Source organism: Coturnix japonica, chromosome 1 (genome assembly GCF_054131305.1).
Source record: "Coturnix japonica strain WE chromosome 1, WE-NBRP24, whole genome shotgun sequence".
In the NCBI taxonomy this organism is placed as follows: domain Eukaryota; kingdom Metazoa; phylum Chordata; class Aves; order Galliformes; family Phasianidae; genus Coturnix; species Coturnix japonica.
In genome coordinates, this window is record NC_140663.1 from 67,200,080 (window position 1) to 67,272,168 (window position 72,089).

The following is a 72,089-nucleotide window of genomic DNA, read 5'->3' on the forward strand; positions in this document are numbered from 1 at the left end:
ACCTCTTCAGTGTTGGAAAAAGTGGCAAAGAACCCCAAATTTTCTCTTGCAGAGCAGACCTTTGGAGGGAGTATTTCATTCATTTTCCTCACAAATAACCCTCAGACAGAGTTTCATGCTAAATGCAAGTGAGCAGACTGCTTTGCCTTGTGCATTTGTACACAAGTCCAGCCCAGAAAGAAAAGGAAAAAAAAAAAAAAAAAGAAGAAGAAGAAAATCAGTGCATGGAAAGGGGCTTAATACGTTCACAATGTTATTTAGCTCTAACAAAGAACAGCAACCCCAGATGACCTTCTGGCTCCTGTCTCCACCCAAGTTCCTGGCCTCCGGTCAACGTCCTGGCAAAAGTTGCAGACATCCGCAACGCGATGCCAAGTGGCTGTTTTGTCTGTAGATATGTAATAGAGATTAGAGGAGTGGTGGGGGGGAAGCTGCTAGACATAAAACAGCACCTCTAAACACAGCCCTGGCACCGAAATCCCAGCCACAAACATTCTCCCAGCAGCACCAAACACCTCTCAAAAGCTCTGGAGGCTTAGCAGGACCCCACAGTGCCCACCACTGCAGCCTACGGGTCCTTCCCCTCCAGTCAGCCTTGTCCCACATCAGGGCCAAGGCAAGGCCTTCACATCAATGATTAACTCCTGTCCATGGGGCTCCAGGCCCACACAAGGGGTGGGCTTGTGATACAGGGCCGTGCTGGTGAGCTGGGTCATGGATCACCTATCAGCTCATGGTGCGAGCGTGCCGGCTGGTGCTTGGATGGAAAGAGGAGCACAGCTTGTTAACACTTCCTGCCTGCAGTCAGTCTCACAGAGCCGAGCCTGTGGTGGAAATGGCTTTTGTTTTCGCATAGTAGGCTTTAAAAGAAAACCTAGTTCTGACTTCAAATACTTTTTCCTCCCTTTTTTTTTCACTGGAGACAGGAAACAGTTCTTTCATGTGTTCAGAAATACAAATTATGACTGGCAGGACATTAGAGTGCAGAAAAACAGCTTTTGGAAAATATCCTGGAGGAGCAAGTGAGGCAGATGAAAGGTTAGGCCCTGCATCTATCCATCCAAGCCCTTTGAGTCACACGCAACAGCTTTCAGGAGTTTGTATTTTCATCACAGAACCAGCTAGATCTGCAATTTAAGTAAAATGCAAAGTGGGAGGGGCTCTCCTTCTTTTTCCTTCTCCTTCTCCTTTTTTCTCTTTATTCCCCTCCTCACTCATGTGGAGAATAAAGCAAGCTACCATTTACCAAGATCAGTATTACTGGCGAATGGCAAAGGAAGCTTTTCTAAACTAAGACATTAGTTCTGTATAGCATAAGAGGCATGAATATCGTGTTTAAGATAGTCTATAATAATTATGCAACGTGTTATTAAATTCCCGTTGTGCTAATATTTGGGCTGAATTTAATAGCCAGCTGCCATAAGAAATCAGGCCAGAGAACATGATGTCTCTATTAAGCACACAGATTCAGTAAACAATTCAGGTCTGTTTGGGGAGACAGCACCAGCTACCTGCCAGATTACCAGTCTGCAAAGCTCTTGCTGCTTTCCCTGCTCTGTGGTCCATTCCACCACCCCTCCAGCAGGCTGGGATTCATGCAGCAGTACGGCCTCGTGTGGGAGGAAGCTGTGTATGTACATTCCCCCTGGAAATAATTAATCAACATCAACATTATTGGATCCTTAGATAGAAAATCATCAAGGATTAACATAAGCACTGCAGAAAACGGTGTTGGTAACTTGGTATGTGGGAAACTGTTGCTGAGTCAAAGCTGAACCAAACCCTCTGCATAGCAGTATTCAAGCAGGGGCCACTTTATTCAGGCATTGCCATCCTCAGGTACTCCTCCAACACCAGGCACTCCCCTTTGTCCTCTCCATTTGCCCCTGGACAGGCACATGGGAGGACAGCTGAGCAGCAAATCCAGCAATGAGGGCAGGTTACTGTGTATTGCCAAAGGTGGGCCTAGGGGTGATGTGAAAATAAACTGTGTGCAACTCCAGTTTTTCATAGCAAACTAGCACTTGACATTATGTATGAGGAAAAACAGCTCACTTGACTTTTGCTGCTTCACTTGACTTTAAAATCATTCCCCCTTGTCCTATCACTATCAGGCCATGTAAAATTGGTCTCCCTCCTGCTTATAAACTCCTTTCAGGTACTGAGTGGCTGCAGCGAGATCTCCCTGGAGCCTTCTGCAGGCTGAACAAGCCCAGCTCTATCAACCTTTCTTCATAGAAGAGGTGTTCCAGCCCTCTGGTCATCTTCATGGCTCTCCTCTGGACACACTCAAACAGCTCTACATCATTCTTGTGCTGGAGGCCTGGATGCAGCACTCCAAATGGGGACTAAAATAACAAAAATAATATTAATAAATTATTCAGCAACAATAGAAAACTGGGATCCCAACAGCATGTTCCATTGCATTTTTCATAGAAACAGGCTTTTTGAAACTCTGAGCAATTGATGTGCTCAGCCTTCTCCTGCTGAACTTGTGTTTGGGGCAGCATCCACCAACAATCACCAACATGTTGTGCAGTAGGAGGGCAGCCACAACCACTCTTCATTCCCCCATACTTCACAGCACTGTAGTTTACAGAAGAGCAATCTCTATTCAGTTTGTAAGACAGTTCTGAATCTTTTGGGATGTAAATAAAAGATTTCTATCCCACAACCACAACTTCTCCATTTTGTTTTTCTCCAGTTTTTTGTACACTTGAAATTCCTTTTCCCTTTCTTTTCTGAACAGAGACTGCCCGATTTTCTAATACTAATTGAAAAAACTAATGAACTATAACTAATAACAAACAAACAAATAAATAAATAATGGAAATAAGAAATGTTTGAGACTTGAAAACTCTGCCCATGAGTACTGACATGTTGTGAAGATGAGAGGGTGAGAGAAGAAACCTTTGGCTGTGATGAGACACAGATGTCTCAATCTGGATGTGTCCGGCAAAGTTACTAAGTCAATATTTGTTTAGATTGGGTCCCATCACACAAGTGTGTTTATTAGCATAACAGATTTGCAATGGCCAAAGAAAGGGGAAAAAAATGACTTGCCTAATGGAAATGAATTGTGCAGCATAACCTGGTGGTACACAGGACTCTCTCGTGGTATTTAAAGTCTCTCCCCACACTGAGAGAAAGAGTCTTGACTCTGGCGCCAGTAGGTCTGTAAAGCCATTGGTAGAAAGCCAGGGCATACCATTTAATGGAAGGACATCATTAAATATGCCTTTATTTTTATTACTTTGTAATATTATTATGCAGCTGAAATAAATCACAAGTTGTTTTTAGTGGGATTCGGTCACAAGCCACAAAAGCAATGAGCTGGGGGGCTTGCTCCTTGATCTCCCTCCAAGCAACCTTCTGTACTCACTGCAAACAGCAAAACTTGTGCATAGAGGTCAGCCCAGGGACTTTTGTTCCTTCAATAGTTTTTGAAGCATAATAAACAAATTCGATTTCTTAAATTCACAGGACCAATCTCCAGGCTCCTGCAGCTCAAGTCTGCAGGCAAGCATGTGCTGCAGAGCCCCCGGACCAAAAAGGATGACTCAGTACTGATCCTATATTATCAACCCACAAGCCAAAGGAAGAATGGAAGAGGCTTGGTGGAGGTCAGGCAGGTTTCAGCTATCTTGCATGGTCCCAGCATGACTCTAAATTCCCCTCCCAAATCAGAAAGTGCAATGGTGTTGCATGCTCACCTACATAGTTTGCTACAGTGCAGCATCACTGAACTAGAGAAGGGATTTGGCTCAGACCCCACAACCACATGAGCAAAAAATGGCAGTCATGCAAAAGAGAAGTTAAAAAGAACATGTACAAATCGGTGCTCAGACCTTCACCAAATTGTGACTAAATATTCCAGTGGAGAAGATGTGTTCTTGGTTGTCCTAGGAAACCACACCTTGCTTTCATACATCAGAAAGCAGGCAGAGTACTGTTTGGCTTTAAATGGGATGAACCCTTAACAATTTGTTATGCAGTCATTCATCTTCTTAACCCTTATGTAGATGAGAGATTAACTTTGTTATACAAAACATTCCATAGAAAAAATATACATACATATGCAAATGGGAAGTTAGTGACCCTTGTGCGCTAATAATGTTAGCTTCACAGGTTTTGCATTTGTGCTAGGTGTGCATGTTCTCCCTTGAACATTTATTTTACTCGGGTAGATAGTGATAGCACAAGGGAAAATGGTTTTAAGCTCAAGGAGGGAAGGTTTGGATAGGATGCCAGGGAGAAGTTCTTCACAGAGAGGGTGTTGAGGTGCTGGAACAGGCCGCCCAGAGAGTCTGTGGATGCTCCATCTCTGGAGGTGTTCGCAGTGTTCAAGACCAGGTTGGATAGTGCCCTGGGCAGCCTGGTCTATTACCAGACTGGGAGGTTGGTGACCCTGCCTGTGGCAAGGGGGTTGGAACTTGATGATCCTCGGAGTCTCTCCCAACTCAAGCCATTCTATGGCTCTATGACTCACTGCAGAAATTTAAAAACCCCACATGGCCTGTTCTTTTCTGCAGTACAGTCAAGATTACTCTTAATGTGACAAGGAGCAAAAGGTGGGTTTAAAAGTACATCTTATCTTGCTAACAAACATCAGAAAGAAGACAAATGACCACCCTAGTTAAATTCCCACCGATACACTGACACCCCTGTGAAAAGCTTGAGATCTGGAAGAAGAGAGGATCTCTGCTGTTTTGTAAGCAAAGCTGCTAAATATCTTTCTACAGAAGCAATGGGCCCACCAACTTCCCAAGTGCCAGAAATTTTCTGTCAGGGGCACAGGGCTCAGATGTACCCTGCAGGTAACAGCAGCAACAGCAGCAGAATAGGCAGAATGTGCCCAGGGGATTTTCTTTCCAAAAACACAGGTGGATTGCAGAAAAGAAGCCTCTGAATAGCATATAGAGAGGGGCAGCAAATCCAGGCCCAGTTGCTGACTGGTTCTGCTGCAGATTCCCAGCAGTCTCGGGGCCAGTCCTCTTATCTCAGTGTGCTTCAGAGAACATCTCCAAGTCAATTTCTTATTCACACAGTCACCACTGGGGGAAGCAGTGTAGGGGAGGGAGAAGAGCTAGAGTACACCCACAACCACTCCAGCATTTCATAGGCATCAGCACCCTAAGATATCCTATAAAGGTACAGGTCAGTAGGCAGAAGTATCCAGCAGGTCTCTGATGATCCTTCAATTTCAGTTCCTGAAATGGAGGAATGCTTCCTTACCACATGTTCTTTATATCCCCCTACTCCATATACATGCATACAACCTCCTTATTTGCATTTGGTACTTGGATTACAAAGGAGTTCTGTTCACAAACCTAGAGGGACCTGTGTTCTCCTCCCTCTTTTGCTGTGTCTGCCAATGGAAAAAATTAGCAAACTCTATTTACAAATATTTTTGCCTCTTGGCCCTTTGCCTAATGCTGTGCTATTAAGGCTGTGTTGTTCCACTAAACAATTGCCAAATATTTTTTCATGCATGCATTGGCTTGCTTTTGAGTTCAGATATTCTTATTCTGCTGCCCATTGCTTCATTCACAGTGAATGCTCTAGACTTTGAGCTTGACAATTTTTCTCCTTTACTACACCACTAAAATATAGTGAATCAGAAGTACAGGTGAAGTTCCTCAGTTAAGACATTCTCTGTCCCAGCCTCTCCCTTCGTCATGGAAAATGTCCTGCAGCATTCCTCAAAACTTCACACTTACATCAGATGAGGTCAAGGAGGCTGTAGCCACAAAAATTGACAGCCCAGAGGAATTTGGGTACCCAATTCTGAAAACACTATCCTGGAAAAACCTTTTCTCAGCTGGAGCCTGATTCCAAAGACAAGTAATTTCCCTTTTCTGCATGCCCAAAAATGTCACCTCAGTGACTAAGCCAAGTTACAGTTGAAAAACACATATTTCTCCTCCCCTTCTCCCTGTTGCTCTTGATGTAACCATTCTCACAGCACATTTTCAGGAATTATTTTCCTCCAAATTGTCTTAGTGGCCAAAAATTTCTTTTAAAGTGCAGAATAAAGAGCCGGTTCATGCTTACCGTCCTGCCTTCTTCCTTTATCTTTACAGCTTTCTTGGATAGTGGACTAGAAAGTAAGGCACCCTCTTTCCTTCTTTCCATCTGCAAGGACAGAGTCCCCTGGGATGCCCTTAAAGAGCATTTGTAGTCCAGATGAAGAACATTTAGCTAGTCTTATTCCTTACCAGTCCTGCTGAACTTGAGCCAGCATGACTCAAATGACTATATTACATGTATCCCTGTTTGAAGAATCACTCCAATGATGAATTACTTATTTTTGCCTTCTCTTGTTAGCACAGAAAACTTTCAGGTCTACTCTGTGCCTGTACAGACCATTTTGGTTAGGGATTAATGCATTAGTGTATTACAAGCAAATAGCAAATATGATGGTAATGCTACATGTTCTGACACACACCATCAAAAAAAGATATAATTAAACAGCCAATGGGTGGCTTCTATATTTTTTTTCATTCTGTTTAAAATCATTTTGGTAATCAGACAGAATATGCACTATATGTAGAAACTGGAAGGAAGGCAGGGAGGCAGGGAGGGAGGCAGGGAGGGAGGCAGGGAGGGAGGCAGGGAGGCGGGCAGGAAGGAAGGAAGGAAGGAAGGAAGGAAGGAAGGAAGGAAGGAAGGAAGGAAGGAAGGAAGGAAGGAAGGAAGGAAGGAAGGAGCTTCACAGATGCTTACATTTTTAATGTCTGTGCAAGTATATTCATGCTTCTGTGAGTAGTGTTCTGTCCCAAATGCACGGTCAATGCAGTTTACTATTGTTTCAACAGCAACTGAAACAGACAGTGATAAATGCGTGTTGAAGAGCACTCAAAGAATGCAAGTATCATATCTGTAACTGTAAATGGTAGCATGGGAAATCTGATTCTGAGACAACAAAAGAAAGACTTATGCCTCTAATGAAAACAGCTCCAATGTCAAAACAGCCTAAGTTCCCAGAAAAGATAAAAGCACAAGAGCTATCTCCAGAAATTAATCAGAAGAAAAAAAAAAAATCTGAGTAAAATATACATGTAAGAAAATTGTTAGAGTCATCTGGAAATAGGAAATAAGAGCAACATTATTAATTATTTTGATTTATGCAACTAGAATTAATAGTAATACAAGACAATAAATTAAAGCACAGACAGAATTTCCTTCTGTTTTCTTGTCAGTTTTACTAAGCTTAATGTGTTTCTACGATCACGGAGTGCAATCAAAAGATCCAGGTGGCTTTCAGCAAGAGAATTCCAGCACTTGATTTCTTGGATCCACAGTTGAAAACTGCTGGTATTGAAGATGTGACTGTGGACATATAAAACCCTGTCTGTGTAGCCTAATCTAGCTAGTTTATGGATAACACTAACAGTGAAGTTAAGCCATGCAGCCTTTAGTTCAGGCAGCCACGCAGAACACAGTTCTTTGAGAGACAACTGCGCTGCTAATTACTCCCACCACAGTCACCCAAAGCCCAGTATTTGTTCCTTCCCTGCTCCTGTTTCTCAGGCTGGCACATGCTGAAATCACACCTTTTCCTTTGCTGTGTAAACATGTCTTATATCACTATCGCCTCCTTGGCCCTCTGGTTTGTCATCACGTTCAACTACACTGATATAATCCTTGTATCTGCCCTTGTGAGGAAGGAGATGAGTTATTCTCCTTCTATCTGGTAGTTCAGTCAAAATAAACTCTAGCCATCAAATGCGCTTATCTCGATAAAGACTTGCAATTTTGGGAATGGATTGTGATGGCTTCTCACCTGAATTAACTCCTTCATTCTCACTTGTCAGATACTAATGTGAATATTCATCTTGATCAGATGGTTAACAAATCTTACTGTCCCAGTGTAAAGAGTACAACATGAGCTACTAAACCAGATTGTCCCCATGCTGGGCACTTCCTGTCTGCTCACTCAATGAATGTCCATGCTGGGACAGGCTCTGAAGGGAAAATCTGGAGATAAAGCCACACAGACTACTGAGCATCTTGGTCTTGACCATTCTGTCCACTGCTCTAGATCTGTGTCTCTTTGTGATTAATGGCAAGAAACAAGTTTGCAACATATATCTTATGTTGCAAGAGTTACTGTTAGTACACTGGGATCAGACAGGGTTGAAGCACTTCTTCAGAGTCACTGGAGCACAGAGACACACAGAGCCTCTTTGTTATATATTTGCAGACAATACCACAAAAGTCTAAAGGTAAAAAGATGGAGAATATTTTCAGAATATATGCAAAATCTGCTTCAGTGTTATGTGCCCACTGTGAAAGAAATTCATTCTTAACAAGGGTTAAATGCAAACTTCACGTTGTAGTCAAATCCCTTATCCTGGCCTGAGCAGCCTCACTGTGACCAAACTGATGAAAATGAAGCAGACAGATATCCATTGTGACAGTTCTATCACTGTCTCCATTTTCCTGATGCTGCCAGACTCTGTGTACATCTCAGGCCAAGACTCCATCACAGCCAACGAGTGGAATTTAACTTTCCTGGTGACACAATCATGTTGTGGGACATTAAAGCCAAACAGCTGTCTCATCGTTTGTGTTACCTTTTTTAATAAAAATGACACTTGTGTAATTATCCTCAATGGAAACGAGGGTGACTTAACACCTTAAGAGCTGGGTGAAGCTCTACTCAGTTCCATCCAAACATTCTTCCTTGAACCACCATTAAATATCAGCAGCAATTAAAAATCCATCACTAGTGAGCCCTCTGCTCCATCCTTGCTGCATATTCATGGTTTCTGGACCCAGGTTTGGCAGCCTAAATCCCTTAGACTACCATCAAGAAAGATTCCCTTGCATTCCTCAAAACCAGTGTTTGTATTTTTCAAAGAACATGTCTCGCTCCTATTTATTCAGGGTAAGGTAGAGGCCAGAGACCTGGATCAGGCTGGGTGCTGTCAGCACATGGCCCAGGAGAGCTTGTCCAGCACAGCTTGTAATGTGATTATGCAAGGCAAATGCAGACATACAGGCTGTGTACCAGCACAGTGTCTGAGGTGCAAGTCAACACTGTCCTTAAATAAAGAGCCTTCATCGTCCATCTCCCTCACAGGAAAGCTGTGCCCGAGCATTTTCTGCAGCCATTTTCAACCTTTTCATAAGACATCCCCACACTGCATCCCTTTATTACATTCTCTTTATTTTCAATTCTTTTTAAAATGACCACAAGCTCTTATATCACTTAAAACAAAACAAAACAAAAACACCAACAACAAAGAAAGCAAGGGGGGAAAAAAAAGCAAAGATTATTAGTAAATGGCAAAAAAAAAATCCTTTTCCTTTGCAGAAAGGAAGAGGGGGAAGTCTGTGCACAACTTAAGCATCATTCTTGTGGTCTGTAGTGTCAATACCAACCTTTCATATCATTCCGTTTTCAAGCATAAATCAATCCCAACCCTCTATTATCCTTCACACACACATCATGTAGAGGCCAAAATGGTCACTGTCTGGGAACAACTGATATTAAAATTTTTTCCTCAGCCAGCATAGATCACATGGTAGCTGTATACATAGACCTGTATCATCAGCTGTAAGCTCACTCTGGAATGAGGTGATCACACGATGCACTCTGGCTAGCTATGCATCAGCCCTGCAGCACAGCATTGGAGCAGAACTGTGGAGCACATGGAGCATATAAAATACTTACCAACAAGTGCAGATTAAAAAAAAAAAGGTAAAATTAAATGAAAAAAAGTACCTACTGCTAAGAATGATTCATTAAATCAGCCACTTCTGGACTCCTTTTTAACATTTTTTGCAGTGTGGCTTCTGAAACAAAAAGACTGTATTATGTTAGTGTGAATGGAAAACTGATTCTTTCACCCAAAAAAGAAGAAGAAATAGGAAAAGGAGAGAGCTGTATGTGAAAGTCTCCTTTTTTATTATTTCTTTTATTTTTTCTTAATCAGAGAATTGAAAGAAAAAAAACTTCTTGAAGTTGGCAAAGTTTGGTCAAGACCTTTCAATAGCCAAAGTGCCAAAAATTCTGGCTTCTTTTTTTCTATAGATGTTGTTTTCATTCTCCATAAATAAATAAATAAATAAATAAATAAATAAATAAATAAAGCCTTGTTTTCAATATAAATCTCATTTCAATTTTAACTAGTCACAAGCTGCATGGGCAGATATCCTCTCCTTCAGATGACACCCCTCCACCTCCTCTGCACAGCTCTCTCTTTTTTATCTTTCTAATGCCTGCGAGGGAAGAGGATGAGAGCCAGAAGGCAGAAATTAAAAAGGCAGGAAAAAGCAGGAGAAAGCAGAGAGGAGGGGAAGAAAACTGGAAAGAGAGTCACTAAGGGTAATTGCAGGACTTCTGTTCTTCCCTCAACTCTTCAGTTTGTCTTCCACTTTCGACTGGTGGGACTTGCCCATAAGAAATGAGGCAATGGGGGATGCTGAGCACAGAAAGAGGTGGAAAGGGCCAAGCAAAATGCAGATGGTGGGAGCCGAAAGGGTAAAAGAAAGGACAGGATTGTTTTCTTCCCCTTCCCCTTTAAAATAAGTTTAATTTTCTTTTCTTCAATTGTGGTAGGAAACCCAGCATATTTATGGTCTAAGTGGTAAAGGAAAAGTTTGGGAAAGGAAACGGAGCCCAAGTTCACATCCCATTTTATCTCCTGATGCCAAGTCAATTCTTTCATCCACACTGCTTTAAATTTAACTGCCATTTACTGATTCCCCACTTTTTGTTAATTTCCCAGGCAGCCCATAGCTAATGTGACAGCAATGACAATTTTTAGTGAAAGTGATTTGAGAAAGTTATAATTGTTGGAGAAAATTATAAGACATCAGAGAAAGAATAACTTCAGCAGACTCCTGTTGCTCTGGTGACTTCTGACATCCAAGACACAGGGCAGCCCTGATTCTGTGGACTGAGCTATCTTGTGATTTCATGGTGCAGATACAGAAAGTTGGCAGCTCACATTGTGTTTTGATGTGCCAAGAGAGACCTAGGATTGTGAAAATGCCTTCCCACGTACAATAGCACAGAGAATAGCTCCTTGGAAACAGAGGGCTCAAGAGCTGGCAAATTTTGCAAGGAAAAAAAATAAATTATGTAGTACCTTTCTATCAAAATACAATGTGTAAAACAGCAAAATTGTGTTAAGGAAATAGAAAAATCTTTTTAAAATAATAATAATAATAAAAATGTTATACTGTACTGTTTTGTTCACAAAACACTACTGAAAACAAAAGTGGAATAGGAGGTGGCGATGCTTAGCCTGTACCCAGTATCAAGTATTTCTTCTTTAAGATGTCAATGTGTTTCATTCTCCAAGGTGTTTTCAACACAAAACCATCCACCCATGACAAGTAACCTAAGGGCTGTAGGTAAAACCAAGCACATGATCTGCTTCTAGCCCATCCCTGCTGTGTAAACTCAATGCTGTCAGCCACCCAGCATGGAGGCTACTGGCCAAGTATATGCCACAAGGCAGCACTTAGAGCGCTCTAGGCACAGAGTACATACTAATTTTTGGAGGGTAAGGAGGTTACAAAACCCATCTGGCTGCCAAACGATCTGTTTGCAGCTCCACAGGCCCTGGCAGTGGTTGTGGCACGTGGGTGAGGCATTTGCTTTCTCTTTGCCTTGGCCCTCTGTGTACATGGCGAGCTTCCCTGGTACGCTAGGTTGCTGCTGCAAATGCTACCTTCTTTTGTCTTGAGAACTGGCAAGGAGACAAGGCACCTTTCCTACCACACCAGGGAGTCTCTGCTGAACCGAGCTACGAAGGACTCCCTTGTGAGGCCTTCACCAGCCAATTCAGACTTTTCTTCTAGTGTGAAGAGACAGTGTCCACCAGATACACAGTGACAGAATGCAGATACCCCTCTGGAGCCATGGGACTGAGGGGCTGTGCCTGGCTTGAGGAGAAATTTAAGTAACATTAGGTCTAATTAAGGTTCCTGACTGCAAACTCTAGCAACTTAAGTCACTCACTTCTATATAAACAGGAAATACTTTTTAATGCTTTACAAATACATACAATTTTAACTATATTTATCCTTTTTTTTCTTTTTTTTTTTAAATGATTTTCCATGAATATTGCACATTTGATGAACCTACATTTCCCAGAAAGATTCATGTTAATTTCTGTGTTTGCAGAAAGTTAGTTTACCACCTATAACTGTGAATATTGTTGGTGCTAATCTCAGAGCTACACTTGTATAAACGTGGAACAGAAATCTGTCATTGCCTAGTCCAAACAACTCACATTTTGGTTATCTAAATGCATGTAGGCTAGCTACAAATAAATGATTATTCACAAAAATTATGGTCAGAATCATTTTAAACAACAAACACATTCAAGATATCCAGGCAGGCTCACAAATAAGTTACAAAGAGCAAAAAGGCTGAAGAATTCTATTCATTACTTGTTGATTATTCACGCAGCTCTAATAACTGTCCCCTGTCTCTATAAGCCTGCATCAGATGCAGTTCAAGTTTGGGGATGGTGGAGAAATCTCCTGTGCTATCATTATGAATACTCAGAGTTAAACCTCTTTTGCTATTTCTTTTAAAAATAGGATGGAATTTTCTTCACAGGGAGTTGCTTCATTTCAGTGGAATGCAGTTATTTTCACTATGGTTTTGCAGAGAGATGAGTGGCATTGTTAACCTCAAAAGAACAAAATACATGTAAACCCATTTTTTTCATCCCCTAAGTGGTTTGTTTTTCTAATGGAAACAACAACAGTTTTGCAGCTAAGGTTGCTGGGAAGCTCTAAAAAGTAATTATTGCTCGGTATATTGATCAAGTGCTTGCTGCACAGTACATGATAAAAGGCCTACCAACAGTTATACTTACCACAGCCTCTGTGCTCATGGTCAAACAACATTTGTAGCTTTCAGCTTCCATTTCTCAGAGGTGGTATCCACCTCTAAGCTGCTCTCCATTCCCTTGCTCATGCCATGAAATCTTTCTGCAGCACAACTGGGCCACAGGCAGCTGTCACACACACCCTGAACACCCTTCAAGTTAAGGCAGTAGGCTCTGTCTCCTTACATATGGAGTTGAGCCAGGGTCCTGATATCCTAAGGGTGCCCAGTTGGCCTGCTCTCTCTCCAGGTAGCCAAGGATGTTTATCACCCTGTTTGAAATCTACCCTCTCTGCCCCTGGCAGGCAGCACTGCTGAAGACACTACTATGGGCTGGTGGTATGCCCTACTATTCACCTTGAAACATTCCTGTCTTTTTCCTAGAAAAGTTGCTCATACCTCCACGCTTTCCCAGCAAACCAGATTGGTCTGAAGATGTCTCCGTGGCTGTTGTACAAGTCAGTCTGGGAGCTGGATGACCATACTCCAGCTCTGGACCCTGGGCACTCTTCAGCCAGCTCTCATGCCAAAGGAGTACAGCACCTGGAAGCACTTTGTAAGAACACTGTTCATCCCTCTTTCTTCTCAGCAGTTCCTCTGTATTCATTCCTTTTCTCATACAGCCAGAATCAGTGTGCCAACATTAAATATTATTTGAGGAAAAAAAATCATTGATGTCCATCATGTGCAGGATGGAACACACTGAAGTCATTTCTGTCTGGGGGGTGGTGTCTTTTCAGGCACATGATTGCTTAAAAGTGGAACCTTTGCCCTGTTCAATTAGCCTAGATCCATGCATGAGAAAAAGGCTTTCAGGCATTTCCTTGGCTGTATTATTTCTCGTGTCTGCAAGAGGAGACAGAAGTAGATATTTCAGACCTTGAAACTGTGGGATGAGGGATCAGGATAATGGTTTTTTTCACAACACATACCCCCCTCTTCCCCACCCTCCACCCCCCAGAAAAGAAAAGGTTCTCTTCTGCTTTTGCATTAAACACATCTTAGCATAAAGACTCCTCTCCCAAAAAAGGAGTAGTTACAGGCAGTTCACTGTCCATCTTCTGTTCTTCTTGGCCTGGTACGTGAACTGCTTTGCTTAGCTATGAAACTGTGTGAAAAACAGGAAGTTTCCAATATAAAATCCTCAAGTTGACTTGAGGAGCACATATTTTCACACAATGACTGTCACAAATTAAAGTCTTTTGGATGAAAGTTAAGAAATGTTAGCTTTTGACCAAAATTATTTTATGTGGAAAGCAGACATTTACTCAAAATACACACTCAGTTGAAAGCTGAAGTTTTCAACCAAAAAGTTAACAGTGAAACAGACAGACACAGTAAATTCTCATCACAGGACAAATATCCTCGTGTGTCAAAAGAGCTGCAGATAAAATAAAATAACCTGCAAGCTCAGGAGCAAGAAGTTAATATTTAACAGAGAGCTGCCATATAACAGAAACACATCTTTCCCTGCTCAATAGGCACCAGCTTCAGTGGAGAAGTCAATACCAGGCAGCAAGATGTTTTATCAGTCTCAAAGTACGATAACCACACTGAATACCAAACAACAGCACAGTCAGCCCTACATGGAGACATCTTCTTCCATCTCTTCTTTTTGCCAGAACAGCAGGTAACATGAATATACCTGTATATACTATGCCACGAATACTCACGTATCTTCAAACTCTAATTAGAAGACACAGGTGCAGTTTCACCAAAAGGCACTGGCTGAATGAAGCTCAGTGTCTGGGATGAGGAAGTACTTCCCTTTGCTGGTTAACTACAGAGATGCTTAAGCAAGATGGGACTAAAAGAATCCCTCAGCTTCAAAGCAGATATTGGGGTCCTCAGTATCAGATGGAGAACAAACAAGTGCTGTTCCAATTGGAAGATTAAATGTAGTATAAGCTGGAATTTTAATTTGGATCAATGGCACAAGGAGGCAATTCTATACCTGTTGTATATGCAGAGATCTTTCTCTCTCTCTCTCCCTCTCTCTCTTTTTTCCTCTTCTCACTAGTGCTTTACTCCTCCATTGGGTACACATCATCTTTGTAACTGCACCCACCTGGTCTCTGAGACTTATATCCTCCATTTCCATGCTTCCCATATCACAACTTCCCAAAGCACAGTTCTTTTCCTGCACTCATAAAAATGTCTGTTTTTCACCTCTCAAACACATTCTTATCTACCCACATCCCATGAAAGAACTTGCAGTTACATCATTCCTTCCCTGTTTCCCTCTTCAACAATGAACAGATCTCCAGATTTCTAATTTACAAAGCAACCTATTTTCAGTATGAAAATCCTATGCCTGGGCTTACTGGGAAATCCACCTGAGGCGTTAAGAGCCACATCAGATCCTTTCTCTCCTTTAGTCAAGCACTTGGTGTCCACAGGCTAAGGGGACTTACTGCATGCCTTCTGTATGGCATACTACAATGTGGTGAAGCCCTAAAGCACCACTGCCTGTAACAGAGCCACTGCAAGACATAATAGTTTCATAGAATCATAGAATCATGGAATGGCCTGGGTTGAAAAGGATATAGAGATAATTTAGTTTCAACAACCCTGCCACCCAGAGGGTGCACTTGATTCCATCATCTATGTCATTGACAAAGATGTTGATCAGCACTGACTCCAAGACCAATGCCCAGGGGACACCACTTGTGACCAGCCTCCAGCCTGACATAGAACCATTGATCACAAAGTTTCCGTGACCCTTCTTATAGGGAACTCCGGCTGGTATACATAACACTTATGTTGTGAAACACAAATGTACAGCTCCATAAGATGCTGTGATCTGTCATTGTTTTATAAAGATGAGTTGCCCAGGTGGTGGATTTCTGTTACTGATTTTTTGACAGTCTGTCCAATATCACTGGTCCTCAGCTTCAGACCTTCCAAGCTTGATGCCCAACAGTATGGCTCCATAGCCAGGACAGTTTGTGAGCAGCCTCTTATCCCATCCTGCTCCAGAGCCAGACTGAGCATATCCTCTTTTTCCAGCCCTACCTCATTCTGTTTCCAAAACATGAAATCTTCTGTTTAAAAAGCCAGATCTGGAAGTATCATAGCAAATAACATTGCTTTGCCTACATATTTTGCCACTGTAATTACAAAGTAACATAAAATATTAGTCTGTGAGAGACTTTTTCTGCAAGTATCCCTATGGATATCTTAAGAAAGAGGAAGCTGAGGCACAGAGGGATTAAGGGCTATAGTCAGACCACCTACCCCAGCGTCTATAGCAGACATATTTCTTTGATCCCTAATACAAAAGACTGACAAAGTACTTAGACCTACTTCTCCCAGGGCTGCCAGGCTTTGTCTCTCTGCAGCAAAGAAAAAGAAGTGTGATTGTATTCAGCCCGATTCTCTGGATAAACAGCTCAAATGTTGTGCCTATTTTCTCTGTCACCATACAGAAGAACCTTGTCTCCTGACTGAAGAACAAGAACTGACTGCCTCCCATTGTTGCTTTCAGCACAGTCCGTTTCCAAGTTCACTCAGTGGGCACAGTTCCCCATAGACATCACAGATAGCACAGGCAGGGCCAGGCGCGGAACCCCACCTGCTTCTGTCTCAATCTGTCACCACCATGGATGTGTCATCAGCAGTGAAGCTGCCTCGGGACTGGGTTGTGCTGACAAAATGATATCAGTGAGCCCACTGCACACAGTTGCCTCCAATGTGGGTCAAAGCAGTACAGCAGGCAAAGTGGCTGTACCTGCATACATTCAGTTACTCAAAAGATAGTCACCATGGGTTTCACAGCTCATTTATAAAACAGAGCATTTTTCCTTAACTATATCTATCAGCTGTCTTTACAAGAAGGCATAGCTGCCATTTTCACAGTTCAGTACAAAAAGGATAAGAACAGGGACCCTGAATGAGCATGTCTGTCTCAGGACATAACATCCCCCATTCCTGCTGCAATTTAACTATTTGAGCCCTAGAATCATAGCATCACAGAATCATATAATTATAGGTTGGAAGGGACCTTAAAGACTGCCTAGCTCCAACCCCCTACTGTGGGCAGGACTGCCACCCACTAGATCAGGCTGCACGGAGCCCCATCCTACCTGGCCTTGAACACGTCCAGGGACTGGGCATCCACAGCTTCCCTGGGCAGTCTGTGCCAGTGCCTCATTAACCTCTGAGTAAAGAATTTACCTCTAATACCTAATTTAAATCTCTTCTCTTTGAGTTTAAAACCATCATCTCTTGTCCTATCACTATCAGACCATGTAAAAAGTCAGTCATCCTCATGTTTATAAACCACCCTCAAGTCAGGTGTGAAACAGGTAATATGTGCCACAGCCCTGGGGACAATTGGCATGTGGTTATTATCAGCTTCATTTTACAGGTGGGCAAACTAAAGGCTTACCAGATTAAGTGATCTGCCCAAGATTATGCTGCACTTTGAAAAGTCAGAATTGGGTGAGTTTTCCTGAAATACATGGGGGACTTTACAAGGGTACTATAAACACGAGGACTCTATATTAATGCAATGACATAGATGAGGTATTTACTACATACAGCTCTGACACCATTATGTTGGCTATTTCTCCTAAAACAGCAGCTTTGCTGGAGCTGAATCTGTTTTAACCAGCCATAAAACAGCCTCGCACAGCTCATGCACAGTCAACATCAGAGGTTACTCTGACTCACCAAGGAAAATCTCCCCAAACACTTCTCCCTGTCAGATTACTGCTCTTGCACTGCCTTCTAACACTGACTTATCTGCCAAATGTTTCCTCTGAGGGATTTCTCCTCTCAGGACGCCCGAGAGACGGCCCGGAGGCTCCAGGAGCATGGACTGGAGCTCACTGACATCTACCGAAGGAAGAGGGAAAAGCAAGGGCGGGCTGGGGAAGGAGGAAGGGAAGACTGGACAAAAGGAGGCTGTGTGTTCTCCTCCTCGGAGGCCTTCAGAGTCTGCTTGGGCATGAGCACACTGCTCCGGGTGTCCCTGCTTGAGAATGGGTTGGGCCAGCATCAGCCAGTTAGTTGTTCTGTGAGGAAAGGAGGGAAGAGAGTGGGAGGGAAGGACAGATGAAGGGAAGAAGAGGTAGGACATCATCTGCCAATTGGGCCAAGCAGAGAAAAAAATCAGGAAGGAGGCAGTTCTCATCTCTAAGCTGATGAGCACCTCACATGTTCAGCCTCACAGGCTCAGAACTAATGCATTCAAGAGAGACTGACGGACTGCCATGCACCCACAGCCTTCTGTACCCCCTTTGTGACCACAGGGCCTCCATACCTACTCTCTTCCTCCTGCAGGCACATCTGGCACAGTCCCATCCCTTCACACCACTGTCCCACCCTAGTTATCTGCCCATAGGATCCATAACCTTTTCGCAGGCCCTGTAAGTCAAAGACATCTCCTCTGAGCCATGAGCAGCCCAATGGTATCTCTTGTGTTATTCTCAGGCAGATAATTCCTTTTGTCTCACTGTGCACTGTGCAGTGTCATATCTACAATCTTCTGCAGAAAAAACATAGTCATCCAGTCTGTTTTATTTCACGACTGGGTCTACTAAGGATATTTCCTTCCTCTCCGCTTTGCTGTAATTTAGCTCACATGCTAAATTACATGCTGATTGAAGAAAGCACATGAAAAAAGATAATCACACGCTATTAACAGGAACAGGAGAGATGTGTTACTCAATTTTCCTTTCCTGATAATTTTTAAATTCCCATAACTTTAATGATGCAGAGCCCTAGCTAGCAAAAAAACAGCAAGGCACCATTGCTGTGGTGGAACGTTGCCTCATATGCTGTAAGACTGGGGCCCATTGTAGCAACAGATATTTTTCTGAATAAGGCTGGTTTAGAAGAAAATAAATAGCTACATCATCACAAAAACCACCCCAAATTTCACCATATGGACTGACAAACATGAAGCTAGATTAAAAGATCCAATTAGTTGTTCGAGGGGTTTTTGTTGTTGTTGCTGTAGTTGTTTTCCTAACAAAACACCGGGTATATATAGTGATGGTATACCAGCAAGGTCCTAGCAATTTATCTCAGTTTAGTCCTCTGGATTCCGACAGATCTCATTCACTCTGGTGCCTCCTTACTTTGGCATTTTGAGTTGTGTATTCATCTCTTATATACCGGTCTGAACAGAAGTCATTCATTTCATGGTCACAGTACATGGCTGACTGCAGTGAACTGAGGCCATTTTCATTCTAGACCTGTCTGTTTCTCCTGAAAACTGTAGATGCATACAGCAGCCATGTGGACAAAGTGACATTTTAATTTCAAATGTGGCAGCCCTATGTCAGATCCAACTATCATCATAACTGTGTATATTTTTAAATGATTTTTTATCTGCTACAAGTCTGGTCTCTCAAAATCAGTATAGCTACTTCTTAGTATCAGTATAGCTACTTTCTTACCATAAGCAATACCGTGCTTGGGATTAATCATTACTCTTACGAACTTCACATGAGATAAGCATTAAGAATCCCATTTAAAAAATAAAATAAAATAAAATAAAATAAAATAAAATAAAATAAAATAAAATAAAATAAAATAAAATAAAATAAAATAAAATAAAATAAAATAAAATAAAATAAAATAAAATAGAATAGAATAATTGTTCCTGCAAGAACAGTCTTGCCCCCTGCAAGAATTTCTCCTGACCTTGGCTCCCAGTCTCTTACAGAGCCCTAATGCTAGGGGACATGCCAAATAGTCAAATAAGCAAAATCCCTCCCACTGTAACAGCAGAGCAAGTCCTACATCAGCTCGTGAGACTTCTGTCTATGGGGACAGATGATATACATCCTGGGGTCCTGAGGGAACCAGCTGATGTGGTTGCCAAGGTGCTTCCCATCATATTTGAAAAGTCTTGGCTGACAGGCAAAGCCCTGGGTGACTGGAAAAAGGGAAACACCACTCCCATTTTTAAGAAAGGGAGAAAGGAAGACCTGGGGTACTACAGGTTGGTGAGACTCACTTATGACTTCCCTGTCTGGGAAGGCGATGTAGCAGATTATCCTGGAAGAGAAGTTAATCCACATGCAAGATGGGGAGGTGATCCAAGACAGACACACCAACGTCACTGAGGGCAGATCATTCCTGACCAATCTGTTGGCCTTCTATGATAGAACGATGGTAGACAGAGAGAGGGTAACAGATGTCTTCTACCTGAACTTGTTTCTAAATTGGGTAGAAGGCTGGACTAGTTGCTGGTTAAAGAGGTGGTTGGATGGTCACAGCCAGAGGATTGTGGTCAACAGCTCTTTGAGCAGGTAGAAGCCGGTCATGAGTTGTGCCCCTTAGGAGTCCATCTTGGGACTAGTGCTCTTCAACATCTTTATCAATGAAATAGACAGTGGAATTGAGTGTGCCCACAGCAAGTTCACCAGTGACACCAAGCTGAGTGGTGCAATTGACTCAATAGAAAGAAGAGATGCCATCCATCCAGAGGGACCTGGACGGGTATAAAAAGTTTTGATTAAGTGTATTCTCAGAAAGTTTGCCAATAACATTGAGTTAAGGGGTACACTTGAAATAACAAAAATAAGGAATGCCATCCAGAAGCAGAGCCTGAGAATTGGGCCCACACAAACCTTGATGAGGTTGAACAACATCAACTGCAAAGTGTCACACCTGGGTCAGAGTAATCCCAGATATATATACAAACAGGGAGAAGAACTCTCTAAGTGCAGCCCTGCGGAGAAGGGCTTGTGGAATTTGGAAGATGAAAGGGTAATACGAGCCAGCAGTGTGCATTTGCAGCCCAGAAGACCAATGGTAACCTGGGCTGCATCAAAAGAGGGGTGGCCAGCAGAAGAAGGGAAGTGGTTGTCCTCTTTTACTCTGCCCTCATGAGGCACCAACTGCAGTACTGCACCTAGGCCTGGGACCCCTAGCACAAGAAGGTTGTGGAGATGTTGTAGAATGTCCAGAGGAGAGCCATGAAGATGAACAGAAGGGTGGCGCATCTCTTCTGTGAAGAAAGGTTGAAGGAGCTGGTCTTGCTCATTTTGGAGAAGAGAAGGCTCCAGGGATCTCATTGTGACCTTTAAATACTTAAAGGGAGCTTATAAATATAAAAGTGACTTTTTACATAGTCTAACAGTGATAAGAAAAAGGGGGGTAGTTTAAAACAAAAAGAAGAGATATTTTAATTAGATATTGGGAAGAATTTTTTCACTCAGAGGATGGTGAGACACTGGAATAGGTTGCCCAGATAAGTTGTAGATGCCTTATCCCTGTAAGTGTTCACGGCCAGCGTGGATGGTACTGGCCACACCACTTTTGATGCAGCCCAGACACTGTTGGCCTTCAGGACTTCAAACACACACTACTGGCTTTCCACCCACCAGAATCCCCAAGTCTTTCTTTGCAGGGCTGCTCTCAGTCTATTCATCTTCTATTTTCTATTGATGTTTGGGATTGCCCTGACTCAGGTACAACACTTTGCACTTGGACTTGTTGAACCTCATTAGGTCCTCATGGAGCCAGTTCTTGGCTACTGGATGATGTTCCTTACTTTTGTTATTTCAAGTGTACCACTCAGCTTAGTCTCATTGGCAAATTTGCTGAGAATGCACTCAGTCCCATTGCTAATAAATGTATTAAACAGTACTGATTCAAGTATGAACCCTAGATGGTCCCCTCCTGCCAACAATCTCCACCTGAGCCTTGAGCTGTTGGCCACAACACCCTGAGTGCCACCATTCAACCAATTCCTTATCCATCAAATAGTCCATCATTCAAATCCATATTTCTCCAATTTAGAAATAACTAAATGAATAATTAAGTATCACAGATTAAAAAAAAGAGAGAGAGAGAGAGAGAGAGAGAGAGAGAAAAAATAATAAGAAGAATAGTGCAATGCCCAAAGATTGTGCAGGTTGTTCAGTCTTCTGCCTCCATGTTGCCTGAATTCCCCACGTACTCAAGGGACAAGACAAGTTCCTCCGAAGGACGATGGCTAGTTGGCGATTTGTCTTTTATCCTTACTTGATTCTCTAGCTCGGGTTGCAGACTCAGGCATCTCGTTTGATAACAGACGAGGAGGCACCGTCAGCACGGGCACGGATGGAGCAGGGCTTTCCCGATGCCGAGGGCTCTCCCCTGACCCTGCACGCCGTGTGCCGCACGAGGGCAGCATTGGTTTTCTCTTGGCTTCCCGACGTTATTTCCTTCCCCGAGCATCTCTCCTCGAAGACGCTGCACTTCGGGTTGTGCCATAAAGCTCATCAAGCAGTGCGACTTTTTCCAAGCATTACTGAATAGATCTGGAAGACGGAGAGCAGGAAGCTTATTTCACTTATACATATGTTTGTATTTCGGATATGCACTTAGCTTCTCATTTTGTATATCTAATACCAATTTAATTCTTGAAGGAGGGTATTTTGAAAGAGTGCAAATGTATGTGTGGTGGTGTTTTGTTTTGCTGTTGTTTCTTGTCTTTGTGTCACCAAGAGAGTCTAAGTGCATCCATGTTGGATTTCTGGTGCACAAGGACAGCATCTTTTTTCTGGTTTATAAACTCGTGGGGCTGAATTCACCATGATACAGAAAGGTAGGACAAGGAGCAGGTCTCTTTGAATGTCAAAGCCCCCAAAATGCACTGATCTTAAGAAGTTAATAACAACAACCATCTCACAACACTATATTCTGTGCCTTTTGGGGGTATATTTCTCTTTCTTGCAGTTTTATGCATATGAGAGTTTTGCCTATCATAGCTATGGAAGTTTGTTGGAAGGAATGGGAGCAGTGGATTCACTCTGCTGTACATCTCTTCTCATTCTCTACCAAGGGCAAACTAATAGTTGTCACTGCTAGAGCCAATGCTAAGAGCTCTAAGTTTTCCAGGTTATAACTAACTGCCTTCTGAAAGTGAATGGGAACCTGTCACAAGGATTCATGAACTGGTTGCTCAGCCAGTGCTCCAGAGAGGAATTTATGTCATAAGCACCTCCCTACTTTATTCAACTCAGGGGTCATTCTGCTTCCCCTCATCTTGCTGGTTACACAGTGCCTTGCAGCACGATCCCCATTCTGACTGAGACATCACAATTATATATGCAGCTGCTGCTCTGCACAGACCAGACAAAGGCCTGGTTCCAGCAGTGCTGCCCAGACACTTCAAAGAGGTAACTCCATTTACACAGCTCCTGGTGAGAGAGGATTCAAGCTATGGGCCTGAGTGCCTCACAAACAACCCCAGAGTTTACTTCACAGTAGGGGGAAAGAAATTACAATATGTGTTCAAATAAGAAAACCTGCTGGCTGAGGTGAGTGACAGATGATGGCTATTTTTACAATAGGCATACACAATAGCCTCACTCTCATTTTTAAGAGCAAATTAAAAGGTGAAGGGAAACAACAGCCATTACGTGATAAAACCTGGTGTCTATTCACAGGGTGTGTTTGTCATTTGTTATAGCTTTGTTTGAATCACAGAATCATAGAATCATAGAATTGCTCAGGTTGGAAAAGACCAAGAAAAATTATGAAGTCCAACCACAACCCAACCATAGTACCCTAACTCTAACAACCCTCTGCTGAATCATGTCCCCAAGCACCACATCCAAGTGGTTTTTAAACACATCCAGGGATGGTGACTCAACCACCTCCTTGGGGAGCCTATTCCAGTACTTTACAATCCCGTCTGTAAAGATTTTCCTCCTAAACCCCCCCAACTGCAATTTAAGGCCATTTCCCCTTGTCCTGTCACCAGTGAGAAGAGACCAATCCTGCTCTCACTGAAATCACCTTTCAGGTATTCGAAGAGAGCAGTAAGGACTCCCCTCAGCCTCCTCTTCTCCAGACTAAACAGCCCCAGTTCCTTCAATTGCTACTCATAGGGCATATTCCCCAAACCTTCACAAGCCTTCTTGCCCTTCTTTGGACTTGCTCCAGCACCTCAGTGTCCTTTCTGTATTGAGGTGCCCAAAACTGAACACAATACTCAAGATGGGGCATAACCAGTGCCAAGTACAGGTGCAGGATGACTTCCCCAGGCCTGCTCACCACACCATTCCTGTTACAAGCCAGGATGCCATGGGCTTTCATGGCCACCTGGGTACACTGCTGGCTCGTATTCAGCTGATTGTCCATCAGCACACCAAGGTTCCTTTCTGTCAGGCAGCTTTCCAGCAACTCCTCGTCAAGCCCGTAGGGCTGCCTGGGATTGCTGTGTCCATAATGCAGGACCCAACTCTTGGTCCTGTTGAAACTCATATATTTGGCCTTGGCTCATCAATGCAGGTCCTTCTGTAGTGCCCTTCTTCCCCCTGGCAGATCAACGCTCCCTCCCAGTTTGATGTCATCTGCAAACTTACTGAGGGTGCATTCAATCTCCTCGTCAAGATCATTAATAAAGATGTTAAATAGAAGTGGCCCCAGTACCAAGCCCTGGGGGTTCCCACTCCTGACTGGCTGCTGACTGGATTTAACTCCATTGACTGCATCTCTTTGGGCCTGGCCATCCAGCCAGTGCTTCACCCAGCAGAGTGTTTGCCCATCCAAACCATTGTCAGCCAGCTTCTCCACGAGGATGTTGTGGGGGACAGTGTCAAAGGCTTTACTGACGTCCACATAGGCCACATCAACAGCTTTACTTTCATCTGCTAAGCGGGTTGCTTTGTCATAGTACAAAATTGGATGTGTCAGACAGGATCTACTGTCCAAAAACCCATGCTGACTGGGCCTGATCTTCTGATTGACCTTTAATTGATCCATGATGTCTCCCAGAAATTAGTTCCTCATTTTTTTTGCAGTGATAAAGTTAACTCAGAAATGAATTCAGCTTCTTAGAGTTGCATTATCTTCCAACCACAAAGCTTCCTAGCTTGTAATCTCTCAGGAACATATTTCATAACAAAAGTAGTAGCATTAGGCCTACCAAGCAATCTGCAGATGTCAAAAGTGACTTGAACTTCCAAACTTTTTGCCAACTTTCTGATACATCTCCAGCTACCTCTGCTAAATTGAAATCTGTCAGGATGTTTGGTTTTGTTAAAGACAGACTCACATCATCAGTTCTGGACTACATGAGCCCCCTAGACTAAGATGTGATTATTCTACTCACTGTTTATACAACAGAACATCTTTATCACTTCTCTGCCAAAAAAACACAAACACCAATGTCTCAGCAGCAGGAAATCAAAACATTTGTTTTGCTCTGCCATGTAGAAAATAGGCACCAAAAGACCCAAAAAAGATCTCCCATTCAAGGAGAAGATCTCCCATCTCAAGGGGAAAAAAGTCATGTTCAAATTCAAGAGAATGTATCAGATTAAGATAATTATTTGTTATTCCATTTTCCTCTGCATTGGATTATCCAGACTTCTTGTGCTTATCTTAGCATGCTTACACAGAAATCCCTGATCTGCATTGCTAGAAATCCTTTCTGTCCTTGTCCTGCTGACTTGACTTCAACAACATTGAATGATTGGAAACTGCCTCTGAGCAGAGGTACAGGATTGGTGTCCCTATGGCAATGAGTACCACTTCAAAGCAGGCATAGACCTCACCACTGCTTCTGAATGAGCACTTCAGCATCAGTCCTCCATCCATTTGAAATACATCCTTAAATTTAGAATGTAGCAGATGTGTCAGACACAGAAATGTGATTCATCTCAGCTGAGCTCCAAGCGTGCAGATCACTTTAAATATCAGCTATCAGAATTCACCATGCATAATATTAACCCCAAGGCACAGTGAATTCTGCTTTGCATGTAGTGCTTAGAGAGGAGACAAAGACGACTAGTCCAAATTAAGCCTTAATGAAGCAAAAGCTGAGGCTTTCACCAGCTTTTCTGAATGCAAATAAAAGCAAGCCACAGTTTCCTTTGGGCAACTTACTGTTTTCACACAAAATGGAAATAAGTCGTCCCCTGAACTAGTTATCCCAGAATTTCAGATCCTCTGCAGGGTTTTGCTGAGATTTTACAGGGGTCTGAAGACAGTCTGTTACTGTCTGAACCACTGCTGTGATTTGAACAGGAAGAAACAAGCAAAACCAAAACCCACTTATCATGCTATCCTTAAGGAGCACCATTAGAAGAATAGAATCACAGAATCATTAAGACTGGAAAATACCTCCAGCATCCAACCATCCACCTACCACCAGTATTTCTCTACTAAACCACATCCCTTAGTACAGTATCTGTATGTTTCTTGAACACTTCTACCTCCCTGGGCAGCCTATTCCAGCGGCTGACCATTCTTTAGGAGAATCATTTTATCCTAATGTCCAGCTGAATCTCCCTTGTGCAAACTGAGGCCATTCCCTCTAGTCCTACCACTGGGTATGCAGGAGAAGAGGCTGACCATCCACCTTGCCACAACCTCCTTTCACATAGTTGGAGAGAGCCTTAAGATCTCTCCTGAGCCTCCTCTTCACCAGACTAAACAAGCCTAGTTCCCTCAGCCGCTCCTCATAAGATTTGTGCTCCAGTTCCCTCACCAGCTTCACTGCTCTTCTCTGAACACACTTTGGGGCTTCAATAAATTTCTCACAGTGAAGAGCCCAAAAGTGAACACAGTACTTGAGGTGCAGCCTCACCAGAGCTGAGTACAGAGGGTTGATTACCTCCCTTCTCCTACTGGCTGCACTGTTTCTGATACAAGCCAGGATGCCATTGGCCTTCTTGGCTATCTGGGCACACTGCTGGCTCATGTTTAGTCAAGCATCGACCAACATCCCCAAGTCTGTTTCTTCCACATGGTCTTCCAGCCTCCCTGCCCCAAGCCTTCCAAGTTGTCTGGGGCTGTTATGAACAAGGTGCAGGATCCACTGCTTTGTCTTGTTGGCCTCTTCTGCCAGGCAACAAACAGGACCTGAGGAAATGACCACAAGTTGTATCAGATGAGGTTTAGACTGGACATAAGAAGGAACTTTTTCTCTCAAAGATTGGTCAGGTGCTGGAATAGCCTGCCCAGGGAAGTAGTGGAGTTGCCATCCCTGGCAGTGTTCAAGAAGCATCTGAATAGGGAGCTAGGAGATCTGGTTTAGAGGTTTTCTGTAGGTATGGTAAAGGGAGGACAGTTGGACTAGATGATCTTGTAGGTCCTTTCCAACCTTGTGATTCTATGATTCTATGGTCCACTAGGAGGGTCACTACATCACAGAAGGAGATCAGGTTGGACAACATGCCTTTTATGAACCCATAGTGGCTGAGTCTGATCCTCTAGTTGTCCTACACGTGTTATGTGATCTCACTCAAGACAATCTGTTCCATAACCTTCCCCAGCACCAAGGTCAGACTGTAGCTCCCCTGATCATCCTTGTAGATGAAAGTCCCACTCTTGAGCCTCCAGTCCTCTGTGACCTCTGTGCTTGACAAGGAACATTGTTAAATGATGGAAAGCAGCTTGGCAATCACCTCTGCCAACTCCCTCAGCATCCTCAAGTAGATCGTCTCTGGACCCATGGGCTTGTGACAGTCCATGTGGAGTAGTAGGTCTCTAACTGCTTTCACCTGAATTGTGGGAGGTTTATTCTGCTCCCTGCTGCAGGCTCCTAGATTAGGGGGTAGCATTTCCCAAGGATAATTGATCTGGCTTTCAAAGACAGATGTAAAGAAGGCAATGAGAACCACAGCCTTTTCTTTAACCTCAGTGGTTACATTTCACACTAAAGGATGAAGATGGGATGGAGGGAAGAAGGGAAGGAGGGAGAGAGGACGGAAGGAGGGAGAGAGGACGGAAGGAAGGAAGGAAGGAAGGAAGGAAGGAAGGAAGGAAGGAAGGAAGGAAGGAAGGAAGGAAGGAAGGAAGGAAGGAAGGAAGGAAGGAAGGAAGGAAGGAAGGAAGGAAGGAAGGAAGGAAGGAAGGAAGGAAGGAAGGAAGGAAGGAAGGAAGGAAGGAAGGAAGGAAGGAGGGAGAGAGGAAGGAAGGAAGGAAGGAAGGAAGGAGGGAGAGAGGAAGGAAGGAAGGAAGGAAGGAAGGAAGGAAGGAAGGAAGGAAGGAAGGAAGGAAGGAAGGAAGGAAGGAAGGAAGGAAGGAAGGAAGGAAGGAAGGAAGGAAGGAAGGAAGGAAGGAAGGAAGGAAGGAAGGAAGGAAGGAAGGAAGGAAGGAAGGAAGGAAGGAAGGAAGGAAGGAAGGAAGGAAGGAAGGAAGGAAGGAAGGAAGGAAGGAAGGAAGGAAGGAAGGAAGGAAGGAAGGAAGGAAGGAAGGAAGGAAGGAAGGAAGGAAGGAAGGAAGGAAGGAAGGAAGGAAGGAAGGAAGGAAGGAGGGAGAGAGGAAGGAAGGAAGGAAGGAGGGAGGGAGGGAGGGAGGGAGGGAGGGAGGGAGGGAAGGAAGGAAGGAAGGAAGGAAGGAAGGAAGGAAGGAAGGAAGGAAGGAAGGAAGGAAGGAAGGAAGGAAGGAAGGAAGGAAGGAAGGAAGGAAGGAAGGAAGGAAGGAAGGAAGGAAGGAAGGAAGGAAGGAAGGAAGGAAGGAAGGAAGGAAGGAAGGAAGGAAGGAAGGAAGGAAGGAAGGAAGGAAGGAAGGAAGGAAGGAAGGAAGGAAGGAAGGAAGGAAGGAAGGAAGGAAGGAAGGAAGGAAGGAAGGAAGGAAGGAAGGAAGGAAGGAAGGAAGGAAGGAAGGAAGGAAGGAAGGAAGGAAGGAAGGAAGGAAGGAAGGAAGGAAGGAAGGAAGGAAGGAAGGAAGGAAGGAAGGAAGGAAGGAAGGAAGGAAGGAAGGAAGGAAGGAAGGAAGGAAGGAAGGAAGGAAGGAAGGAAGGAAGGAAGGAAGGAAGGAAGGAAGGAAGGAAGGAAGGAAGGAAGGAAGGAAGGAAGGAAGGAAGGAAGGAAGGAAGGAAGGAAGGAAGGAAGGAAGGAAGGAAGGAAGGAAGGAAGGAAGGAAGGAAAAATATGCATTCCCAGAGGCAGCTAATTAAAAATTCTCTCCACCTCCCTCTCCTTATCCATTATCCCTATCTCTTTCAGGAGACACTGTGACTGTGGTGGAAGAAAAGCATCCTCTCCAGCAGCCGCCCCTCACCATAGCAACTGGGACGTCAGCGTAGACCTCCATCCTCCGCAGCCGGCAGAGCGGCGGGGAAGAAGCGGGGCACCAGCATCCACCCCTTCGGGGCCACGGGGCCGGGGCGGGAGTCGTGCCGCTGTCCGCGGTGCTGACGGGAGCGGCCGCGACGGGGCGGGGGCGGCGGGAACAGTAAGTTAGCAGCCAGCCCCGCCACACGTCGTTTTCCATTACAGAACAGGAGCAGAATAACCAACCCCTCCTTCTACTGGATTTGCAAGTGTTCGGGCACAGATGTGAACATACTGCGTGTTTTCCAATATGGCTTCACTTGGGATTATAAAAGAAAGAAGGACAAGACCAGGAATTCTGCAATTATGCTTTGGAACAGGTGAGTGTACCTATAGGTGCTGTGCTGAGCAATGTTGTGGCTAAAGGGGTAGTTATCTTTGTAAAGAAAGACGATCTTCTCCAGTGATTTACTTTATGTGTATTAGCATGCGTGCTTTTAAAATCCTTGGGTTTTAGCAAGGAGAGCTTTATTCAGTGGCAAACACTCCACAGGGCTTGAATGCTGAGGTGATGATTCTGCTGAAAGCTAAAGGGTGAGTAGAATTACTGCAGAATAAGCATCTTCGTTTTCTATATAAATATATGTGCTGTATATCAATATTCAGTATTTTTATTTTTACTTTTGGCATTTATTTGTTCTTAAACAGTCCCCTGACATGGACAATTTGATGAAAGAAAATAACTGAGATGGAGCAGACCTGTCTGCCCATCTGTTCTTCTCAGTGTCCAGATGCATTCACACAGCTTCTTCTTTCCCCTTGAAATTTCACTAATATAGCCACTTCTGTGTTTTTCTGACATTAAATTTAATTATCCCTTTTGAAAGAATTTAGTCCCTCCTTCTGTGGGTGCCTGGATGTTTCTATTAAGAAAACATCACAGGAATGGTGATCTTTGCTTATCTGTAGCCAGCAGAGGCAAGAAGGCTGCTCTGTTTTTTGCTAATTCACACAGATACTCTCTAAAAATGCATAGTGATATTTTCCATGTATCCAGATGACTTCTAGCATGACAAGCAATATGTTGGTTCCACAGAGTTAAGGAGAAGTAAAACTGCCTTCTGCTTTCAATAGGCCACTTTTGTGCATGAGGTAGGCTTCAGAGTCAGCTCATTCTGGCAAGGATTTTCAGCGGTGATTCTTGAAGGATTGTCAGTAAATCCACTGTTAGTCACTTAAACAAGTGGCTTGATCTGCTGAAAAGAAATGTGTGCCAACCAAGAGGCAGCTACTCTTTGAGCATATAATTATTGGGTTTTGGAATCTTGATTTGTGAGTTTATTTGAAACATACTGAAATCAGGATGAGACACTAAGGGAAGAATTTTTTGTACCTTTAATACATTTGGGGAGCTCTGCTCCTTAGCTATGAGGGAGAGCTTGGAAATCCTCATACCTCCACAGTACTCCTGTGAAGTCCCTGCTTGCAAAGCTGTGCAGTGCAGTTCCATCTGGGTCTCACCATGTAATTCCCATGTTATTTTTTTTATTTGGTCGTCCCACCAGGCATCTTCCCTCAGGTGTCCAACGATCCCCTGTGATTCCCAGTCAGAGAAATGTTAACTAGACAATGCAGAATAAACCCCAACAGCCTCAATCAGAGCCTATTTCCCCTTCTTACCTCAAACTCGGTCCTCTCAGCACCAAAACTTGAAGCAGCATTTGTGTTTTTGGGATTTATCCATTCCAGCATCTTCCATTGCTCCCTATTTTCCCTTCAGTAGGCAGCTAGAACAAGTCCTACAGCCAGCACCCTACCCACGTAGATATCTCCAGTGCAGGGAAAGCTTCTTCCTTAGTGGCTTAGTTCTCCCTGAGATCAGCCCAGCTGGGACTTCCCTTCCAACAATTATTTCTGCACCAGGAATTTCCAGCCTAACTGCAGGCTTTGAATTACCTCCAGCTCCATCCTCCTTCTTCAGCAAAGTCAGTATGAGAGGGCTATGAAAAGCTCTCATTAAACCATATCCTCTGACAGAGGGCAGGGGAACATTCTCCTACTGCTCATTCAGGTCCTCTCCTTCTCTTACTCCTATCACATAAGTCTCCCTGGAATTATATTCAGATTTCTGTCAACTCTATCCCTGGCATTATTATTAGCCACCAGTGACACCCCACTTTTCAGCCCTGGCACAAGTGACCTGTGTCACACAAGTTCTAGATCTGTCTTACCAGAGAAGATACAGGGTCATAAAACAGACACTCATATTCCAGACATGAATGTTTGGACCAGTGCATAAATACTGCAACTATATTCACTGCATGAGTATTGAGCAAATAACTTTTACAAACTTTAATGTCAAGGAATCATTCCTGTGTGAAAATTTTTTATGTAAAAGAAGAAAACATATATATTCTCCTAAGTAAAGTGGCAATGTGAGCTGAGCTGATGTCATGCTCACAAATGCTGCTGGCATGTTTTCCTTGCGGGGGAGAGGATGCTTGGTGGGGAGAGGGTGAGAATTTCTAGGAGATAGGAAGAAAAATCAGCCAGGCATGAGATTCACCACAGCTCATCTGTCAACACCCACCACGAAAATCTAGTCCTGAAAGCTCTGCCTTCCTCACATCAAGCACAAGTGTGTGCTGTGCTTTGAACAGGGCCTGGTGTTGCCAAAAATGAGTGTAAGAGTGTGGGAGAGTACACCTATTTTTTTTTTACCTATGATTCAAGGAAGGGCAGACTCACTCCCCACTGAAGAAGGCAAAAAGCCCACAGAAGAATATTTCAAGCTCTAGTTACACAACACCAGTAGGTGGAACCTGTTTTGAAAGCAGGGTTGGAAATCGGGTCAGTCTTCCTCCTCCTTGATCCCACTTTTCTTGCCCCCACAGTCACAATGGGCAAAGGTCTGGGTTCTGTCATCATTTTTCAATCAGTATTAGTCTAAAGTGTTGGCTACTAGTCACAGAACCAAGAGAATACAATAGAGCTTAGAGACTTTTAAGATTCAGTATATATTCCTTTTGAGTAAGAATTACGCCTATAACAAGAGACCCATAGTCTTTTGTTTGCCTTGTCACTGTCTTTAAGAGACTCAGCCAATATGCAGTACCTTGTAACCTGCACATGTTCTTCAACCCCAAATGTTTACCAAAATCATGAACCTCTGGGCCAGAACTCAGGCACCACACTGTAACACTGCAGTCAGAGGAGTTCCTTCAGATGTGAAGGGACATCCAGAAGCAACACATGGACCCAGTTCCTGGCCTGATGGGTTGCTGCATGGCTCACCAATTACTAAGTCCAGTCGGCCCCTTATTTTCATCACACACACTGCAGAATAATCTTGTTGAGATTCATGGTCATGCAGTAGCTGAAAACAACATATGGTATTTATATGTGATGGAAGTAAAGAACAAATCACTTTATTTGATTCCATCCATATTTCCTACTCTCTCACCCTGCAATATAGGCTATGCAGCTGGATGCCGATAGAAAGTAGAACAATGTGTGTCAGCTTACATCATCAGTTCAGTTCTGAAGCTTTTACTGTACACCAGCAGGAGCCAGCCTGCCCACATCTCCAGTCACAAGACCTTTAGCTAACGATGCTGATGAACAGGACTCTCCACCAGTAGAGGGCAGAGCCAGGGGTGCATGCAGTGGCATATAAAGCATGGATAAGAATCTCAAAAGATGAATCTCAAAAATCTTATTCTCCTGATAGAAGGACAGACGTTTTCTATTGCTGTGCACAGGAATGAAGACAGTAAGAATATACTGAACCTCAAGAGATTTCCAGGCTGTGCTCAGAATAGTAGATGGAGAATAGGAAAGCTTTCACAACAAGAGCGGGGTGAGAGTTATTATGAATCCTAGCCCAGAAACAAGAACTGGCAGTAAATCTGCATGCTTTCAGAAGCATGTGCAGCCACATTCCTACCCTGGAAGTACAAGCACTGAATGGCCTCAATATGCATGCAGTCATCTCTGTGCAGCAAGAGACAGTTACAGGTCAAAAGGCTCTGTGCTATTCTATAAAATGATTATTGCACTGAGACTCAGCACACATATAGAGTAGTTAATTTGAGTTAAGGCAAGAGTGAATGTCACCTCCTAGCATCTTATACCCAGACAAAAGCACCCCATCCTGATTCAATTTACTCCTGCTTCTCACATTGATTAAACTCCTTTAGATGAAGCACTGCTCTTGCAATCTGGCAGCTACTCCCAAGAAATTCTTCAGAGAGGGAAGTTTATGGAGTAAAAGACAAACATATTGTTCTTCATTGTCCTAACTCTCTGCGCCACTGCATGATCAGCATTTTGCAGTGATGATGCAGAGGACTAAAATAGGTTGGATTAAAAAGCCACTTTGCTATTTATTTAGCTATCTTTTGATCCTAAAAAACAGTGATGGGAAAAAAGATATTATTTTGATTAAGCACTAAAAAAAAGCCATTTGTTGCATTCCTTTTTGAATCTTTTTAGGTTTTACTACTCCAAATTGCAATGGAAATGTCATCTCTAGACAGGACAGTAAACATGTAAACAAGTAGTAACTATCCATCTAGGCTTTATACAACTGCAGAGAAGACATGGCATTGATTTTATGTCATTCCTCTGGTTCAGGTACTTCTCTAAGTAACAGACCCCTTTTGGAGAGATAGCAATTTCCTTTGCTATCAACTCAAAGGGACATCCCTGGGAATGGTGGATTCGGGCTTTCAAATTACAAAGTACATAAGGTAAGCATGAGAAAGGACAAGGAGCAGGATACCTCCCAAAGGCTGAGGCGGACGTTGTCCTTTCCAGATGGCTGACATCCACTTCTTGGTCTCCGGATGTCCCCTCTTTGTATCCTCAATTGTTATTTTGAAAGGAGGGACTCACATAGTGTTCCTGAAACAAAACTAGCAGTTATCAGCCTTAGTCTGCTTCAGCTAAACTTAATATGAGATGTTTACAGTTCCCAGATCTCACTTGAACACAAAAGCAGCTCAGTAAGGCTCTGGGAGTAGTGTTGGTGACTCATGCACTGACCCACTTTCTGCTTCACAGTCAGAGGCCAGGCACGGTGCGAGGCTGATGCTGTGGGTCTTGGAGAAGAGACACAACAGCTTCCTGCCACAGACTGGCTGCTCTGTGCAGCGTGGATGTATCTATGTAGATCTGCCACGCTGCTCACAAACACACTTCACATTTTCAAGGATGGTAAATAAATTTGTCCCTACAGCACAGAGCTCATTGTACATGTAATCTGTTTGAGTGAAGCACACAATGTTTCACTAAGATCAGCTAATGAACACTGAGTCTAAGTAGCTCAAGGAAAACATCTTCTCTAATCACATCAAACAAATAGTACATCTTTTCCTCTTCCACATCTGGCTGTTATTTTATTGTATTCTTGAAGACTCATCTGGTAGCTTTGTGCTTAGATAAAGCAATTGGTGCAAAGCAAGACACAGGCAGAGAAAAAAACATCAGAACAACACTGAATAAAACATCAGAAAGCAAACGTGGTGACCTGGATCACATGAAAACTCAAGGAAGATGGTGGCGTTTTTTGACTTGTTTGTTCAGCTTCTGGGATGAACTGGGTGGGTCTTTTTGCTAACAGATTTAATCCTGATATATCTGAGTTACTATAAAGACTCCAGTGCTAAAGACTCACACATTGCAACCACAGGATCAGATTTTGCATTACTAACAAGAACAAGGTTTTGCAATTCACCGTGATTGAAAGGACATGTTTTAGAGCATCATCGCCAGGCAAGATGTCCCTACATGCACAGTCAGTAGTATTAAATATCCTTCCATTTAATCCTTGTGAGGATTTAAGATGATCTATAGGAAATATGGTGATAATTGCTATACTAGAAAATTTGGCAGTATATTTCTCACTGTTTCTCTGAAATCAGCGTATTCAGTTTAAAATTATAATTCATTGATTAAAGTAAGTTTTCACAAATACTTACTAGATATAACTTTTTGTCTTTGTTTATACAGAGCCCAAGCAGGAGACATGACTGTCACGCTTGACCATAGTACGGATAACAACATTTCTTTTGTTCTCCCTACGTTATTGCTCCTGCTGCAGAACAAAAGCTACCCCAAGACCTCCCTCCCTGCAGCTGACCATGAGATGACAGAGTCACCTGAGGAGCCCAGGCCAAGCAGGAACCACACCGTCTTGCAGTATGAGCTGAAGCCAGGGGAAATCGTATCGGCCGGCATGGTTTTTGGAGTACTGTGGCTAATTTCCATCTTTGGAAACTCCCTTGTTTGCTTGGTGATCCACAGAAGCAGGAGGACACAATCAACCACCAACTATTTTGTTGTCTCCATGGCTTGTGCAGATCTTCTCATCAGTGTTGGAAGTGCACCATTTGCGCTGCTTCAGTTTACATCAGGCAGGTGGACGCTCGGGAATGTGATGTGTAAGCTGGTAAGGTATATTCAGTATTTCACTCCTGGAGTCCAGATGTATGTGCTCCTCTCCATATGCGTGGATCGATTCTACACCATTGTCTACCCTCTGAGCTTCAAGGTGTCAAGAGAGAAAGCCAAGAAAATGATTGTAGCAGCTTGGATCTTTGATCTTGCATTTATGTCACCAGTTTTCTTTTTCTATGGCTCTAATGAGGATGACCACTGCAACTTTTTTCTGCCAAATTCTTGGGAAGGAGCCATCTACAGTATTATCCATCTCTTGGTGGTGTTTTTGACCCCATCCATCCTCATTATCCTGTTCTACCAAAAGATTGTTAAGTACATTTGGAGAATAGGCACTGATGGCAGGACTGTTAGAAGAACAATGAATATTGTCCCAAGGACAAAAGTGAAAACTATCAAGATGTTCTTAATGTTAAATTTAGTGTTTCTCCTATCCTGGTTCCCATTTTATGTGGTACAACTGTGGCACCCACAGGAAACAGACTATAGAAAAAGTTCCTTGGTTTTCATGGCTATCACATGGATCTCTTTCAGTTCTTCAGCTTCTAAGCCAACCCTGTACTCAGTGTATAATGCAAACTTCAGAAGAGGGATGAAGGAAACTTTTTGCATGTCCTCCATGAAGTGCTACAGAAGCAATGCATACACCATCACCACCAGCTCAAGGATAGCAAAAAAAAATTATGTCGGGATCTCAGAAATCCCAGCACCAGCCAAAACTGTAACCAAAGACTCCATCTATAATTCGTTTAACAGAGAAGCAAAGGAAAAAAAGCTCGCCTGGCCTATTCATTCAAATCCTCCAAATACATTTGTCTAATTGGCTTAATAGCTTTGAATGGTGGTTATGTACGATCGGAACTAAGAACTTTTTGAACCAATGTAAACATACGTGTTTTTACAACAACTTTTAGAAAGGGAGAAAAAAAAAGATATTTTATTAAATGCATTGATTTTGGTGTATTTAGTGTACATAATTTCAGCTACATTTGCTTCTGTAAGTACTCTCCCTGAATCATGAGCCTATCTGCTTTCTTACCAGAAAAAAAAAAAAAAAGCTCTTGCATTTTCTGTTTGTAGGGATAAAAGGGAGAAAAAGTACCACTGCATTTTTAATCACTGTACATTGGCCACCATGTTTAAATACATAAATACACCCAAAGACATCTCCACAGCCTTTTGTTACGCCCTTAAGAATACTGTTGCACTTGTGTTTTCTTTCTTGTTCAGACCTCACCACTAAGATTTTTGTATGTGGTAATGCTGGCAAAATGTTGAGCTGATTGAGTTCAGCTATAAAATTCACACTGCCTCTGTAGAGTCAGCACTGAGTGCTTTTGCATATTCAGCATTGCACTTCCAGAGAGATCTAGTGGCAGAAGCAGCTTGAGAAGAGTAAGACTCCATGTCTTACCCTCCCCAGCTCCTCTCTAGCTGTGTCTACACCCAGGCTGATGTGCTTGATGTGCAGCCACAGCAGAAGAGGAGCAGCATCACCTGATCTGACCTCACCACCAAAAGTCCCCAGGCAATTGCAAAATGCAGTGGGAAGCTCCAAAGTTACTTCCCCAGCACTCTGCAACTGGTTTGGAACCAAAATGCAAAGAACAAAACTCCTAAGCCAGGCTAAGAGGTGCTTAGTTGATTGTGAAGCCTGCCCATCCTGAGCTAAAAAAAGTGAACACATATACACCATGGACATTTATACCATGGGTCCAATTCTTCCTACATATTTACTTTCAAGGTTTGCTTCATCTGAGATACAGATCCACAGGAGAATGAAGAGGGATGTATTCTTGAAAACCAGTTTGAAATGTGAAGCCTTCACATCATGCAGTTAAGGTTAAGAAGAACTGGAAAGAGCTTCTGTGTTTGATATTGATTTATTTTCCTAATTCCTATTCTAGTGCCTAAAACTACAGCAATACACTCAGAAAACATCATAGATAACAAAATAAGGCCAGCACAAACTGTGTTTGGTGAATTCCCCTCACTCTGATGGATCGCTGTATTCACTTTCCCTCACCCTGGTAAGTTTCCATGTTATCTTATAACATGGGCAGGAGATTCTTGCTGGCTTCAGACCAGCAGTCCTGTTATTTCTCTTCTGCACTGAAGCTTTCCATCCTACTCAGTTATTTCTGACACAGAAACTGCTTCAGACTAGGCTCTGCTTGGATCATCATAATGTAGCAGCTAGGGTACGGCCTGGTATCTTGAAGACCAGATTACCAACATGCATTTCAAGTCATCCCAAAAGCAATGTAGGTACTTTGACCTTAGGTGTTCAATTAGGCAGAAGCCAGCTGTGGGGCAGAAAATAAGATACAAGCATGAGATATCCCTTCACATACCATATTTCAAAAGCTCTGTCTTTGAAAGATGCATCCTCAGTCACAAACTCTTCAGAGAATAATTATCTTTTTCTTCTGTTTCCAGAGCAAATGTAGCACAACTGGGCCTGAGGTCTGAAAGTCCTGTAGTAACAAAAGTTAATAGAACAGGAGCAGCAAGTACGAAGGGTGTATTAACCACAGTCATGCATCTCCCCTTCCGATCAGCAGAGAGCAGAAGCACAGAAGCACATGTGTTGTTGAACCGCAGGTGGCAGAAGTGGTCTGGATGGACTCTAGTGCTGGAATATTGGGTAGGGGAACTCCTTTGTTGAGCAATATTCCTGCCTGTACTCTAGACTTTTTCCTTCCCCCTACTCTACCACACTAAGTGTGGACATAAGAACCCATACTGTTTGTGGAAACATTTCCTGTATCTATTTCACAAATTCAGAAATCCCCATTAAATGAGGATTAGACATTTCTCATCAAAGTCATGAGCAAAAATCCCCATGAACTGTGAGAGGAGAGGGCCTTAAAAATGAGGCCATTTTGTTCCGTGTGGTTCATGTTTCGGGCAAATTGTTTCTCCCTGAAACATCAGCATGTGTTGATAAGGAGCAGGGCTCACATCATTGCCGCCTTGTACAGGGACTGCTGTCCTCAGACTTGCTGTACTATAGAATGGGAGGAAGAGATGAAGCCCACCTCTGAGATGCCAAAACCTCCCTTGAGACAAAAAGTCTGCCAGACATCATTTTCAATATGAAACTAGAGGAATACTGGGTTATGAAGCCAGAGACTTTCATACAATTGCTCCTCTTCTGAACTTGAATGTATTTCCCCACCTTCCATAAGCTGTAAAGGAGCTAGAGGAGCAGTGATGTGCCTGAACATCGGGCATCCATGTTCATGTGGAAACCCTTCCTCTCCCTGTCCCACCAGTCCTTGCACATTCTTTCCAGTCCTTGTCCTCTTGGTGTGCTGGGAGCACCATGCCCCAGACAAGGCTGCCTTTGCATTCCTGGCAGCTCCCATCCTCCTTCAGGCAGGGGACACCAAGCCACTGGTAGCTTTGTGCCATTGCCATAGGAGCTAAACATGGCATTGTGCTGAAGCAGGACAGAAGATGGAGAATACTTGGCAGCTTGATAGATACTGACTTTGCGCCAGCACAAGGAGAAACCTTTTCCACTTCATATTTTTATCTTTTATTTCTATTTTTAAAGCATCATTTTAGAAGAGGCGATGGGTTGGTTTGATAGCACCAGCCATCTTGTATCACTTAGTCTGCTAGTGCCCCAGGAGCACTAGAGATTGAGGAAGGAGATCATGCATTATCCAAGCAGGAAATGGAAAATGCATTGAGATTTGCTTGATCAATATGTATCTATCTATCTAGATGTATAGATATCTGTATCTACAAATCTTTTCATGCTCTTTCACAGTTCCTTACTACCAACAGCTGCTTTGGCAATATACATAGCACAATAATAAAATTACTAAAGAGCGAGGAAACTTTAGGACTAAATCAAGCAATCCTATTCAGATAAAGATACCTTTCAGGAATGCTCTTCAATGGGGAAATGGCCAGCTACTGCTGCTGGATCTTCATGCTGCTCTGGAGGCAGATGCTCCCATACTCGAGGTGAGACTGGCAGGTCTGGTCAGTGTGCAGACACTGTGCCCATGGGTACCTGCGTGTGCCTCAGTGCATGTGCGCAGTGAGGAGGAGAGGAGCTAGAATACAAATGCTGAAGCCAGCAGAATTTAGTGTATACCTAGCAAACCAAACTGCCTCACTTCACAAGTATACCTCAACCACGTCTTCAAAGGAGCAGCTATGGGAGAAAGAAAGGACTTCTGGATCTGTAGCCCATCCAACACTTATTCAAGATCTTTCTGTGCAAGAATATGACCAGTGTCAATTACTAAACATGTTTTGCCATTAAGCGGACACCCATCAAGTGGAAATTCTGTCATCACCATTTACTTCTGGTATTAAATGTTAAGTGATGATTTCCTTACAAATCTTCCAGTTATGGCCCTCCATTTTATTTCAGGAAAAAATTTATATTCTGTTGAATGCATTTTTAAAATGTCCATCTGGAAGTGGGAGGCAATGAGAAACAGAGGCACACTCCACTTAGGACTTTTTCAACCAGCATTCTAGAGGTGTTAGCAAGGTGGTTGTTACCTATAATTACAGCTAAGTGTATTCCTATGTCTGGTTAAGAATCTCCTGACTTTGTCATTCTCATCACCTCAACCAGCTTCACATCACATTTAACTGACATTGATTTAGGAGACGGTTTCTGAAGTGTCAAATGCATGCCATCAGTTTCAGCTGAAATTCGGAGTGCTCAGCCTTTGTGAACGTCAGATCCTTCCAATTCAAACCAAGTAGATTTGAAGTATATTAAATCCAGATCTGTACACTTACAGGAAGGGTTATTAGTTCCTTAAGTGTTTCTGTAAGTTAATATGCCTTTACTAGTTGGCTATTTACAACCTCACAAGTATAGTGGAATAGGCCATTATAAATTACAAGGGATTTATTTGAACCTACTTCCAGTAAAACATAAAAAACCTACTAAAAGACTGTTATATAAATGTCACCTTCTGGAAAGCAGTTTGAACTAAAACATGGTTTTATTCTACACTACTGCTAGTGCACATGCAAGCCTACTTTTAATCTACTCAAGAAACTGGCCTCTATAAAATTCAGAAGTGGTACAGACAGCACTAAGTCCTTTGTGTTCAGAATCTTAGGTATTTTAGACCAGCTCTTGATTTGGTCCTAAACTTGCAAGGAAAGTGGGGAAAAAAGAGAGAAAATAAGGATAAGATCACTAAATTATTTCACTTATCCTCACTACATGCCCAGCCAGACACTAGCCTGCATGTACAAGTGTGATAAGACAGGAGATACTCTCATTTCCATGACTTGGGAAGGTGAATGGGGGTTATCAGGAAATTTATCTTTCTTAAAGCCTTGTAGAATTAGACACATTGCAGATGTGGCAAATGGATGGCTCTAAGTATCTACCTTATTTCCACTGGCACTACAGCTCTGCCCACAGGTTTCAGTTCAGCTCTGCAGATTAATCACCTCTACTGCAATAAGTACTCTGTAAAGTCCCTACCCATACTGACCCAAATGCAGGAACTACAGCAATTAAATGATATTCAGAGTTATCAAGACTTTGGATTATTTACAAGTTACCTGTATATGCAGCAGGAGCAGCAAGATGCTTGCTAACTTGCAACATTGCTGGGAGTGGATTTGCTGTGTGGGTTTCTGCAGAGTCCAAAACAGCTCTTGACATATTATTGGACTGTTTTTTTCTATTAACCCAGGGCATTCATCTTCAAATTAAGTACTGGGGTTTTACATTTTTTTCTTTAAGAAGAGGGATGTTGTGGATGTGACCTTTGGTCCCATTATCAGGAGTTGCACCAAAAGCAATAAGTTATGGCAGTAAGCATTGAGTTTCTTGAGCTGAATTGTGTATATCTGTAGTACAACAGAGGCAGCCACCACTTCACTGCAGGCCAGAAAACAGAAATATAGAGAGCTATTTCAGGATACCTCAAGAAAGGTCAATGTGGCAAGGGGTGCCTCTCCACAAATTACCCTTGAACTCACAACAGTGCCTCTGTAAGTCCCATCAGAGACCAGACTTTTGCCATTCAAGAGTATAACTTTAAAAAATGACACTTTTAGAAACAGATCTTTTTCTCAGAGTAAGTATTTTACAGGGTATCTCAGAAGTGCCAGCTGACAAAGCCATGTGTTTTTCGTGTGTTAGGAAGCTCATCACGTGCCATCAATGTACAAAACTCCCTGAAGGAGTGTTCCATCAACCAGCATACCCCAGCTGTAAATTTTGAACCCCTAATGTGAGCAAGCTGTTGATTTTAGATTTATAGAGCAATCTCAGGACTCTTCAGCTCCTCTGCTTACACAGAATTCTTCTCTCTCAGCTCCCTCTGGTCAAATTTCATCCAAAATGCAGAAATGGAACCAAGAATAAATCAGACTTTGGGACACATCGCCCATTTCTGGGAGCTTGTTTGGGACCCTGACCCTGGTTTTCTAGGGAATCAGGACTTATGCAATACTGTTTGCAGTAAGATTTCACTTTTAAGATTTTTTTAAGTCCATTTGCTAATTCTAACCCTCTTTGAAAAAGCAATCATAAAGCTAATATAGTTTTGAGAATAAACTGGTAACTTGGTGCCTATCCACCTGCAGGGTTAGGCAAAAGAGAAATCTAACACCGCTTGTAGGCTGTGAGTATGACAGCAGTCAGCAAGATGATGACCTTAATGACCAGTCAGTTTGCTTGCTATTCACCAGCAAGAGTGAAAGAAGAACAAGACAAAGATGACAAACCTAAAGGGATTCATACTAGCAGAACAACATATTTTAGAGTCAAATAGTCAAAATCCTTTTGTTGTTGTTTTTGTTGTGTTTTTCTTTTTTTTCTGTTTTATGCCAGGATTTAACATGCAAACATTTCTTTAATGTCAGTGTATGGAATCAGCACAAGCAGAACAGAATATGCTGGCATTATCAAAGCCCAGTTAAATGCAAAATAAATAAATACACAAATAAACAAATAAAAATGCATTGGAGGCAAGTGAAAGGAGCCTGGTGATTTATCAGCTTCTGCATCATTTAAGGATATGGTCACAAATCATCAAGTTGAAGCAAATCAGAGAAGAAAAAAATATATGCTCAGTCTGATCCAAGATGAAGGGAAATGAGTCTGCAAAGAGTCCTTCAGTGGTTCTGATAGCATCAGAAAGACACAGCTAGCAACACTTGAAACTTTAAGGAAGGAATCTAAGATTACACTTCTCTAAAAGAAAACTTTGGAGGAAAGAGTAAAAGAAAAAAAGAGAAAGGAATAAAGTGGAAAAGAAAGAGCTGGTGTCCAGATTGGGAGAGAGTCTGAAACTGTAGATTAATAGAAAAGCAGTCCAAATTCTGCTGGGAGACAGAAGATGAGCTTGCAGGGGTCCAGCCTTCCAAATGTCAGCTATTCTCAGGACAAATAACAGCCAACAGCCACATGCCCTGTGCTTGCTTCTTTCTTGTATCCTGACCACTGCAGGAGAAACTGTATGCCAAGTTTTCTCTTCTCCGTACCATAGTGAAGTTGTGCACTTCAGAAGGGTACTGGTCAGGAAAGAAATTGGAGCTCAGTGAGGTTAAACTTCCTCTGTACCCTTTGCGCTTTCATGAAGAGCTTCAAATCAAACATGGCAGAATGATGGCACACATGGGAGAAACTATGCGTCAAAGCATCCTTGACAATCCTTGCACTTCTTTGCCTCCTTTCTAATAAACGTGAAATTGCTCCTGTATGAAACTCTCACTGATGTTTGAAATCAGCTATGTACTAATGAAAACAAAGAAAATGAAGGTTTCCAATAGCTGAAAGAAAATAATTTTAATTCACGTTATTGGGAGATATTTCATGTTATAGCTGCTGATAGCATTCCTGACAGACCAAGACAAAGCGTGTTAGCAACAGGCATGTCTTATTTATATGACTTATGTCATGCAAGGAGCGTGATTGAGAAAAAAAAAAAAAAAAGCAGGGTAAATGCAAGCAATCACAAGAGGCCATTCATCATTCTGCCTACGTTTTTCTTTTTTCATACGTCCACAAAACTGCAACTGTGTTCATTCCCAGAGGCAGAAGTTCATGGCAGAAGGATTAAAACAGACAACCTTTATCATCTTCCTCCATCTGTCAGCCAGCCTTTTTTATCTTCCAGCACGTGTAGACAGTATCAGCTCCACTGACAATGCCACTGCGTTACTGGCTTTGGCCTGAAACAATGACAACATTAAGTGCCTACTGCAAAGACATAAGATTATGTAAGTTCAGAAAGCTGAAGTAGTTAATTGGCTGCTTTCCAAACACCCACAGCAATCCCCCGTGGCTGCATTGGTATACTTGCAATTAAGAAGATAGTTTTTGTTAGGATTTCCTCACCTTCTGAAAGAATAAAGTCACGAAAGGTGCATCTTGCTTCTATGAGAAAAATAACATCCTTTGCTCTAATGAATTTATCCCCAGAGTATAAATGATCACCTAGTGCAGGTTTACACAAATACTTGTCACAAGAACAACCAGCTGATCAGAAATCTAGGCAATATCTCATTCCCCTTTATCTTAGATGCTAGACAGGACTATAGGTTTAAATGGAAAGCTAACCCTGCAATCTTATTCACTTAAATGAAACTTCTCCTGGCACATATTTGTGAGATAAATAAAGGCCTGCGGGCCAAAATTTTCTCTTCCACAAGCAAATTTCCCCTTAGCTTCACAGCAGGCCTTAGTTACATGCTAGCAAGTTGAATTTACCCTTTTATTTTCAAACTCTCTCATCAGTGAAAATGAAAGGCAAACTCGGCTTATAAAAACATGTAAGTTATAAAATAATCTGAATTTCAGAATGTTCAAGATGAAAGAAGACTTTTAACTTTGTGAGTACCACAACCACTCTAACACATACCCAGTATTTAACCGCTGTCAGTGCTGGCAGCTGCTGTCTTTTGCCCCCTGTTTGAATCATAGAATCACAGAATCACAAGGTTGGAAAGGACCTACAAGATCATCTAGTCCAACCATCCTCCCTCTACCATATCTACAGAAAACCACTAAACCATATCTCATAGCTCCCTATTCAGATGCTTCTTGAACACTGCCAGTGATGGCAACTCCACCACCTCCTTGGGTAGCCATTCCAGTGCCTGAACAACTTGCTTAGTGTTGCCTCCCTTCTGGTCACACAGCTGAAGAGAAGAGCACCTGAACAAGCCAAAAATCACAGCGGAATCATTCATATTTTTATGTTGTCCTCTGGAAAAGGAAGGCTTGATGGCTTTCGACAATAGCTGCCCGGCCTTTTTTGGAAGAAAAAAGACTCACAGAAGTCTCCTTCTGTAGTGTAGAATTGGATGAACACAGAGGAGTGGGAGGTGTCAGAAATTCCAAACAGAAAACACTGAGGTAGCAATCTATATTCAAGAGGAGGAAATAATTGTTTCTACATCAGCAGGTATCTGGGGCAGGCTGGTATGCTCTATGACAGGAACACGCAGCACTACTGTTGCCAGCACTCTATAACTTGATCAAAATATGTTTTCAAAGTTGCCATTAGAAAGAAGATATGGAAAAGATCAACTTTCATACCATAAGATTTCCGTTCACATCAAACATCCTGTCTCATGGAAAGAAGCATTCTACAATCTTACTTTTACAATCTACCCGTGGTCTTTTCTTTGCAACAGAATAGCTATTAGCTGCAGCACAGTTAATAACATCATTTGCTCTCTAAAACTTCCTGAAGGGAGGTTGGAGTGAGCCGGGGGTCGGCCTCTTCTCTCATGTCATTAAATGGCTTCAAGCAGCGGAAAGGGAGATTCAGGCTGGACATTAGGAAATATTACTTCTCAGAAAGGGTGGTCAGGCACTGGAATGGGCTGCCCAGGGAGGTGGTGGGAGTCACCGACCCTGGGAGTGTTTAAGGAATGACTGGATGTTGTGCTGAGGGACATGGTTTAGTGGGAGCTATTCGTGATGGGTGAGTGGTTGGACCGGATGATCTTGTAGGTCTTTTTCAACCTTGGTGATTCTATGATTCTATGATCATCACTGCCCACCACAACAGAGTGAACAAACACAAGAGTTGCTCAAAGTAGCAGCTCACAGTTTTGACTTAAGCCTTTTTTCCATTACAAGCAGACACAGAAAAGCAGAGCTAACGTTGCACAAGCTCTGGAAGCAAGACTTCCACATCCCAAGTGCTTTTTCTGGAGGAGAAAAAGAAACTGAAGGCCAGTTGTTGTTGGGTTTGTTTTTTTTAATGAAATGTTGCTGAAAACTGTTAGCTGAACAATGACAGTTTACTAGTTATGACTGAGATGAAGTAAAAGAGAATGTACAAACAATGGTATGAATAATACAGCAATTAAGCAACATAAATTTGCAGAAATTGCTTATGATAATGGTTACAACTGACTGTGCCAATTCTACTGATTTATCTATATATACAAATCTATACATTTCATAAACACAGCATCGCTTGTAGTCCAGTGATTTCATTTGGTATGAGATACCATGGAATTTACTGCAAATAAGCAGCCTTTGTTGTCTAATATAAATGCACAAAGACATTCAAGAAATCCAGCTATGCACATAATTTACAGTGAAATCATTGCTCAGCGCCATTAACAGCAGGAAGTCACGAGCTGGTGTTTTGCCTTCATTACCTACAACAGGGATTTCTATGTGAGCTGATCCTCTATCACTCACGCTACAAGTCTTAAGTATAATGAGGAATAAGGATCTTATTTTGGCTTTTCCTGCTTGTAGACAAATCCAAAACACTTGCCTCTTACATTGGTGGTAATTATAGAGATGATTATTTCTTGGAAAGTAGAAAATTAAACTACGGATAAACCTTCTCCGTCTCCTCACAGGATGCCAGGAAAAAACAGATTAATTATTGATGCAGATTAATCTTCAACTTCAAATGCAAAAGTTAAAAGAAGTCAGCCACAGACACCTTCCCAAAGCTAGTCATGGTTCCAGCTGCCCCCTCAGCCACTAACTGTGCCCCAGAGCTCGCCCAGGCTCCCCGATACAGCCCCATAATGCCAACTGTTGTCCAAGCCCAGAAACAGGAGCCACTAGGGTAGGAAACAGAGAAACACCGTTGCTTATTATATCCAAAAATTCCAGTTCCCCATTTCCATCATAAAAGAAAACTCCTAGAGAACTTTCTTGCACAGTACCACAGAAAGTGAAACCATGAAAGAATAGAGGGAAGAGAGCAAGTGTGGTATTTTTGATGACATCAGCACTGCATGTATCACAGTGGAACTGTTCCAGTCACAAATATCAACTTGTCCTGTAAATTTTCAGCATCTTTGATTCAGAAAGATACTTAGGTACATAAACAACTTTTGAAGTATGTGTTTAAATACAATACATGGCTTACATATGAAACTAGCGGTGCTGTGTAAGTCTAATCGTAACCAAATCCAATATACTATGCTTTTGGCATGCTCATGTTACAGAATCCAAGTGTGAGGTTCACAGATTATAGTTCTGGACATCTGGCCTACTTCGTTAGAGTTTATTTAATTTTTCTTTTATTTTAGAGAACACAGAAAAAGGGCAGGCAAGAACACAACAGATCTACACTTATGGGTTGACTTTGCTGCTGACTTTCAGAACAAGCTGCAGCTCAGAGCTTAAAATAAGAGGCTAAATAAAATAATCCAACAACAAAACCAACTCATTTCCATCTCTGTTTCAGCATTACTTTACTTTTCATAGTAGTTTTCCGTGTCTACGCAACATTCCTGGAAACTGCTAACTAAGTACATGTGTGGTGGGTCCAGAGAATAAACTGAAAACCATGCTTTAAGGATTAATACAAGCACTCAGAACGAAAGCCTGAAAAGAACTGTGTGTTATACACTAAAATATGGCACTTTGTTATTTTTAGTGCTTTTGACTAATCCTAAATGAAGATAATTCCAAACAGATGCCATTCAATAAAAAGAATGAAGCATTCAGTCTAGCAAAGTCATTTGTTACAATATTTATTTTATGAAATAAAGAAGAAAACAAAAATGTTTCCATGCATCTCATAAAATACAGAAAAAGACACTGTCACAAACAAAACAGTACAAGCAAAGCAGAAGTCCTGCTGAAAATCCTGGGAGCTCCACTCTTTGCATTTCATCACACACACACACACACACACACACACACACAAAGCATATGCAGAAGAAAGTGCAGTCTAAATAAAGTAACGGGTCATCTGTCAGTGTCTTAAATGACTAAATCAGTCCTCAAAACTTTTGACATCACCTCTGTTTTGATAAGACTAAACTGACGCAACTTGTTTTCCTAGTTACCAGTTCTTGGTATTATCTTTGGCTGGGAACTCACAGCAGAACTCGTATCACATTACAGCCTAGGAAGATACCTGGGCTCAAATTCTAGGTAGATACAAGAAAAGAGCAATTGGTGGCAGTTGTTCCTCTGCTGTAAGTAGGGTGTAGGTAAATGCTCTGACTGTCTTACTGAGGGTAAGAGGGAAGAAATACATCCTGTGAAAAATACATGGGCAGAATCAGGGAATATATGTACTACTTCTCTAAGGATTCCACTAACATAAAAGACGTGTAGTGTTATAAATGATGCAGAAAACAACACCTTTATTCAGGTTGCAAGTTACTTTGCTATAAAACTTTTTACTGAAAACCTGATGAGACTCCTTTTCCTTGTCTTGCAGCATTCTGTTTAGCTTTAGCAAAGCTGTTACAAGATCTTTCTCCTGCTTGTATTGTACAGAACATCCAAGACTCCCGTAATGGTTACCAACCACATGACTACTGACCATAAAGCCAGTCTAATTCTAGTCTCACACCTCTAACACAAAAGCAGTCCCCATCTCTTACTAAGAATGTCCAAAAGCTACATAGCTGTATTTTTGGGGGGTGAGGTGTAGAGAAAGGAAGAACAAAGCTCCACTTAACACAAACACCTATTACCCCAGAAGCCCCACTCCATGCAGGTTTAGGAATACCACAAGCAAAGAGTTTCACGTGGGGAGGAGCAAAGAGAAGGCAGCAGACTGGCATCCTTCAACCTGGACCCAGGGATGCATCCACTTCGCCAATAACAGCATTCTTCTGCCAGCTACCAAGTTATCTCTGCAGAAGTGCGGAAGGTTGACTCCTGTGAATAATGCACCATAGGGAAATACCATTACAGTGACAAATGCATTGTTTCTTAAAAGCTAGGAACATGTAAATCGTAATTTAATCTGCAGCATGAAATATTAAGAGACTAGAAAATAGGAGATACAGTACTGCCTGTGCTACCTTAATTCAGTCCCTTGCATGCATGTATCAGCAAAATGAAAGATCACGCAACAAAGTCATCTTTCAATCCCCAGAAGAATCTTATTTCATTCCACTGACAAGCACAAATGAGGCAGAAAAAAAACCCCTCCATTGAAAATCTTAAGTTCAGCATTTCTCATTTTTGAGTGGTTGCAGCTAGAATAGCATTTTCTTGATCAAGTTTTAAAAACGAAATTATGCTAGGCAGTCCATTTCCCTCACATTAGGGAAACAAAAAAATGCAGTAGAAGATCATGGTCTCGGGCCTTCACAGGCCTTACTGAAACACAAGGATTGAGTCTATTTTTAAAATAACTACCCAGCTTCCTAACTAGTATGATCTCTGTTGTCCATGTAAACATTACACAGAATCTTTGCACCACCCACTAAACCCTTTGCTTCAATCAACTATTTGTGCCCAAGAGTACATCCTTATGTTTCTTCCTACACCACAGCCATCCTCCTACACAATAAAAGACGTAATGAAATAGGAATTAATTATAGTCGGATACTTACAAGGATTGCTGCTGTTTGGTTCTGTCTTCCCAGCCTTCGTAAGTTTGGCTGAGTTCTGCTGTGCTTTGCCCTGCTCCTCTCCAGTTAGTAAGGCTTTTATTTCAGAAGGGATTTTCCCTTGGTCCATTGCCATGCACCACTGCTTGTACTGAAATACGCAAACATGTTAAGCATTAGCAAACTGCCAGGATCACATTAGCAGACAAAACAAAGCTGTAATCTTTACCTTCCAACATATTCATTTAAGGTTCGAATTTACTGGACTGAAGTCTCTTACAGAACTGCAGAGTACTAACGAGCTAAGCATGTGTCCCTGGTTGCATACCTGTCTTCAGTAAATCCCGTTTCAGTCAATAAACTGCTACTCAATGGCAGAGCTGGACACAATACTGTAATTATTAAACAACATGGAACACTTTGTGCATTTTCTTGCTGTTAACATGCCAGAATACCGTTCCAGTTCATGGCCTATTAAAAAGAAATATTTCACATGACTCTGGGGCTGACTGACTATTAAGAGGTCCTTCCTGATTGTGCAAGGCAGAGTTACAGGACATTTGCCTTTTTCCTAACTCCCACATCTAAAATTCTTCATTAACAAAGCCACAAAATGGTCATATGTAATGGTGCTTTCTTAACTTGCTTCCAGTTCATAACAAGCAGATAACTTACAGCATGATGTTCATATCCATCACGCAAAGTAGGCAAGCAGCTGAGTGCATCTGTTAAGGATGTTTAAATATTCTATGGCTAGCCAAATCCCACTCTCACTTTAGTTAATGCAGTTTCAGGAACAGAAGTCCACAATGGCAGGCCCCAAATAATATTGAGGGTCAGGTTAAGTGATGGTTTCATACCATTTCAAGCTCCTCTCTGAGAGCACAGATGGCTCGCTCTCGGCTTGAAACCAGCTCTTCCAGGTACTGGTACCTCAGCTTCTTCCTGGCTCTGCACTCTCTTGCACTCTGACGACTTCTTTCAAGTTTTGCCTTCAAGTCTATTTTGGCTGGTTTACGACCTCGCTTTCCTGGTTTCTTTACTTTGCCTCCAACCACCTGAAAATGAAAGGTACACTAAAGATGATGTTCTGCAAAGGGAATGCTGAAACCACGTAATTGTGCCTGTAGTTGTCTCGAGCAGAAACAGTTGCACATATTTGGGCTAATTCTAGAGCATGAGAGGAAAGAAGATGCTCATTTCAGGGGCTGATGTATAAATCTTTGAATGACAGCACCTAAAACAAAATGAAGGGGTTAGACTTGATATTGAATCAGTTCTTAAATAGTCCTACCGTAAATGTTACCAGCCCAATTTGGAGGAGCAATACCACAGAAACACAGAATGGCTGAGGTGAGAAGGAACCTCTTGGGTTCCTCTGGTTCAACGCCAAAGAGCAGGGTGCTCAGGGTCACATCCAGACAGTTTCTGAGTATGGATCCTCCACCACAACTCTGGACAACCCGTGTCAGTGTTCTGTCACTCACACATTGCTTCTTCTGGCCCTCTCTTCAGCAGCTCTGTATCTCTATTCTACTGGAGAGACCCAAACCAGACACAGTACAACAGATTTCTAGGAGGATATCTGGGACATCTAGAAGGAAGAGAGATGATTTCTAGCAAAATTGCTTTAGTATTATCAGCAACCCCTGCCCTAGCACATGCCAGCTCAAGAATACTTCATTATGGAGTTTTACACTTTAAATTTGAATAAAAGCAAAACAAACAAACAAAAATGATTTATATCAGTACAAACCAAAGCTTTGTATTGCTGCAATAAAATGACAGGATTTTCAGCCTATTCTGAAGATAAAACTCTCTGAATGATCTGCATTTAATCTGAAATTCCTCTGTCTTGATTTATTTCACAGGATCTTTCCTGAGTATTTTTACTAAGTGGGAGATTCAGTTCCACTGAGTCCTACCTCTGCCCTCTGCTGCCTCCATTTGAGCTGTACCAAATCACTCTGGTCACGTTTACATCTGAAATAGTTTGACACAACCTGGAAAACTGTCTTCTCATGCAACCTATCCCAACAGTAATTACTGCCACTGTGTAATTTAGATCTCTTTTGCAGAAAAGTAACCAGGTAACTTCTTGCCCTACCCAACGATGGTTTTGGAATCATTCTGTCCTTCCCTTCGTGGTTCCATTTTACAGGTCTGAAAGCACCTCTTCCTACAAATACAAAAGAAAGAAAGAATTTCCTCAAAGTTTACTCTGTGCTTCCCCACCCAAATATATTACTCTTATTATGAGAACGTGGCATACGAAAGCCTTTTAAATATGGTATCATACCTAGCACACTGGCCATAAGGCAGTACTGCCCTGTAAGCATTACTTCAGTCACAAGTTCCATTTCCCCTCTCAAGTGAGGGGAAGTAAGAATTTCTTTCTATTTGCATTCTGACCACACTGTTTGACTGGAGAGGGTGTGGAGAAACACACCTAACACACACCTACATATAAGAATTTTAATGCCAGCCCAGTGATTCGCCACACTGTGTATAAACTACTTCTTCCTAAAAGACATTGTTCAATATATCAGAGTCCATAAAGAGAGAAAAAAAAAAAAAAAAAAGACACTTTCTACTGTCTAACACTGCAAAATAAGTCAGTTTCAACATTCAAAGAAGTCACTTGTTCTATAAACTTAGCAGGCTGCAATAAAAACAATAACATAGTGAACTGGTGTGCTAGAATGAAAAAACAGATTATACAATTGAGCCTATTCTTTCTTTGGAAAGCAAGTCAACAATCACATGCCAACATAATGTACCCTTTTGTACACTGCCTCTCCTAATTTATTCAGGAGTAGCTGCCCCTCGGAATCAAATAGAGAAAGTACTTAATGGACATCCAGTGATAATGAAACAAACATAACACATTCAGAAAAGCAAACAAAAATCCAGTCTTTTACATTAGAACTACAGAATACAGATTGAACGATTCATTTACTCCAGGATGCTCTCTCTAAAATCTTCTATGCTCAGATACTGTTCTTCAGTTCCTGCATGTGGGAAACCATTAAACTTGAAGCTCTACAACAGGATAATCTAGTCCAAGACACAAAACAACATCTGCTACATCTGTAACAATCAGTTACTTTATATAAACCTTTGTGCAACTTGCAGCACAAAGGAATACACCCTAAATAGCCTCCCTCAGCTTTGTTCCCTTGGCTCGAATTTGGGGATTTCCAAATCTTTGATCTCCCCAGCACTCATCTGATTACACAGCAAGCCACCAAAGTTGTACAAAGCTAACCAGCCATGGCCAAGGGAAGCAGCAGCACCAGATAAAGAAAGGTGGTTGTCGTTTTTTGGACATGACAAGCACAGCTCTGTCCTCAGGTAAGAAAGGATTGCACCCTGCAGGTCACTGTTTGCTGGAGCTCTTACCACCAGGACTGGGGAAATAATGAAGTGCTTCCTCCCCTTCTAACTCCTGCAGCAGTTAGACCCTAATCATCTGCCTTCACACAATCCCATATAATCAGAATCATCCACAACAGCTAATTTAATAAGTGATTCAACCAAATCCTTCATCCTTACTTGTTTTTCTTTACCAATATTTAGAAGCTTCTGATGTAAGTTTAAGCAACCCAGATGGGGAAAAAACAAACAACAACAACAACAAGGTTGATAAATGCTTTGTTGGCATCCCACGTTATCACATCTTGAGTCACGTTTACCTAGTCAGTCACTATGCTGATGTGACAGAAAAAAGACAAAACAGAAATTCTAGCTGATCCTGAGCATGGCAGAGAACCAACAAAAAAATAAGGAAACATGGAAACAGCCATTGGATTTGGGGCTTTTTCTTCTTATTATTATTTTTGCAAAAAAAAAAAAAAAGGTTTCAGCAGATGTCTGCAGATAAACAGCCAGAATGTGTTAACAGAGCTGCCCTCCATGGAAAGGAGATACTTGTTAAGGTTACTACTATTCACCTGCCCAATGAACCGAGCTACTTGGGATAACACTGGCCCATCACATATGCAGGAACTGGACAATCTGGAAAGTTAAAACAATGCTACTTGTTTTTCTTCAGCCCAGTGCCCTCCAGCAGTTCTTGGCTCATTCACAGATAAATAAATAGCTCCTAAGCGCTACACCAGCCAATGCTCCAGATCCGACTCAAGAAATTACCTTCAGCAGACTCCTGTTTGTATTAGTAGTACAGGCCTGCAGAATACAAATGGTGATCGTATCCAGAACTTACAGAAAACTACACAAATGATTGGGAAGGAACAAAATCAAGCCTAAACTCTGCATTCACTACAGCAGTAGTGTAGTGGGAGGAGGAGGAGGAAAACTAATCTAGTGATGCTTGCAAACATTTTTTTTCAAAACAAATAATCAAATTAAGTCAGTTACAATAAAGATGAAGTTACTCAGACTGCTAAGTAACAGCACAGCCATGAGGTTGCAGTATATAGCCCATCCAGGAAGTACTCTTGTTGATCTCCCATTGCACAACATGTTATGTACTTTGCACAATTAGTTAACTAACTTTCACTGGCAGACTCAGGAACCTGAATTACACTAAGCAAGCATCTGATAGCGATCCAAAAATGTAAGATATAAAGGGAGCAAGCAATTTATACACCTTGAGCAAGTATGCAATAGAAATTAATACAAAAGGTCTATCCATGCAAAGTGATTAATTTATTAAGAATATAATCTCTAGCAGAGAGGGCTGTATTTTAGGTTCTTTTTTTGTTGTGTTTGTAATTTCTTTATATATATATGTGTATATATATATATATATATATATATGTATTAATGTTAAAAATATCCTTTTAAACTCAAACATGAAAGCTTTCTAGATCTGATGCTTGTATTTCTGCCTCTCCCTTGAACTTCTACTACTTCATACAATCAAATAATTGTGGGGGTTGGAAGAGACCTCTGGAGATCATCAGGTCCAAACCCCCTGCCAATACAGGTTCCCTAAACTAGGTCACACAGTGAAGTACCAAGACAGGCCTTGAATATCTCCAGAGAAGGAGACCCCACAACCTCTCCGGGCAGCTTGTTACAGTGCTCTGTCACTCTCACAATAAATAAATTCTTCCTTTGTATGGAACTTCCTGCATTCATTTCTGCCCATTGCCCCTTGTTCTATTTGCTGCACGTAGCTGAGATGACCTCTTTACTAGGAGAGTGGTTAGGCCCTGGAACAGGCTGCCCAGGGAGGTTGTGGATGCCCCGTCCCTGGAGGTGTTCAAGGCCAGGTTGGATTGGGCCCTGGGCAACCTGATCTAGTAAATGTGTATGTTTGGTGGCCCTGCCAGGCAGGGGGGTTGGAGCTTCATGATCCTTGAGGTCCCTTCCAACCCCGGCCATTCTGTGACGAGTCCACCCCCATCAATTTGACTCTCACATTTTAAATATTCACAGTGATGACTTCTCCTCTCAGCCTAATCCAGTCTGAAAAGTCCAAGGTCTCTCAGCTTTTCCAGGTACAGGAGTTGCTCCAAGCCCCTAATCATCTTTGTGGCCCTTATCATTTTGAGGAATATATTAAGGCTGAACTCTAATGACCTCTTAAACCACATAAGGCTAAATTATAGGGTCTCGTCTATTGGAAAGTAACCCTGCAGAGAAGGACCTTGGAGTACTGTTGGACAGCAGGCTGACCACACAAACACTATGTCCTTGTGCCAAACAGTGTCTTGGTGCTCGAGAAAGCCAATAGTATCCCAGGGCACATTTAAGAGAAGCAGGTCAGGGGAGGCAATCCTCCCCTCCAGGTGAGGCCACATCTGGAGCATTGTGTCCAGTTCTGGGCTCCTTGGTTCAAGAAAGACAGGCAAACTAAAGGCCTGGAACATCTCCCTTATGAGGAAAGACTGAGAGACCTGGGACTGTACAGCCCAGAGAAGACTGAAAGGGGATCTTGTTTATGTGCACTAATATCTTAAGGGAAAGTATCAAGAGAATGGGGACAGGCTGTCTCCTTTTGTGCCTGGCAACAGGACAAGAAGCACTGGGCTCAAGCTGAAACAGAACGTTTCATCTACATGTGACAAAAAACTTCTTCACCATGAGGATGGCAAAGCCAGTGCTCATATCTCCTACTACAGAGATATTCAAAACCCAACTGGATGTGATCCCAGGCAGTGTACTCTGCGTGACCCTGCTTGAAGCAGGGGAGTTGGACTAGTTGATCCCAAGTGGTCCTTTCCAACTTCAATCATTCTTTGTTTCTGTGATAGACCACTAAGGATTAGAGAAAACATACAGCTTGCAATTGCAAGTTCTTTATACAGACAAACAAAAACTCTGAACATGGGTGGATGTAGCTATAGAACTGTTACCTCACTGCTGATGGAATTTATTTACCTCAGCTTATACAGGAAAATTCCTTTCATAGTCACCCCATTCACTTCCATGATAAGACTCTCAGATTACACAGTCCAGCCCTTCCAATAATGAGGAAAATGTGACTAGGTGGAACTTTTAAAAGGCTTCAAGGACATGCTTGCTTGAGCTGGCAGATCACACTGGCTATAAAGTGAAGTATAAACAGTGCAGTGCTTGCTTCATTCTCACACTGCAACATGAAATGGGAAGCACTCTCCCAACAGAAAAGGGGATCTCTTCAATGGAGCCATCAAGCTCTTAGGCCTCATGAGTTTGTTCTGAAAGCAATTGCAGCTCTACAAAATAACTGTGAATTTATTTTCAGAGCAGCACACACTTATTGAAAAAACATCAACAACTCTCAGTAGAAGCAACGGGGATCTGAAATCACCCAAGAGCATTATCTAAGGGAAAACCTGCTGAAGAAAGCACAGTTTGCACTCTTCCTCACTGACAGCCACATCCAGTAGTTCTGGGCAGTACTGCTTTTCAAAGTCATCATCCTAGGAAACATCTCAGTGGTAAGCATTACATAAAAACATCATATTATGAAGTTGTATTTGAGACTGAAGAGAACAAAAGGAAATATTCCAATTTGCATATTCTTTTCTTCACTTTACTCGAGTTTTTCTATGGAAAAAAGAGCAAACACCTGTGTTACTGATCGGGTGCCAATGTAAAGTTTATTTAGTCAATGTGTCCAATGACTTTTTCCAAGAGAAGCAGATTACCGAGACCTCATGGAACACAATGATGGTATATTAAAAAAAAAAATTAAAATGAAATTAATGAAAAATCGTAAGATTGCTTGTTATAAATAAACTAATTCTAGAAGTGAAGTCGCTGTATATGCCTCCAGAATTAAACTTTCTGTATCTACTAAACCAGTGCCTGACCATACATACCATTTCATTTGGTTAACCCACACAATTGTGAGAATATTGCTGACATAAGCGGTTCTTGGTAAATACGTAAACATGGATAAACCACACGGAGCCAAGAGTCGGGCACTGTGCTCTTGGCAGGCCCCTTCCAACTCGGGATATTCAGCGATTCCACGCCAATTCTCCCATCCCACGGCCTACCTGACTGCTTGATTCCTGGGGACTCGAGCCTTTAGGCACAACACCGACATGCCCACAATATTTCAGCCAGCTGAAATATCCACACTCACCGCTGCTTGTGCAGCTCCACGCTGAGTCGGAGCTCAGCCGGCCCCACGAGCCCTGCCACCCGCCCACGAAAGGACGCGGCCTCCCAAGAAGCCCATCTCCGTTCTCTCCCCGGCCCAAACACGCAGTGCCGGGCCCTTACCTTGCTGTCATCCATGTGCCCCGCAGACCCAAGCAGAGAGCACAGAAGCCGCCTGCCCGCACCTCACTGCCTCCCGCAGCCCCCACAGCTCACCGCCCCGCAGCCGCCATCGCTGAGCGCTGTTTGTTTACAGCTGGAGCGGCGGAGCAGCGGGGCGAGCTGGGAAGGGTAGTCCTGTACCGCGCCGCCGCAATCGGCTGCCGCTCAGGTCGGGCCATGATGAACTACAAGTGTCCAGCAGGCTCCGCAGTGACGCACATGGCTCCCAGGGAGAACTACATCTCCCTGCTCGGCTGCGCTGCTGCCTGAACGGGCCTTCCCCTTCTGCTCGGCCCGCCCAGCATCGCGGGCCCGCAGCGCTTTGCTGCAGCATAAGATAGATAAAAGAAAGTTTCCCTTGCACAAACTAGGGTACAGTGAGTACACTGAGAACAGTGTAGAACAGTAGGGCAGAAAAATGGTGAAGCACTTGATAGTGGGACGCAGTTTATAACTAGGGCTTGGATCTGTTTCTACTATTCTATTACACCAGGACAGTAATAAGTATAGACTGTGTTACAGTGAAACAAAGCCAGTCAACTTTCCAGTGACTTGGAAAGCAAAGTGCGGTAGGATGGAGCAATGGGTTGGTACAATTACCTGGATGATGGGAAGCATAGGAGAAAAGATTGGAACAGTGACTATTTTTCCTCAAAAGGAGGTAGACAGGCTGTGCTAATCAGATATTGGTCGTCTGCTGTGTTTTGCTTTCTTTTGCCTTTTAAGTTCTGAAGATAGAACTGAGTCTTCCTAGTCACTTAGAAACTGCATAGAGCATTGAGACCACCATCTGTGCACCACCACATCAGAAGAAGTAGTACCTGCAGTCCTTTGGGAACACCAGGTTTCACCTCCTTTCACGTCAAAGCATACCAGAAAACATTGAATGCTTTTGATGCAAAGCCAAGCCATGGCTTCCTTAGGTCGCTTGAAATTAGGCCCCTGTTTGCTCAAAAGAAGCATGTACCCCAGGAAACAATCCTGTAAACATGGTCTGTGTTTCAAGTTTGCAGTGAAGCCTGAAGCTACGTATGTTTCATGTTGCTGCATGTTTCTTTTTATTCATGAGCTTTTCATGCAATGCTATTCACAAGAGTTTCCCATGACTTAATCTCTTTTACATGCAATTGTTAGGACTAAGGCTTTGTCATGGGATTTTCCCCTTGAATCACAAACTTTCCTCTTGGAGGGATATACTTTCTGCATGGCAAAGACAAAGGACTTTTATAAGCTTTTTTCATAAGCTTATATGCTTTTCAGTTGTCAAAGCAGTTTGCGTACTTCTTCCTATTAGCCTGCCAAAAATGATATATCAGTTCTTGTAATTCTGCCCCTGATTTATTTATTTTTTTTCCCTAAATAAAGCTACCAGAGATGATTAGTTTGATTAATGCATTAAACAAGAGGCATCAATGGTGGAAAAAATGTTTGTGGAAGATATACCTTGCTATGAGCTTGCCCAGGTTGCCTCCTATGACTCCCTCTCGCATCTTTGCCTTCAAATTCTTGAAGAAGGTGATGAGGTGCCTTCACCTTTGGCACTATCCTGGGGCCATAAATGGCTTTAAAAGCCATTTGGGGGTTTCCCTGGTGAAGGGAAATATTGAGTGGCAAAGAGCCAACATAGCTCACTAAGGCAACCCCCTGTTGCAACATGAGTGGAGGAAGGAGATTAGACATAGCCCCAACTGCTGATTCAGAAAGGCCAGAATCCTTTTAACCAGCAAATTAAAATTACAGCTGCATCTTTTCTCTCTCCATTCTGCTTTTTATCACTTAAGAAACAGAGCTCTCAACTTCTGACAAAGCAATGCAAAAGTTCCCTGACCGAACATGTAAGAGCTTCCATGTTTCAGCTCTGAACAGAACAACTGCTTTACCTTTGTGGTTTGCTGTAACTGTGGATTAATATGAACATGCAAATTGAACAGCAATCTGTCAGAACATTAGAACAATTTTGAAGGGATTTGAATATGATGTGTATGCACATACACTGCACTTTAGCTGATGGTGTTTGAAACTGAATTTAACAGATTCATGCCTCTTTGCACAGCAGATAGTGAATGCTTGGAATTTATTGCCACAGGACACTCTCTGTACAGCAAAGAGTACAGCAGGCTCAAAAATAGCATAAGACAGATTTATAGACATTAGTTTTACAGAGGGGCATTAAAACCATGTACCTTCCACCATCTCTAATCTAACAGTTTTGGGTAGTGGGGATATGTGAAAAGAGTGAAGCACAGAAAAAGCCCAAGTTCACATACTGTTCCCTAAACAGTGTCCTTTACTGCCACTCAAAGAAACAGTGCTGAATTAAATGGATCTATGGTCTGAGTTAGTTAGTTAGTACAAAATGAATTCTTTTTTGCTGTTTAACAGGTCACCACACTAACCAGCAAAGACTTATAAGTGTACTAAGGTTTCTGAGTGAAGCTTCCTCAGTTAAAGGCAAATGGTCTATATATTAAACCAACTGGCTCTCCCTAACTGCAGATTACTGTTTTCCCTAGTGAGTGATCACTCCCAAGCAATTTTCTGAAGCATCCTGACAGTTCTATTGCTCAACAAGTGACACACACCAAGTGTACACTACCTTGTATTAATCCCGGTGTCACAAATTGTCTTACGCAGGAACTATATGGCAGTCCCTTGCTCAAGTGAATCACATTTATTAAAAGAAGAGCTGTGCATCCTCTTGGAATAGCAAATCCAGACAGACTTTAAGGTATATAAATAAACTTTGTTCAGTGATATTGCTGTAGTTTAAAAATCATTGCTTATGTCAGAGTGACTAAAAAGAGATACAACAAAGTGGGTGATTTTGCACCACGTGCTTGCATTTGCAGTGAAGTTGGCACACCTCAAGGGAGGTGTTCATTCCCTCTAGAACTGTGGCTATTTTAATTTGGGCAAATGGAAATCTGTTCTTCTGACAACCTACATGACATAGGAATAAATATTGCAAACACTTGGTATCATGATTTGATATTATCTGAAATTGCTTCACTGTCCATTTATGGAGACTTAGCAGATAGGAAGACAAGGGTGCAGTAATATATCTTACTGCTGCTTACATAAATGTAAAAGCATACCTGTTAAATTCATGAGCAGCGCACACTAACAAGAACATACTGTGTTCTGGTGAAGTGATTACTTTGCTGGTATTATTATTGCTATTTTTTTTTTTTCCATTTAATAAACAATCTCTTTGAAAATAGATTTAAAAACCATACTCTGTATCTTAACAAAGCACAGCCTGGTGTACTCAGTATACACCATACATTTGAATGTTGATAAGGAGTTTGCTCTCACCTTTGCTAAATATTCTACTTTGTGACTATTTTAGCAACTTCTGTGGTTTAAAATGCTTGAAGTCATGTATACAAGGGTTCTTCCCATATGGCTATTGCAAAAAACTCAAGATAGTGCAATAATCAGCTCTTGCCCTGAGTGTACACACATAGAAAAGTCATTGTTTTATCTAGCCAAACTCTCCTGCTTAAGCAAAATCTTGAAACAATACTTCTGAAGCTTTTATATTGCTGAAAGGATTAACTAACGATAATTAGTTTCTCTGCATTAAATGTTCATGGGGCATCTGGAAATGAGATACTTAGTATTTTTTAACTAGATGGCGGAATCAAAGGAAAAAAAGTCAGGCGCTCCAAATACTTCACACATACAATAGCTGCAAATAGGATAGGATGTAAGGCCAGACACTGTTCAGAAGGTAATTGCACAACATGGATTTTATGCAGAATCTAAATTAAATTAAATAAATTTAAAAACAAAAAACAAAACAAAACAAAAAACAAAACAAAAAAGAAAAAACAGAAAAAGAAACATCCCTACAAAAACAAAAATGCACCAACAACACAAAAACAGGACCAAAGAGCAAGACAAACCAATTGCTGATTAAAAGATGACGAAGAGTGGGTCAAAGATCAGTGCGGTGCGTAAGTGAATAAAATGTAATCTTGCCTCGGAAACAACAAACAAACAGCAGCACAATGTGCCACGTTCAGGAATGTGACAGCCATGCTGTAACTGGCACTTGAACAACAGAGAATTATTGCTGCTGATATGGTAATTGCAGAGGTACAGAAAAAAAGTGGGTGGATCATGTGAAATTCATGAAATACTTGAGGTGAAGTACAGCAGGATTAGTCTTTTAACTGTGTACATTGATCCCTATGTGTAACTGGTTTAATAAAAAGCATATTGTTCATTCTCAAGAGGCTTACAAATCCACTTCATCTCTGTGTCATTTTTTGTTTGTAAGATATTTTGCAACATGCTTTTCCCCTTTGGCCTACGCAAGTATGCCTACATATGCATACCTATTAGAGCCAGAAAAAAAAATATCTGCCGCCTGTAGCTGGCCATTCTTATAACAGAATTCCTGGTTGTTTTCCACAGCACTTTAAACCATCTTAAACAGTCTTGTTCTGACCCAAATTCTGTGACATGAGCTAGTTTCCCACTCAAAACATTTACCAGTCTAAGCCTGATACTGTTGTGCAGTTCAAGGACACAAAAAACATTTCTGCATAGTTTGAGCTCAAAATGAAGGACTGGCACAACAAGCTGGATCTGTGTTGTAAGTAGGTCAGAGGACTGCCATCATGCCCTTGACCACTCTAAGAAACGTACGTTTCCTGTGAAAGGTCAGGTTTATCTATGATAGAGCTTTACCCTAATCTACCCCTAAGACAGCGTTGTATCAGCTAACTTCTGTTTTGTGATGATATTTAAGCACATTGAATTTCCTAGCATTGTAACTGCTGATGAGTCTTGCATTTCTGTTTAATGGGACTTGTATTTAGTGAGATTGTTTATATAATCAAAAGTTGCTTACAGGATCCAAGGCTGCACCGTGAATAATTTTATTAACTGAATGTAAATCAAGAACACACACCTGGATAACACAAACTGTTTGTAGGGCTATTTCAAGGCAATAGACAAAATAAAAGAAGAAAGTTATAGAGCTAACAGGCTGCCTGCCTTGCTCATCTGTACAGGGGAAAGAAAAACATGCTTTTTTCAGAAAGATACAGAAGAGTATAAAGATACAGAACACAGTATAAGAAGGACATAAATCTAATAGAATGCATCCAAAGAAGGGATGTGAAGATGATGAAGGGTATAGAAGTCAAGACATGTGAGGATTGGCTGAGTTGCTTGGTTTCTTCAGCCTAGAGAAGAAGAAGCCGAGGGTAGGCCTCATGGTGGCCTACAGCTCCTGACAAGGGGAGTGGAAGGCTGGACACTGATCTTCTCTCTTTGGTGACAGCAACAGGACTTGAGGGAATGGCATGGAGCTGCACTGGGGGTGTCAGGTTAGGGATTAAGAAGAGATTCACCACCAGAGGGTAGTTGGACCCTGGAACAGGCTCTCCAGGGCAGAGGTCACAGCCCCAAGCTGCCAGAGTTCAGAGTATTCGGATAATGCTCTCAGACACATAGTTTGAATTTTTGGTAGTTCTATGTGGAGCCAGGAGTTGGACTCAATGGTCCTTGTGGGTCATGATTCTATAACAAAGCACAGAGGCCCCTAAACAACCATTAGTTTCGTTTCTCACTGGCTCTCTTTTTTTCCCCCTTTTTTTTCTGGCATATCTCACAGCTCCTACTCCACTGATAAATTCTGAAACAACCACCAAGTTTTCCCTTTTCTTGACTACACTGTTTCTCTTGCCCTTTCCCTTTGACAGGAACCGACTGCATTTCTCATTCAAGCCCTTGCGTGAGTTGGTTGGGTTGGATGACCTCTGATGACTAACACGTCCATGATGGCACCTGGCACCCAGTGCTTTTTACAGTTGCACAAAACCATGCTTAGCGAGCATGATTCAGATGGAAGGAGCAGGATAATTCAACGTAACACTTTTTAAACTTGGCTGGATCTGCCATAGCTTGATTCTCTGGAGTAGTTTGATTTTAGAGCAATTAATTTTAGGCATGTATTTACGAAGAATAGGCTGATTAAATTTTGCATTATACTTCATTATATAGTGAGGCTGCATAAGGATATATCCTTTGTGAAACGTTGCCTGCCAAGTGGTCCAAATCTGAAACAAGAACAAATATTCTTGAACTCCTTGCTTCACGCGACCAGATGTTCTGTCACCTTACTTGGGAAACATCACTGATACCGGTGCCATGGATGTAGACTATCCTATTTTTCTCTCTTGACTACTCACAGCAAATCAAAATGATTTCTCAGTGAATTTGGAACAATCTAGGCAACAACTAAAAGTAAGGGACTCAGAAACACTGCTAAGCTCCTTCATTAGGTATATACTTGTATCACACAGCTGGTATCTGGATGTGGACATGTCCCTGGAGATATAGCACAAAACACCTATTTTAGAGCATCTAGAGTCTTTTGTTACTCTGAGGCTGCCAATCTTAATTACTCTGGAAGAAATAGCATTTAAATTCACAAGTTGCTATTTGTTCTTAAAATATTATAAGAAACAAATTACTACAATATCTACTAATTTCCCCCTTGTCATTCTTAAATAAATAAATGTAAGTATAATTGTATCATATAAACATAATTGTAAGCTCCAGACTTTCTCAGAATTGAAGGCTTAACTGGTTTGTGACAACTGCTTAAGGATTTGGGGGAGTAATGGTTAAGTGTAGGATCAAAATGAGAAAGTATTGCCTATTTTGTGGAAGATATTGCCTATATTGTGGAAGCACAATATCTGGGAGGATTTCACCTACATCTGATAAGACTATGTTTTAAATTTAAAAGAACACACTGTAGATATATATTTTTTTCTCTTTGAATACTGTTAAATTTCAGTCAAGACTGATCCAGGGGAAGAGGAATGAGCACTGTGAAACAATAATATATAATGAAATCAAGATACCTGGCTTTTAAACAGGTGGTCTTTTTGTTTGTTTGTTTTTAAACTCTAAGAACTTCCCTTGAGAATTTGGAACTGAGGGAAGGGAATCAGTGTGTGACTTCAGTGAACTACATAAAATAGCTTTTGCCCTTTATGCTTCCACTGGCTTGCATAACAAATCGTTCATGGTCAAACTGTGCTGTGTGGTTCTGCATGCAGCAGCAGATTTCTGTGATATTGTGCCCCTTTCCTGCATGTTCTCTGACAGTCTTGCTGTTAGATCCAGGTGCAGCATATGCTCAGGTATTAATTCCTGAACATCTCCTCCTCTATAGCATGGTGAAACTCTATGAGGGATCAACAGCAGTTCCAGTCTACTGGGGGATATCTCTGGAAAAGAGCTAAAGGATGGAGTGAGGTAATTCGAGGGCAGTGAACCTACAGCAAGAACTTTCATCCTCACCAGGATCCATTGAGATTTACAGCTGCCTATTTCCAAATGGGACATCCGTCATTTTTTTCCCATGAATTTCCAGTATTTTAAGGTCTAAACTAAGCCACGGGAGAAAGTTTAACATATGGGTGTAGTGCTGGTGCTCATGTTAGTCTTTGTCTGGTTAGTTTCCAAGGTGTCTCTGGAGGCTGATTTAAAGAGTTTAAATCAATTCTCTGCTAAAAATCACTGAAACCTGGGGGTAACAAACTAATTATAGATGCCATGATTAGACCCCTCAGTGGTTACTTCATAGGACCAAGTGATGTCATGTTGCAGAATAACTCTGCCATCAGTTCGGAAGGTATTTTCCCAAAAAGAAACGAAAGTGGGGGAGTTGCATATGTTCATTATAGATTTTTTTGTTGTTGTTCTTTTTACCATCTCCAGTCCTTCGCGCAAATGAGTTATTTATTAACCAACTGCTACAATATCAGGTATAAATATTAACCAAGGAAGCAATGAATCTACAGTGTTCAACAGCTGTTTGCTAAATGTTCACTTTTCTTGCATATATATATAGTCTTTAGTTGACTAGTTACTTGTCCTACTGAAAGAAGAATCAGTTCCAGAGCACTGTAAACTTGCTTCACTGAAATCATTCCCTTCCCTCCACCTCCATCTTTCTGAACCTCCTTTAAATGTCTAGCTATATCAAGGAGAAAAGTCCCTGTTGTTGAATTTGTATTGAAACTGCTATGGAAAATTCTCCCCTGCTACTGTCAGAAATATTATTCAGAGTCCCTCAGATAGCTACAGCATTCTTAAATGGAATACAACTCACACTTTTCCCCCTTTAATGTGTTCGACAGGTGGCAACACAACTGGTGGCAAATTCCTAAGTATTTATATCCTTTAACTCTCAAATGATATGAACAAGTAATAGGAAATGTAACGCACTGAGTATATGAGTAATGTTCCCATTAACCAATTGTCCAAAATAAACTGGATTATTCTATCTGTTTGTACCATACTGTAGCTGCTTGCAGATAGACATACTGAAAGAACAAGCTTAATTCTTACAGTCTCTGCTTGTAGTGGAGATTTAGGGACAGAACCTCTTACAAATTCACTCCTCTTCCATATAAGTTTAGGTCAGACACAAAAGTGATTCACAGATGTAGAAGAATGTCAAGCTGGAATTGTCTAATTTCTGCTTTCAGTATTTGACTCCTGGTTGAACGTAATTTTCAGCTGAGTACAGAAACTCCTGAAGAATTATTTCTTTAGCTGCCATAATGTAACAATCAGACCCAGCATTTCACGATTTCAGAAATGAAGAAAAAATAAAACAAATGATTTTTGAATCTTTAGAGCCAAGAAAGAACGACTGTTTCACCAGCGAAACTGGTGACTGACATCCTACATTTCAATTCAAAGAATTAAAGTGCAATTTCAACTTCACAGGGCAACTTGTTCCAGTGTCTTACCACCCTCCCAGTAAAGAATTTATTCCTAGTATCTAGTCTAAATCTACTCTCTTCCAGTTTAAAGCCATTTCTGCTCATTCTGTCTCTACCTGCCCTAATAATAAGTCCCTCTCCAGGTTTCCTGTAGGCCCCCTTCAATATTGGACAGGTGCTATCAGATCACCTGGCAACCTTATCTTCTCCAGGCTGAAGAGCCCCAGCTCTCTCAGTCCATCCTCACAGAGGAGGTGCTCCAGCCCTCTGATCATCTTTGTGGCCCTCCTCTAAACCTGCTCCAACAAATCCATGTCCATCTTGTCTTGGGGGCTTCAGAACTGGACACAGTACTCCAGGGGAAGTCTCATGAGAGCAGAGTAGAGGGACAGAATCACCTCCCTCAACCTGCTGGTCACACTTTGCTTGATGCAACCCAGGATATGAATGGTCTTCTAGTCTACAAGCACACAGTGCTGGCTCATGTTGAATCTCTCAACAGACATCCGCAAATTTTTCTCCTCAGGGCTGTTCTCAAGCCATTCTCCACCCAACCTGTATCTGTGCTTGGGATTGCCTTGACACATGTGCAGGACCTTGCGCTTGGCCTTGGACTTCATGAGGTTGGCACGTGTCCACCACTCAATCTTCTCCAGGTTCCTCTGGATGGCATCCCTTCCCTCTAGGGTGTCAACTGTACCACTCAGCTTGGTGTTGTCTGTAAGCCTGCTAAGGGTGCACTTGATCCCACTATCCATGTCACCCACTAAGATGTTAAATAACACCAGTCCCAATATCAGTCCCTGAGATCAACCCTGCAACACATATATTTAGTGTAATGATGTACGCTGTCCAACCAAACATCCTCCAGAATTAGAAATCTATACTCATTGAAATTTCTTAGTTTAGATGTTATACTGAAGGACATGGTTTAGTGAGAAATACTGGTGATAGGTAGAGAGTTGGATTAGATGACTTTAGATGTCTTTTCTAACCTCGGTGATTGTATGATTCTATGTAATTTGTATGTACAAATCTATACACTGATATTTCATAATACTTACAAGGCTTTCTTAATGTTTGATAGAAAAAAATTCGGCTAGGGATACCGATTCACAAGGAGATTTCTCAGTGTAAAATAGAAGATACAGTGTAAAATACAAGATACAAGAATCACAATTGCCACATCTGCACCATACAGTAACTGAAGCTGGAATGGACAGTTGGAGGCCAGCTGGTCTAACACAGCAGAAGCAAGTTGAAAGTTAAATCCAATTCCTGAGTTAAAGCAAGCCCATTCAAGTGCTGACCTTCTTCAAGGACAGAGATCACACTGCCTCTCTAGGCACCAGTTCTAGTGTTTGACCACCTTCACTGTGAGGAGCTCTGTTCATTAGACAGCAAATGCCCACCTAGCAACTATCAGAAAGGGTAACTCTCCACTGGATTAGCAAACTGATTCTACTCATTTTTCAGTATAACAGTATCATATGTGCAATGTGGAAAGTGACAAGGGCTCACAGTCAGAAGCAGGGGGTTGTAAACTGTGAGTTGGAGCATCTTCTTTTATCATTAGCAACCTGTTAGATGGGCTCAGCCAAGACATCTGCCTGTATCTGCTCAAGCCCATAAAAACAGGAGCTGACACTGGCACAACTCTTTCCTTAGCATTTACTACGAGCTCTTGTTCCTCCGTTGCCTTCTCTTTTCCAGTGGTTCAAGCTTTTGTTCATTCATACACTGTAAAACAAATGAGGGACCAAGCTGAGTTAAAGCAGACTTTTGTTTGGTTTCAGGGAAGGTTTTAGCTTGGATCAAGTCTCCAGTATAACTCAAACCAGAGGTGAGCAACTCCTTGCCCTAGCCAAAGGATGGAGCGGCAAGCACTGGGGCAGAGCCTCTTCATTCAGTGACAGATGGGTTACAGTGTCTGTGCAACTGCATCCTGACCTCCTAATGAAACTGTAAGCAAAAATGATTTTTAACATGAGTCATCTGTTATAATAACTATTTTTCTTATGCTGTAGCATAAGACTATGTGACATCATTTAATTGCAACTCATAGTTCATCATAACAGATGAATAAACATGCAATTTCTGCAACTTAGTAACTAGACAGGCCCTTCTAACAGGGACCTCTTTTTCCTTTTATATTCTAGAACTCAAATTGCATCTACCATTTTTCTATACATGACCCACTGACTGGGTCACAGAAGAATCTATCCTTGTATGTATTCATCTAAGGAGTTCTCTTAAGCTAACCCAGTTGCCAATAAATAATGTCTTGCAAAGCCATGCCCTCTACTTGAAATTCCCCTTCTTAAAAAGTCTTCAGCCCTATTTGATTTCACAATATCCCATTTATATATTGAATGATCATTAAGATGCACACTGTTCAGTGCGTGTTTCTGGAAGTTACCATCATTTGATCAGCAGTTTGAAGCAATATTATTTTTTTAATGACTGAAGAGCAAACAAGCCAAATCTATATCTGGGGTAAGTGGATGAAACTTGGACTAAGTCATGGGAAGTCTATGGCAGATCTAAACACAGAAAACAAAATGATTTGCAGCCCTGTGCTTTACTTCCTTTAATTTTTCTTCCTTTCTTTCTGCAGCTGAACACAAACTAAGGGATTAAACATTTTTAATATGTTAATAATTCTTCCCTCAGCTACAAGAACAAGTGGCAAAGTGCACTGAAGCAGAAATGTTCTTGAGAGATTATCAACAGCCCAGAGAGCCGAACCCATATCTAACACACAGAAGCCAATGAGTTCCTGTGCATCTGAAGAGCAGTCAAGAGGCAGTATAAAAATAAACAAGCAGTCCTTCACCTCACCTCCACCTTAGATTTTTGAAATCAGATTGCTACTAAAATAAGCATATTCTAACCTTTCATCCTAGAAAAAAATAAAAAATAAAAAATTACATTCTCTGAAAATCTCACATGCTTCTTTTCTGTGTGGCCTGATATTTTCACTCATCCTTCTCGACAACTCGGCTGTCTGTTGTTGACAATTGGGATAGTACCAAACTGACAATTTTCTGACCACAGCATTTGAGAAGACAAGAAACTCATCAGAGTCTTTTTTTTTCCTTGAATGTTTTTACTGTGAGGTCAAAGTACTGACGTTACGGATGTTACCCACTTAAAGGTTTATATGAACAAAAGCTTATAAACGAATGTCACCGTGGTGCTCATGCCTTTCTTTCCCACTCTAATGACAACCAGTAATTAAGTCAGTGGTTGTTTTTTTCTCTTTAAGAATTTAAGAGTTTTTCTTTATTTGCCTCACATTTTTGCCTACCTTTCCCTTTTTTGATATATAAGGTTCCTTTTACCTATCAAGAACATTTTGATGATTCCACACGGGAAAAATATGCATTTTTCAAAGGCAGTTGAATAACAGTATCGTTTAGCTTGAATATTACAACATCAAACAAAATGCAACTGGGAAATGGTGATAACATAAACAGCAGGCCATCAAATCCAGCACACTTTGGTTATCAGCTAGTCTCAGGAATTGTTAAAGGTAGGCAGAAGCTACAATATGGATTAGGGAAAATGGTGAAAACTCAAAAACTGTCAGAAAATTTCCTCTCCTTTGTACATCATAAAAATAAAGCTATGCAAAATTGTCATTCAGTACCACGGATTATTTATTCAATTTCTATGTTCAAACTTTGAAATGAATTTTCTTATTCTGAGCTTATTTCAGTGTGTTATCAATTCAGTAACTTTTCATTTCATGTTTTAATATTGACCCACTTAAAAGCATTTTATGGGTGGTGTTCTTTTTCATTAGATCCTTGGCACTGTTACAAATAGAAAGGGGAAAAAAAAGTCTAAAATGTACTTAAGGTTGATAATTTACTATAATCTTCCATCAGTTAAGTGTTGAAGTAGTTAATAGGAAGGATATGAATAGTCAAAGACCTCATACATTTTATGTTGCCTTCATAATAAACACAAATACATTTTAGTTCTGATTCATCATTGGTCATGAACAAAACACGAACATATGAAGCTACACTTCAGATAATATAAATTGACATAGCTACTTAAATGCTGGTTGAGCAATGATGATTTGTACCATCTGTGCTTACAGCCCATTTACAAGCTAATTTCAATACCAGTACTCCAGCCTACAGACAAGAGGCTATCAGTGAGTAAGAGTTAAAGAAATAAGGTGAGAGGGGTGGTTATTATATCAATTATCTTAATTTGGGGATTGTGATTATTTATTTATTTATTTATTTATTTGCAATGTATCCCTTCATTTATTTTGGTGATGTACTGTTTTTACATATTTTCTCCATAGACGTGCAGAAAAGTGAAAAATGTTACTAGTTAGGTTTCTCAGTTGCTGTAGATTTGTCCAAACTTTCTGTTTCTGGAAAACAGTATTCCATTATTCTGTTTCATGATGACAGTGTTAGTACATTCCTTTTCTGTTAATAATATTTAATATGATCTCCAATTTTAAATGCATTTTCTAAATGTAATCTTGTTCTGCACAGAAGTGGCTTAGCATCAAAATAGCCACCCTTTTTGTCTGTATAAGATTATTAAGATCAACCAACATTCCTTAAGCTTTATAAAGCTTGTCAATACAATCAGAAATTATTATTGTTTCCATTATCTCTTTTTCACTGTTTCCTGTTGTCTGTCTTTGAGCTTTTTTGTTGTTTGTTTTTTCCTCAGTCTCAGTTTGCAAACTAAGCCAACAAACTTTTCTCTAAGTGCTTGATTTACTAAATGTGTATGCTCAGGTAAATAAAAAAGTTACTCGTCCTCTGAGAGATGTAAAAGAGGAGAGGGAGAAGGATGAATCAGTGGTTGGATTTGGAGTGGAAGAAAACTTTTTTTACTTCTCCAATCTGCAACTGGTTTGTTATATTACCACATGTAAGGCAGTTTATCTCAGTAACTCATTTCTGTAACCATAAAACATGGTATAACAACACTCCTCCATTCCATAGAAGGCTTACAAAAAAATAAAGAGCATTCAGAAACTATAAAGATAGGAATCATGTAAATTCCTATGGGGTAATGGATATAAGATTTATATAGTAAGGAGATAAGGGAAAGCATGTAGCTGATACTGACAACTCCATTCGTTTTCTGCCACCTTACCTTCTGCAGTTCCTGCAATTTTCCTTTCTTTACCTCTCCCTCAATATTTCCTCCATTGTCCTACAGACAACAGGTATATTGCTCTGTCTTACGCTAGAGACCAGCTCTAAACTACGCATCTCCTTTGAGCCTAGAGCTCTCCACTTGCGTGCTAAGTCCAGCTTCTTTGATACGTTGTGACTCAGGCAGTCATGGAGAAGCTACAGGGAAGCAAAAGTATAGAAACTACCCATAACAACAGAGCAGTGAGGCTGCTCTTACTTGAGACTTTCTGGAGGGGTGAAGTTTCTGAAGGTCTGGTGCACACATGGAAGAGAAAAATGGGGAGATGCAAATCGTTTCAACTCACCATTTTCCTCTAAGCAAGGCAACTCTGCACTCTATGTTTCTGATGCCCGTGTTTTTCACACTGCTCAAATTCCTCTTCTCTAGTTCTGTGGCCTCCAACTGATCACTGTTTGCAAACTCTCCTCTCTGCTGCTCTTTTCCCTACCCTCAGTCCCACATCTTCTATTTCTAATGGTTGCCATTCTCCTAATCCTCACTCCCATTGCTGCTCTCTCACAAATCTGCAGCTGCCATACCCCGTTCTGTATGCCAACAGAGCTAGTGGTAGCTAAAAATGCTATGAATGTTTCAACGTAGGTATGTCGGCAACCCTTCTATTTTTAGATACCCTGAAAAGCTGTCTGTAGCAGATATGTCTGGTATAGCAGCCTGCTCTGAAAGCAGATTAGACCAAACTACCCATGTCTCTGAAGCTGTCCATAAAAAGGTCATCACCTCACTTCCCATCTGCCGACTTGGGTTTCCCCTAACCCATTTCAGCCAAAACAAACCAGTTCAGCTGACACCAACTATTTAAAGTGCTTAAGCTACTCTGGTCGACTTTGGCTGAAACAAGTTTGGGAGAAGGTTGCACGAGTAGCTTGCAAGTAGGTAGGAGAGGTGGTAAACTTCAGCAGAAAATGTCTGTGACAGCTGCCATTGGGCAGCTGACTGGGGATAGCAACCTCTTCAGCAGCCTCAGCCTGTGGGGGAAATGAGAACCTTAAAGCTTGGTAAATTCTGTGCTTAAAGTTTGATTCTCACTTATTTCACAAGAGGTGCCTCTGGGAAGGCACTCATTTCCACTGTGCAGAAAACATCATGACGTTATTCGGACTGTCAATCCTCTTTCCAGTGTTTAATCACCGATAACTGATTAACCAAGTGAATTGCCACAAAACAAAAACAACATGGAAAAGAAACAAGAAGTCAGGCACGCTGGCTTGTACACATAAATAAATAGAAAGCTTTATAAGCAAGGTGTATAACCTCCAGTTCTCAAAAACAGACATCCATTTCCCCTCTCTGCTCCACAAACAACATGGGCAGCATGCAGCAATGCACTTA

The 72,089-nt window shown here is 41.8% G+C and overlaps 2 protein-coding genes across 6 annotated transcripts; one reads left to right on the forward strand and one right to left on the reverse strand.

Moving 5' to 3' along the window:
• The first annotated feature begins 28,621 nt into the window (after positions 1 to 28,621).
• GPR19 (G protein-coupled receptor 19) lies at positions 28,622 to 42,259 on the forward strand. 3 transcript variants are annotated; one of them, XM_015870984.2, is made up of 2 exons: positions 28,622 to 29,195; positions 34,828 to 42,259. In XM_015870984.2, the coding sequence occupies exons 1-2, from the start codon at positions 29,182 to 29,184 to the stop codon at positions 36,092 to 36,094; spliced, it is 1,281 nt and encodes a 426-aa protein (XP_015726470.2). In that variant the 5' UTR covers positions 28,622 to 29,181; the 3' UTR covers positions 36,095 to 42,259. The 3 variants fall into 3 exon arrangements, with proteins under 3 accessions (XP_015726470.2, XP_015726479.2, XP_085399722.1); XM_015870993.2 differs by having other exon boundaries at positions 34,919 to 42,259; XM_085543596.1 differs by lacking the exon at positions 28,622 to 29,195 and adding an exon at positions 31,187 to 33,566 and having other exon boundaries at positions 34,919 to 42,259.
• Positions 42,260 to 47,228: 4,969 nt separating this feature from the next.
• CREBL2 (cAMP responsive element binding protein like 2) lies at positions 47,229 to 56,885 on the reverse strand. 3 transcript variants are annotated; one of them, XR_014944836.1, is made up of 5 exons: positions 56,755 to 56,885; positions 49,929 to 50,126; positions 49,397 to 49,539; positions 49,072 to 49,219; positions 47,229 to 48,388 (listed from the first exon to the last, which is right to left on the reverse strand). XR_014944836.1 is itself a non-coding variant. In XM_015870965.3 (4 exons), coding segments are annotated over exons 1-4 (363 nt in total). In that variant the 5' UTR covers positions 56,770 to 56,885; the 3' UTR covers positions 47,229 to 48,386. The 3 variants fall into 3 exon arrangements, 1 of the variants encoding a protein (XP_015726451.2); XM_015870965.3 differs by lacking the exon at positions 49,397 to 49,539; XR_014944835.1 differs by lacking the exon at positions 47,229 to 48,388 and having other exon boundaries at positions 49,136 to 49,219; positions 49,298 to 49,539.
• Positions 56,886 to 72,089: the final 15,204 nt, after the last annotated feature.

Bases quoted from the DNA above. Each gene is read 5' to 3' on its own strand.
- CREBL2 (XM_015870965.3), bottom strand. The intron at 49,220-49,928 runs GTATGAAACCAT...TGCGTATTTCAG, and splicing joins TCAGAGAGGAGCTTGAAATG to TACAAGCAGTGGTGCATGGC.